A 72,089-nucleotide genomic window follows, 5' to 3' on the forward strand; every position below is an offset into this window, starting at 1 on the left:
AATAAATTCATGGCAACAAGAGTATTGATCCGTAGAGTTTTTAGATTGAAAGATTCAATATTTAATTTTCTAGAATTAAATTACAATTGATTTAATGGGCCTCTAATAATCATAACAAATTTTCCAAAGTAAATCTACAAAAATCCAACCGTTAGATTTGTAATTTTACCTTATACCCACATTATACTAATCTTTCCCAATCTAATCATCACTAGATCCATACAATTTGAGCATTTTAAATGGTAGATGTGGTGGAAGGATAAAATAGTATGTTTTTTTAATAATTCTAATACCTTTTAAATAATACAGAAAATAGTAGAACACATCAAAAATTACTCGATAAATCAAGTTAAGCTCTATGTTATTTGTATTTGTGATATGCAAAGTGGGAACATCTTATGAGTAATAATGTAAAAGTTATAGGCAATTTACTCACATTCACTGTACTTGTCTAAACCTACGAGCGACAGGGCCTGTATACAAACTTGGTTCCCAAATAAAAGGGGATTTGTAATTATTGGATATTCGATCAAATTATAGTTTTAGGTGCCCAACTTTGCATATGATGTTTCATTAGAAGATATTGAAGTGAAACTCCTTGGCTAACTAGGAGAGATTGGCTATTCTTCTTGAAAAAATGCCTGTTTTCCAGCTAAAGCCAAGGGCACCCACTACATGAAACTAGATAACCTCATCTTGCAACCACCCCTATATGAAGGTTGAGTGTGAACAATCTAATACTTGAAGGAGATCTCCTAGGTTGGAACTTTTACAAATATTACAAGGCAATTCGTGGCTGAAAACCAAGGCTCTTCATTTTGTACTACTTAAAGAATTAGTATCAAACCTCTCACAAAGTGCATCACTCCAATGGATGTGGCTCATCTTCAAATCCCATGCTTGAAAATGGAGATAAAGCCATTGGGTTTTGGTATGGCCACAAGGAAATATCCCAACAATGATAGGATTTAGATAGAGTTCTATCAACATTTTTGTTCTTTATGTGTTACACATCTCACCAAATTTGTAAAATCTTTATCTAGGAAGAAATACTTGCCAAAGTTTTTCAATGCAAGTGTCATAAGTTAATTGCAAAACATAGACTTGTTATGCAAGTAGCACCTTCCATTTTGGCAATTGATTGTATTCTATTCATTATAGGCCGTGGGCCAAGAGTGTCAAATAGGGCTAGAAGGCTAAGGCTAGAAATTATAGTTAAACCTCCGTTCAAAAGGTCTATGTATAAAAGCCAAGGTTGTTGACTTGGTCTTCATTCTTTCCTTGCTGGAGTATGGAATAGAGAGCAACCTTCCTTCATCCTTGTGTTGATGTCCTTTGCTTCCTTTTCTTTTACTCTTGTCTTGTTGCTATGACTACAATCGATTCCCCATTCACCACGCTCACGCTTCTCTCTTCTCTTCTTCTCATTCCCCTCCCCCTTATGATCGTCTAGCTACTCGGATTGAATCCAAGGACGGTGTCCGTGACAACATCATGCAACCGCATGTGAATCAGCTCCCACAAGGAAGTTGCTTGGAGGACGAACTCTCCAAAGCGGCTTGGCTAAAGATCCCCACGACACATTAGTCTCCATTGAAGGCTTAACAAATTTGGTGCCGTTGTCGGGGAGGTAAGCAGCCTTGCTTGATTCTTTGCTGTTGTTTTCCTTGCTATTACCCCTGCGAAAACCGTTAGTTGGTTGCAAAGGTGAGTAGGAGTGAAAGAGTGGCCAGAGGGCTAGAAATCTTTGAAAACATGTTATTTTGTTGTTGTTTTTGTTATGAAATGCTTAGATTGTTGTTAAGTAGTTTCTTCTCTCAAAAACGACCTATCACAGTCAACTTTTGGGCTAGATCTAATGCGGGAAGTGACTTGTGTGGTCAAAAGCCAAAAACCTTCATTTTGACTTTTAAAAAGTTGTTGTTTTGTTGTTTTTATGCTTCACATAGTTAGTAGAGCACTCACATAACACTGTACATAAATCACAGATTTGAAAAACTCCAAAAAATTGGGTGAAAAGGTCAAAACTAGAGTTGGGGTTCTTGCACGCTCCATTAGTGTTCTAGGCCGCTGCATTAGCTCCCAACAGTCATTGACAGCAGCTGTCACCTAACCCAGATAGAAAATTTAATGCACCAGCTGGCAGGATTATTATTGCAGTGCGCTGCAACAATAACAAGTAGTTGACTTTGAACAGAAAATATCATCATCAGAGTGAGCACATCAAAACTCATTAATGCATGTCAGTTAATGCAGCGCGCTGCATTAATTAATGCAACGTGATGCAATAAAGCCAGTCTAAAAAGCTTGGTCAATTGACTGTTGAACGCATGTGTTGCCCAGATCTAGTGACCCACCAGTGAGACAAGAGATTGCAAGGAGGCCGCTGCATTAGCATTATTGCAGCGCGTTGCAATAATTATTGCATCAAAACCCCTTGAAGTGTGCACATCTTTCCTGAATGGTCTTGTTTTTGCCTTATGTGAGTTGTCTTGATCAAACAGTTGTTTATTGAAAGCAGATTAGTTAGGTCGCTGCATTACCGTTATTGCAGCGCGCTGCAATAATTTATTGCATCAGCACTTGAAATAATGACACTACCAGGCTAAACAGGTTGGCAACGGGTCAAATTCACCCTGAATCTTGAAATCATACATGCACCTTAGGTGTTCGGGCGTAGAAATTTAAGCAATATGCAACTTTCATGAGTCTCAACTAGCATAGTTGAGTATAAAAGGACAAGAAAGTCTTCACTTACAATCATTAAATTGTCAACCACCTCCTTTTCACCAACATTAAGCTTGCCTTTGTCAAAAATACATCCTAGCTTAATTGATGTCACAGCTGATGTTGCTTGTGGCAATGTATTCCCTTGACCTTTGATCATCAAGTCCTTGGATAACTCTTTTTTTTTCTAATTACTAGTTTCAAATAAGAAGAGGAAATGATTCACCCACTCAATCCATGTGGATGGATCAAAAGCAAGACTAGAATTATGCAAATCTTCTTAGGTTTTACAAATGACTATTCCCTAAGAGGAAGAGGAGATTCAATGATGGTTAAGTATGAACTTTGGGTAGTTTATATGTATAACAAAGTTGAAAATAAGGCACACCAAAAGCAACATTGTTGTACCAAGTTGTGTGTGCAAGCATTTGGAGTTTGACCCTTATCATAGGGATTGATATGGTGGATTGACAATGTCAATTTTGTCCATCTTTAGAGAAGACACATAGCACAATGTTGATTTTAACATGTCTTAGGTTTAATGTGATGATATGGGTAAGTATCATTACTAAGTTACTTTTATGATATGGAAATCAAAGTGGTTTACTTTTTCATTTTATCTATTGGTGATATGATCCCCATCACAACGTTGAACATATGGGTATCATTCCTAAGATACTTTTATGATATGAGAATCAAAGTGGTCTTTGGATAAAGGCCATACTTTCTCTTGGAGAAGAGACATGGCATGATGGTCTAATTATGGCTTGTATGAGAGTCTCCTAGGTTAGTTTTCTAGATTTGATTGTTGTTTGTTGTGCTTATTGGGTTTCCATTTAACTTTTGCTTACTTTGTGGCAAGAAAGCTTGTTCAATGCTAATTGTATTTCCTAGGTTACTTTTCTAGGTCTGATTGTCTTTGTACATTTTTTCCTTAAGCTTTTTGTGTGGTATGTGGCAAGAAGTGTATTCAATGCTAGTTTTTCAAAGTTTACATTGCTTTTTGTGATCAATTCTTTTAGCCTTTGTAATGTTCTTTGTTGGTGTTGGGTGAGTCACTCTTGAGTACCAATTTCTATTGTAGAGTTTTTATGTATCACATTTGGGAGTATTTTGGTGAAAGTTAGGCAAGTGTAAGATGAGAAAAGGCTATTTGCTCTACTTTCCATGAGATGCATTCCATCCCTTTATAGATCACCAATTATATTTCATATATGCTTGTTGTTGATGTAGAGTTTTCAACAAAGAGGTTCTTGGCAACTATTGGACCAAAGAAGACAAGAAAAGAGGGGTTTGAAGGAAGGGCTTATGGGAGAAATTTCCATTGATATTCTTGTGGTGTTTCTCCTATATGCAAGTTGAAGGTTATATATGAATGTAGAAATACACCAAATTGACTTTACTATAGGAAGAGAGAAGACAAGATGACATAGTAAATTGGATAACTCTAAAACATAAATCTCATATTACACTCATAGATAAGACTATGTATGTGGTATACTTCTAAAGTATTGTTTCCACACACAAGTTGTTACATTCTTCAATTCTTTTGTCAAAGAAAGCATGAAAATAAAATGTCACTTTACTATACACTTTAAATATTTGTTGATCTCATGCAATCCCAAAGTGAGTAAGGTTCTCTATGCACATAGTTTTGGTGAAGTTATGTATTGCATTGATTGCACTAGAATGATAAAAGAAATTGATGGCATGTGCGTACAACCACTTACAAGCATAGTAATAATAATGCATATGTATGTGCTTTGTTCTACCGTGTTATTTGCAATGGTAATCATAATTTGATTATCTGTGTAGATATGAGTTTTAATCTTCTTTGTTTCTCAAAGTCATGTAGTAATCTACGGGACCATGTACTAGTTGTATGCGTTGCTCTATATTCAACCTCAAATTGAGCTTATTTCTTGCTAAACAAGAATACATGCATATCCCAACGAAATAATCTTGCATTATAGATCTATCAATAGGATCATTATCGAGCATATTTCAAAATTTTACTAAATATGGAATGTAATCTCATCCTTTTGAGTGTAATGGAAAGCACAATGTTTCATATCTTGGAGATACCAAAAAACATGCTTGGCAGACAATGTGTCATAGTTAGGTTGGTCATAAAGTGACTTAACAAAGCAACTAGGGAGATGATATGTCTGGATTTGTAGTGTAAAGTAAAATCAAGCTATTTATTTCTTGTCAAGTAGCCATGGTATGTTAGCTCATCCTTTTGAGTATAATGCAAAGCACAATGTTTCCTATCTTGGAGATACTCAAAAACACACTTGGTGGCATTCCAATGTGTCATAGGTAGCAAGGGCAGGGTGACTCCTTGGATCCACATACCCAAATGAGGGGTGATTCATGGGGGCTCTCGGTCCACTAGATGGTCCTTGCGCAATTGAGGGATCTAGTGTTGCCACAGGCATGACAGTGCTTGATGGCGCATACTACTGTGGGACAAAGCTGGGCCTTAGGGGTGGTCTAGATGAGGTCATTGAGTCTGAGATGACGCTTGGCATGGGAGTAGGCACAGGTGCCGCATGCAGCGTTGAGGCCTACGCCCCTACGTGGGCCATGGTATGAGATGCTGGGCCTTGAGGGATTGCAGTTGACTGCGATACATGGGAGGATGGTGCCAAACTCTCTCATGCATCTGCTAGGTTTGGATTCTCATTAAGGTTCATGTGCCCTTGGGGTTGTGTTTGTGATTCTTGATGTGTACTAAAGGGCTATTTAGGGGGAAACCTGGGCAATGGGGGCCCTTCGTGATCAAGGTCACAAGATTGCATTCTTTGCCAGATATCAAGTGCTATCTCAGTTGGTGGGTGAACCGCTTCTTGAGATGGCAACCATGGATTGGCTGGTGGCACTAATGGGTTGATTGAGTTCGGATATACTAGGACATACCTTGTGGGATAGTCCAATGTGGCATATTGCTCTAATGGAGGCAGTTTAGTCAACTCAACAAAGGGTGGTTGCGACATAGGATCTGCTATCAACCTTATGGGTTCTGAGGAAGAAAGTCTAGGGCTATCTGCATGTTGCAGGTGGCTTTCAACCCTAACTTGGGTTTCAAGGAGGCAATCATGAATCTGTCTTTGCTCCATGTCCTCATGGTGATGTCTCAAAGCCTCTTGATAGGCTAGATGTTCAGGTGATGCAACTCGATCACTAGATTTCAGAGGATGCAGCTCTCTGAGTTGATGGGGTAGCTAGAACTCTAGTTCTTCTGAAGTTTGACCAAAATAGGTTGGTCATTCGATTGAGTATCCGAGTTGAGGAAGCTGTGGGCGAGAGGGGCACTTTGGGTGCTCCTTCTGCCTCTTGGGTCTCGACTCTCTATGTCCAGGTTGATGGTGCTCATGGCCTCATCTATTTGTGAGCTATCATTGGACTATGGCCAATTCCACGGAAGGGAACTGAAGCTTGTATGGATATGATAGCTTTCGGCTTCCAAAGATATATGGCTTGGTACTTCGCCAGTCTCGCAGGTGTGTTGGATGCACACTTCAGTGGGTGTGCCTAGTGTTCTTCTTGACCTTAGGTGCATGTGTTGAGCAGCGCAATTGAGGTCTCAACCTTGGAGACAATCTCGTTCGATGCGGGGTCAAGGGCAACACCCCTGTAGGGTGCGAGGATAGCACCCCAGTGATTTTTTTGCAAAATGGTAGAGCATCTTTTCAATGCAATTTTGCCATGTTTTTGGGACAGAAATAACTGTCAAAAACATGTGGAGTTTTTATATTTTTTAAGTATTTCACAACTTTATGCGTGATTTCAAGACAGCGTAATCGTGAACTCCAAATTATGCGTAATCCACCACCACCTCCTCCTCTCCAATCTCCTCATCCTCCTCCTCCATCGCCTTCTCCTCATCCTCTGCCTCCACCACCTAAGCCTCCTCTCTCTCCTCTCTCTCTCTCTCTCGCTCTGCTCTTCCTCGTCCTCCTTTTCCACTTCTCCTCCACCTCCACCTCCTCCTTTCCCACTTCTCCTCCTCCTCCTTACCCTTCTCCTCCTCCTCCTATTCCTCATTTCCCACTCCTCCTCTCTCCCCCTTTCACACTTCCTCATGGCCCTAGTCTTCATGCTCATTGTCTCCATAGTTCGGCTATTTTGTCTTTTTAAGGTGTAACTATTGCTCATGATGCAGGCAATCGAGATCACAGTAACTCACACTATTTCCAAGATAGCTTCACCAACACTACGTAGAAACGATTGTGTGCTTTTGGTCGATGTACAGAGGGCAAACCGCTAGCTAAGGCTCTAATTCGACAAACCTCTGAATCAAAAGGCTTATCAGTGATGACTGATAGTTATGATGTGATTATTGACAAAATGTTCAAGTTTTGCATGACCAAGTTAAATTCACGTGGGGATGGTGTTAATGTGGAGGTGAACACTTTGCTCGTGTGGCCTAAAAGTCATATTTTAAGATATGAACACCTAATTACTATTTTGGGACACTGGGAAACCCAAGAGGCGCAAGTAGCAAGGGGCCATGGTGGGCATGGAAGTATGGGAGGATCTTCATGTTGAGATATCAAGCTCCATCCTTGATGTATATCATGCGTGACTATCATTTATCTCACTTGTGGCGTAGTTAGATAGCCATGCATGCTTGGATTGGGTTCACATATGAACTGTGTATTCTAGGGTTACACATATAGTGTATACCCATCTCTCATTGTATTGTTGTTGTGTGCTATAGTGAAGATAGGCTTCAACCTCCAACCTTGTGTCCTCTCTCTTTTGTGAGTTGTGAAGAAAGGCACATATAGTGTATACCCATCTCTCATTGTATTGTTGTTGTGTGCTATAGTGAAGATAGGCTTCAACCTCCAACCTTGTGTCCTCTCTCTTTTGTGAGTTGTGAAGAAAGCTGCAGTCGAGTCTCCTCCCTCTCTCCCTACTGTACATGGTATCAGAGCATGGTTCATGGTGGTGAGGAGCTCAGGCAGCAAGCAGAGGCAAGCGGAGATTGCGAAACCCTGGTAAGAGGATCAACGTCTCCTTTCTTTCAAGCTTTTGGGAGCATACTGGTACAGGTACACAATCGTGAGTGCAAAGTGCAAAACCTCAGATTGAGGCGCCCTTTGTTGTGGAGCACAAGAGCATTACCTAGAAAAATTTCCACTTCGGCCTTTGTTTTGGCATTGCAAAGTTTTAGCAGGCACTCAGAAAAAGTAGTCGTTTTTCACTATGTATGTCCATTTTTTGCCGTTGAGCAAAGTTGCAACAAAAAGGTTGCTGTGTGTCCCATTGCAAAGATTCTAAGAAACGCAGGCCAGTTTTGGATTACTGTGTTTATGCATTTTTGTCACTTGGTGTGACTCGTGATTGCTTGCCACCGCCCTTGTGAGAGGCAGAATTTTTGGTGTTACAGAATTGTTGTTGTTTGTCATTGTGAGGCAGAACTATATTTTTTTCTCTTGCAGTCACAGTTTTTGACTTTGCAAAATGTCTAAGAATCTGTCAACTATTGTTAGTGAGAAGCTTGAGAAGGACAACTTCCAAGCATGGAAGTTCAGGATGACAAACTTCCTTATGGGAACGGGAGTATGGCCATTTATCAATGGTGATGAGCAGGAACCAATTTTGGGTGCTGCTCCTACTGCTGCAAATTTGAAGACCTTTAAAGAGTGGCATGAAAAGGCCAGGAAGGTCATGTACTAGTTGTCAGTCAATGTTTCAGACTCAATGATTGTGCATATATAAGATGTAGAGACGCCGAAGGAGGCATGGGATACATTGGTAAAAATGTATAGCACCAATACCACTATGCGAAAGATGCAGCTCAAATAGGAGTTGCATAATGTGCAGAGGAAAAAGCTGAACATAAATGAGTATTCTATGAAGGTTAAAGGCCTTGCAGATTCTCTTGGCTCAATTGGAGCACTTGTTGATGATGAGGACTTAGTGTTTGTGACCTTGAATGGTCTTGGGAGAAAAAGCTGAACATAAATGAGTATTCTATGAAGGTTAAAGGCCTTGCAGATTCTCTTGGCTCAATTGGAGCACCTGTTGATGATGAGGACTTAGTGTTTGTAACCTTGAATGGTCTTGGGAGAGAATATGCACAATTTTAGACATCCATTGGAGTTCGAGAGACCTTTTCTGTTTTTCAGGAACTTTTTGCTCTCTTGTTGAGTGAGGAGCAAAGAAATGGTTGTTCAGAGCCATAGGAAGTTCTCAAGAGTCTGCATTCTACTCAAATCAAAATAAAGGCAGAGGTAGAGGAAGAGGTCATTTTGGTGGCCGTTCACGAAATCGGAACCAATAGCAACAACAGGAAAACCAGCCCTATTGAGGAGGACATGGTAACTCTAGAGGCAGGGGGAGCCAAAGAGGACGTGGTTCATGTAAATGGAATTAGCAGTAGCATAGAGTGCTATTATTGTGGGAAACCTGGACATAAAGAGAAGACTTGCTATAAAAAGCAGAATGACATCAGAAATGGAAAATTACAGCAAAGCAACTATGCATCATCCAGTGGACATGATGATGACAGAAATGAGCACCTTTTTGTGATACAGCACATGGTTAACTCCATGACAGAAAATGCTACATATTGTTAAAATGTATGGTTTGTTGACTCAGGTGCTTCTAACCACATGACCAGTCATGGTGAGTGGTTCAGTGATGTCAAAAACCTAGAAAAGCCAGGTTATGTTTAAACATGTGATGATATTGCTCATCCAATTATACAGGTTGGTACGATGCCACTGGCTATGCAGAATGGAAAAACAAAGTATTGTCAGATGTACTTCATGTTCCAAACATCACCAAGAACTTGGTTTTGGTTGGCCAAATGGTAGAGCAGGGTTTGCAGGTCAGATTTAATCCTAAGGGGTGCTTTGTTGAGGATTTGAAAAATCAGTGCGGCTTAGTTGCAAAAGGCAAAAGAAATAGTAGAATGTTTACCTTGGATGCTGATATCCCAGAGATGCAGGCTACTATGTTTGCACATGGAAGAGATGTCATTGCAGATATTGAAATATGGCATAAGCGCATTGGGCACGTGAATATACAAAGGCTGAAATCTATGCAAACACAGAGTATTGTTGCAAGTTTGCCAAAATTCAGAGTGGATGGAATGCAAAAGATATGTGAAGCATGCCAAATGGGCAAGCAGGCCAGACATGCATTTCCACACAATGCTGCAACAAGGCTTTGGAAGTGATCTACTCAAATATGTGGACAACCAAAGCTACTTCTCTTGGTGGATGTCATTATTATGTGAGCTTCATTGATGATCACATAAGGAAGGTATGGGTGTATTTTATGAAGCATAAAAGTGAAATGTTCAGCCACTTCAAAGCCTTTAAGTCTATGGTTGAGAAAGAAAAGGGCATGCAGATAAAAGTGCTAACAGTCACATCAAGTGAATTCAAAAGTTACTACAAAAGTCATGGGATCAAGAGGTAGAAACCCTCAGCAAATACACCATAACAAAAAGGAGTAGTGGAGTGCTAGAATCACATCATTTGTGAAATGGAAAGGAAAGATCTACCAAAGACTTTTTGGGCTAAAGCATGTAAGACAAAAGTACACATTTTGAATCACAACTTTACAAAGGCTATGACAAGGATGACTCCACTACAAGACTTTTCTGGTAAGAAACCTTCAATAACACATTTCAAAATTTTTGGAAGTGACTATTTTGTGCATGTTATTGATGCTAATAGGAACAAGTGGGATCTAAAGAGCTAGAAATGTATCTTCTTTGGGTACAGTGAGGACGCAAAGGGTTAACGCATGTATAACCTTGTGACAAAGAAGATGCTCATCAGGAACCATGATGTGGTTTTCTTAGAATAGCTGCATCAATTGGTGAAGGAGGCCTCCCCAGACACCTAAGATCATGATATACATCCAGAACAACCACCAATAGTAGACTAAACTCCTCCAATAGTGCTTGGGAGGATTGAATAGGATAAAGACAAAGAGGAGGACAAACATGCAAAACCACAATGGTAAAGGCCATTCCCAAATTGGGTGAGGTTTCCCATAGTAATGAAGGCTTTACAAAAAAAGAGTATGTGTGTCTGTGTGCATTTGTGTGTGTGTGTGTGTGTGTGTGTGTGTGTGTGTGTGTTTAGATTTAGAACTCCCATCATATCATGAATCATACAATACAATAGAAAACCAAGATAGAATTATCAAGGTAGAATTGCACTATACAATTAGAATTAAACTATAAAATGAGAATAGGCAATTAGAGTTAAATAGACATGGTCATACATATATGTTCCAATGGTACAATATGTAATCTTGAGTTGGTATAGTAGTCGTCGGGGTAGCCAAGCCTCCAATTACTTGAAGTGTAGGGAACTAAACCTACCAGCCAACCATACAAAAATCATAGTTAGAAATTTGTGATAATTTCTAACTATGTCACACTCTTGTTATCAATGTCACAAATAATTGCAGAAAAATAACCTAACTACCCAAGGCAAAGAATGGTGCAAATAACTGAGTACAAGTCAGACCTAATCCATCATGAGTGTGGGCACACTAGCATTTAGAACTTCCAAGGGAATTTATCCTTGTAGGACTAACCAAAAGAACTCCTGCAGTTAACTAATGATGCATTAAACAAGCAAGGGTTAAGTCATATAGGAGTGCAAAATCTTAGCTTGTCGACTTTGCAACACTGGTATTTAGAGAAAGAATCAAAATCTCCTCAAGATCTATGATTGTTCTTTTTACATCATCTCAATCCAAGTTGTCTATCAAAAGTTATTGATGAAGAAAGAAGTATCAACTCATAAGAGTGCAAAATTTTAGACCTGCCGACATTTAGAACACTATATCTTGAGAGGGGCTAATCGACATGGTTGTAAATTAGGAAGAGCCCTGACCTAAGGCTGTGCACAACTGATCTTTAGGTGACCAAAAATACTGCGGTATGCAAGCATGCATAAAAATCCAAAGATTCATACTTGTGATATGCAAGCAACCGTAAGACTAGACCCATGATTCTAATCCAAAGATTCATACTTGTGATATGCAAGCAACCGTAAGACTAGACCCATGATTCTGATCCAAAAATGATCAGACCCACAAATTTAAAAATTGATGATTTTGAAAAGATCTCAATACAAAAAAGGCTTCCATAATGAGATAGAAGGAAACATACATGATAGAGATGAAGTAGGGAACGGCCTTAGGGAGAGCCACTCCATCGGTTAGGCGACTAACTGGTAGCCAGGAGCTTGTCATGGAATGGCCCTCCGCAAGGCCATTCAATGTCATGGGGGAGGTACTTGGACATTGCTATACCATGGGTTGCAAGTCCATGAACCAAGAATTTGGCCAATCCTTGACCTTGACTGAGCAAGAGAGCTATCACGTCGTCAAAGGAATAACAAAAGCTCAGATCGTCATTGAAAGAGACCAAGGTGAGAAGGCCAAGTATGATCACTATGACTCTGACCCAATAAGCCCAACATGAACAATTGTAAAGGGGAAGAACAGAGCAAGAGTGTCTTAAGGGGAAGGGTGCACCTGAGGTGTAAACTGTTGAGGGAAGAGGAAGCATGGTAGGAGGGCTGAAAAACTAGGGGTTTCAATGCAAGGATAGTGAAGGAGAAGTGAAGCTTTAGCAAGAGTAGTGTTAGGGAGACAAGTCAGGAAGGTGATATGGAAGCAGTATGTAAAATTTGCAATATAAAGCACTGCAATGAGTGAAAGCAAGATGGGTGTTGCTAGAATTGCAACTATTATTTGTAAATCAAGGGGATATTAAAAGGTTAGAATAGGATGGTTTTGTTAGGATAAATGAACTTAAATTGAAACATCATAATAAGCCACAAGTGTAGTGGCACATTTGAGCCATCATAAACTAGAAGTATAGTGGCATCACCAAAAAACAAGTCCAATCTAAAACCAATAAAGTAATGATGTCATAAAAATGATTAAAACAACCAATGCTAACTACCAAGGCATATTTAGTGTTTTGAATATGCCAAGCATCCAATAAACCATCGTCATAGAGTCTACATGAAAAGTTAGTAGGACATAAGCAAATCAATGCAAATAACAATGTTTGAGGTATGTAAGTGAACAAGGCATGTATTCCGAAGGTGGAACTCCTTTTGATCCATACTTCTGAACTAGGTGGCACGTTCAAAATATTAATTAATGTTTACATATGTGTGTGCATCCGTGAGTGCGATAGTATGTGTGGGTGTGTGTGTGTACGTGTGTAAAATTGTAGTAAGAGAAGTGTATGTGTGCGCGCATGTGTGTACATTTGCATAGGGTTCCAAACATGAACACAGCACTAATTGATTTTGGTTTCCACCTAAGTTTCTTGACATTCTTCTACAAGAGCTTTGGGCTTCACTAAATCTCCTTAGGTGTCCATTCAGTGGCTTCTTGTTGAGCACATAGATGTTAGTTTGGTAGGCAACATGTCTACGTGGGTAGGCAATTCATCATACTACAATATTTGCAAGCACAATGTGGAAACACATGGCAAGATCACCTTGGGCTGAATTTGACCAATTTTCAAGTGGTATGTGGGGAGTTGGTAGCTTGGTATACACAATACTTGATATATGGAACATATGCATATAATTATGAGAGTGGTTCCTATGGAAATGATGTTCATGTCACTTCCATGAGTTGGGGTTGCAAGGGCTAGAAGTGATTGCTCCACATATATTGTGGTATTCGTATACCCACATGTTTGTGTTGATGGGTTGTACACAACTTCTATTGTTGATTGGTGGTCAATGGAGGGTGTTGGGCGTGGTGATATCTCCCTCATCTTAGACTTTGTGTCCCCTTGGGGGTCCTAATAAGATGTTAGATAAATGGAACATTTGGAGAAAGGAACCAAGAGAAGGTGCATACGCTACTACCTTATGGATTCTAGATATCCCACATGGGATGTGGTGAATATAACTATCTTCAAATGTATGTCTTACATGAGTAGGAGAACCCTTCGCCTTCCTTCCAAGGGAGAGTAGGATCATGGTGTGGTTAGACTTGTGGGCCATCACACATGGCTCCAATGCCTTGAGGACTTCTAAGTGGGTTCCTCCATGGGCCAACAAAAGGTTCATCATACAAAATATGCAAAACCCTAGTAAAGAATTAATCTTAAGATAAATTCATTTATAAGGTACTTTAAGACAAGCCAACACCATTTTCACATCAATCGTATATTCTTGATCAGTTCATTCATTCATGCTACCTTGTCAATTTACATTATTCAATCCCATGATTGTTTGGTTTAAAGTGGATCTCACATACTTTTGATCGCAATGAAGTAAGAATCAATAGAGGTCTCATTATGTGAGTCCCTCTATGTATTGGAGCATAATATGATATTAGTGTGTATATTGATCTTGTGTTCTATGTATCACGACTTCAAAACTTGATCAAAATATCTATGATGAATTTAGGTTCATAGCAACACGTTGTCCGACCAATAGGAAAAAAAGCACCAATTTCAATAACAAGCACGGTATAGTAGATCATTGTGAACTAAGGCATTTTGAACCAAATTTATACAATATCCACTTCAATATATATGAAGCCTTTGTTTGTGAATCATTGATAGTGGAGCAAATTTTTACAAGAACACACAAAATATGTAGAAGGGCACTTAGTCAAAATGTAGAGTGAAGGGAAACTAATGCACTACAAGATTCCCATGTCAAGAATGGCAAACATATGAATCTAAGGATGCAAAACAATGCTTAAAAACATAGTTGTATCATTAGTGGATAATGTAGGTTGTGATTTGAAGTTAAAATTTGGGACGTGTGGCTTGCAATTTTGGGATAAATTATTGAAATGCATGCATAATTCATATTTTTTGATTGGGTGAACTCTAAGACTCATACTAATTGCAATTAGCCAAATGATTTACAACACAACTAATTAGATCAGGTCTTCAAGTTTTAAAGGGGTGAAGGGAGGTTTAAATACTTTATTCGCATGATTGTATTGAAACTTTTACGTCTAGAAATTTGATTGAGCAAGCATTAACAACTAAAACTTCACATATTAAAATTTGCAACAAAGGAAAACTCGGCACGAACATTTGAAACAGGCTAGGTTTATTTCACTTTTGATTCAACATTGAATGTTCATAAAATGAAGGCTAACACCAAATGTGCTATAGTATGTTAAATAATTATTCATCCATGATTGAAAACAAATAGATGCACCATTTAAGATTGCCTATATTGATGCACTTCATGACCAAGTTGTAGGCATCATGATTGTCCATGCAATATAAGTTCCCATTATATAGATGTACTGAGCCATGGTCACACAACCAAGGTTTAATTCATTGCATTCATGAGTATATTGTTTTTAGTATTGTCTAGCTTTCACTCTTTATTGCTTTGAAAATGATCGCATGTGTTTATTCCATGAAAAATGTCCCTTGTCACTCTATTCAAGTGAGACTTAAGACTAAATGAAAAAAGTTACTACAACTCGATTGAGCTTTATATATGCATATGAGCAACGTGTGAAGCTTACAAGTGCTTTCATATTTGGATTCTTTAGTTATTGTTGGTAACTAGCAAGATGGAATTGTCTTACGTTCTCTATAGCCTAGTGCATTTTTAATGTGCTTTTGACAAATCCTTGACGGGACGATGAGAGGCTCCTATTCGTCCACCATTTCTTTGCATTGACTTTCATTTTTCTTATCCCCAACCAATGACAAAGCACTTTAACGTGTGAATACAAAAATATTTTTTTTGTAAAACAAACTAATTCAACTGACCATTTTCAAGTTCCTACTCTCGTATGAAGTATCAAACAGTTTCAGTATCAACTCTTTGGAGGAAGAGAAATTGACGTTGGATGGATCTATTGTTCACGAAGTCTATAGTAGTCAATAAGCTATACACACAACTGCTAACAATTATAGTGCAGTAGGTGTGGAGCCGGGGAATTTTTTTCTCCACTTATTGGAGGTTTTTTCCCGTGCCATTTTGTGCTTAGCATGCACAATAGTGTGACCTGCAGGGTGTGCTTAGTAGGCACAACCCAATCCTTCGTGTCAGGAGTGACTATATGTCACTCATTCCATTCCATGAGATCCTCTCACGTGTGTTTTTGCTCTCTATGTGCTTTCCAACTTTCTTGCATCATGTTGCTTGTCTCTCAGCTCCAACAAATGGTATCATAGCTCAAGTGCCTGAAGCTTTCATCTCTTGCAAGGTTCTAGAAGTGCCGGTAGCTAGTTCGAGGGATTTCTGATCCTTCGCTTGTGAAGGCCAAAGGAAATCGTGACCACATCAACAAGTGCATATTCAACAGATTTCTTAGTCATATATGCTTCACAATGATTGACGAGTTGATTGACAGGCAAATAGACAAGGTGATTCACAAGCTCTGTGGCTTTGTCTAACATTCTTCATAGACATCGCATAGTATTCTGCCTCAAGAATAGATGAGTCTTGGATCAACTCAACCACACACAATAGCAAGAATATGGAGAAAGGGGGTGACACATGCATTGCACCTAAAGAAAGGACGTCGTTGAGATATTTCTCCTTAAGGATAGACTTTGCACATGAATTATGTCTTCAAAATTGGCATAGCATGACTCTCTTCTCCGCATGTCAATCAAAACTGTTTTCCATGGTGGGTATCACATCCTTATGTGGGTCATCTGCTTCGAGATTGAGATTCCACTACCATATCTCCAACAAACTACTATTTCTATGCCATCTGATGTTTCCATAGCCATGTTTGATATTTTGGGGGGCAGAGTTTGGCCACATTTGTGCAAGTACAATTTACAAGTGTGTTTTGAGGCCCGAGCACTTGGATGGTGCATTTTGGTGTCTACGCACATGGATGAGAAAGACTTGGTTGGCATGCTTTTCTATGAGGATAGATTGGATGGAACTAATTATCCCCTTTGGTCATACATGATGCGACATGTCCTCATGGCCAAGGGCCTGTGGGGAGCTACGAAGGGCACTGAGGTGCGTCCCTGTACACCTTCTACCTCATCTACTAGTATTGCTAATTGAGAGGGTGATTCCCCTTGTTGTACTGGCACTACTTGTGCTCCCACTGCTGAGCAAGCGAGATGGGATGGCAAGGATGCCAATGCCCATGCCTTCCTTGCCCTTTTTATGAAGAGGAGTATCATACTGCATATTCGGTCATGCAAGACAACTAAGGATGGACAGCTTGGCTAGCATGCATCATGTTAAGAATGAAGCTCATGTGGCATACTTGAAGAGGTAGTTGGAGAATTTGCTTATGTATGAGGGTGATTTTAACCTCACAAAGCTTAAAGATTTGCGAGAATAGTTGGTGGATATAGATGAGATTATTCCAGATGCTACTCTACTTTCCATTATCTTGCAGGCTATCCATGATGCATATCAAAATGCCAATACCACTATCATGTTGTTGACGAAGGGTAATGCCAATTCCCTTACATTCGTTGAGATTGTGTTAGTTCTTCTACAAGAGGAGCAGTCGAGACACGATAGGTCAACTATGCTTGTGGGAGACCAAGCATTTATTGCCAATCAAAAAGGGAAAGAGGAGGTTGCATTTCATGAGGGGAGCAATCCTCGAAAAGATGCAGACCAGCCCTCTATAAAGGATATAGAAGAGGGTACCCAGCCAAAGAAAAAGGGGAAATGTCATTATTGGAGGAAGCCTGGGCATCATATTGATGAATGTCCAAAGTGCATCTGCAGGAGGTGATAAGAAAGACATTGCACATTATACTCAAGTCGTTCCTCTTTATGAGAATTATGCCTTTACAATGTTATGCAACTATAATCCGTCTATTCATGATGCATGCCTTTATGTGGCAAATGCCAGTGTTTGGTACTTCAACAATGGTGCTAGAAAGCACATCACTGCACATAAAGATCTCTTTACTTCTTTTCTTGGTGATTCTCATGGTGAAGGTACGTTGTACCTTGGTTTGTGGGGGGCTGATCCACAGCTGCACGACTTCTATGACTCAGATTAGGCAAGATGTTGTGACACACGAGTGTCCACTTCATGTTTTTGCTTCTACTTTGGTTAGTCATGCATATCCTGGTTCAATAAGAAGCAACCGTCAATGGCCACTTCCAATTGTGAAGCTGAGTACACGGCATCTTTCACAACTTCTGTTGAGTGTGCTTGGCTCAGAAGATTATTTGTTTATTTGGGTATGGGACAGCCGTTTGCTACCTCTATTTTCATAGACAATTTCAAAAATTCCCATCTCTCATGCTCGCACAAAGCATATTAAGGTTCATTATCTTTATGTCACGAGAAAGATTGTCCGCAGAAGAGATCAGTATGATCTATGTACCTACACATGACAATGTGGCAGATATATTCACCAAGGCATTGTCTTGCGAGAAGTTCAAAGGTTTTTAGAAGCTTTTGAACTTACTTCCTTTCGCTGATTGATGTCACACAGCACCTTGTACATTGTCACCACTCCACTCGAGTGGGGTTTGTTAGCATTATATGCTGGGAGTGTAGGGTGACACATTAGGTGTAGGCCACTAATGTGTAGGCCAGGGCAGTTTTTACTCCAGCAAGTGGAGGCTTTTTCCCCTGTGTCATTTTGTGCTTAGTAGGCGCAATAGTAGGTGACCTGCACGGTGTGCTTAGTAAGCACAACCCAATCCTTTGCATCAAGAGTGACTATTTGTCACCCATTCCATTCCATGAGATCCACTCATGTACGTTTCTGCTCTCCATGTGCTTTCCAGTTTTCTTGCATCCTCTTGATTGTCTTTCAGCTCCAACCACCACCAACGAAATTGCCAAGCCTTGCATAAGCAAACATTTAAGGGTACAACCTGACACTAGTATATTACATGAAGAAATCAATGCAAACTGAGAAATGTGCACAAAATAAGATGATTGCAATATAAAGCCATTAAGGAAATGATTGGAGCCTCTTCCGGTCTGCTTTGTAATGTCAATTACAAGGAATTCATTATAGCAAAATAACATAAATCAACACCAATACTCTGTAGATGACATGAACCATATGATTGCAATATAAAGCCATTAAGGAAATGATTGGAGCCTGACACTAGTATATTACATGAAGAAATCAATGCAAACTGAGAAATGTGCACAAAATAAGATGATTGCAATATAAAGCCATTAAGGAAATGATTGGAGCCTCTTCCGGTCTGCTTTGTAATGTCAATTACAAGGAATTCATTATAGCAAAATAACATAAATCAACACCAATACTCTGTAGATGACATGAACCATATGATTGGATCTACAATTTTATGGATTGTTTTTTCCACCCTTCTAGAGAAGGAAAATCTTACACTGCGTGATGATCATGAACCTTGATGCTCAACTTCAAACTCAACTCTTAATATACTGAAACCATACTCGTAGAATTAAAGCATAACTGAATAACAAAACAAACATCCAGACTACGCTCACTCTCAGGAGTATGAACCAAATTCCGTGTTATAACTTTTATGCAGATTTGACTTCTCGTAGTATGAACCGGCAGTAAACAGGTGTGAGAAAGCACAAGTCAAGAGTACACACTTTCATGTCAGTAGACAAACAAATACTGGTCACATCTCAACTCAACCTTTGAAACCGGAAGTGTAGTCTGAGGTAATGCAAGATTCTTGCAAGCGCAAATATGCATCAAGTGAATCTCCATTTCATTTTTAAGTGAGCCATTAAAATGCGACAGACCAACTCATTGTTTTAGTATGCCATTTTCAGTGTCATTATTCAAAATTACTTGAACCTTGCACAGCTGGTAAAAGTATGAACTACAACGGAAATCTTGACCTGTTTCTCAGATGACAAGCAGAAACCTGCTTTGCCACACGAACGTAAAGCAATATACTCCGGCATTGTACATTCATACTTTCCTGGAAAGAATCAACTAATGACTAAAATGTATGGAGACTCGTGTCCTTACTATTTGTGTGTATTTTTACAAGTGATGCAACAGAATGGGAGCACTAGTTCTACCCCATAGATGCTTCCAGTTTTTCTAGTGTTTCAATCAATGTCATAGCCAACAGCTGAACAGTAATGTTTCTAGAGAGAGAAGCATCACAGCTACCATGTTCCCTATGTGATGGGCATACTGGCAAGAAGCTGTCACGCAACAGTTTTAATCCATAAAAGTCGGGACAATACATTCTTAATCACCAGCGCTACTTAAGGCATTTAATGTGTATGGGAAGATGCTAAATGCATCATACCAAACAATGCCCAAGCCTGTTTACAATGAGAAGTTTCTCTCGAGATGTCATGCCATGGGGTTAAGATGGATGAAATACCACCAGCGCTAGGGATGGATGCCTTTGCAAGTTGCCCTCACAAGTTCAAAGCACCTCAGATTGCAGCTAAAAAGTTATTTTAGCTTCAACTACTACCCCATCTATGTTTTCTCGCTGGTCGCTCAGGTTTCACTTCTGTTGGATCAGGGGGATGATGGTTGTTAAGTGTCAGCCTTCTTGCTGACTCTCTCTTCTGTCATTGGCAGTTTGAAACGCTCTTTACGCTTTTCCAACTTGGCTGCCAACTCCAGCTGCAGCATCTTCAGACTCCAGAGGTTGCTGGACATGTGCATTCAGACTACTGTCATCAGGATTTATAACAGCTACATCTTCTTCTTTAACTGCTCCCTTGTCTTTCCAATTCCTACATAGTTCATTTCCACCCACTCCTTCAAGCATATGCCTTCTAAGGTCACACTCTGTTCCTTTTTTAGCTTCAGGTACTGAGTGATCAATTTGGCTGAAAATTTGCCTATCACTGCTGCCCGGCACAATCTCTTGAGACTGTCTGCTAGAAGTTTTGTAATGTTTACCACGCTGTCTGCCTTTCTTTGTAAGCTTCTTATTATATGCCATAACCCGGGAAGCATCATCATCGATTCCCTTTTGGCTGGCCCAGCGTTCTAGTTTTGAGCGGCCTCTTTGGTGGTGCTCATCTTGTGACAACCCACTGTGACTCACACGAGGGCTCTCTTTAGCAGTAAGACATCGAGCCTCAAAAGCATTCCCTTGTGACCTGCAGATTTCCAAGCTTACTTCTCCATTACCACCGACTGGTTCAGCTTGTTCCCATCGGACGTCTATCGTATTTAATGATTGACTGCTAAGAGCCTGCAAAATACAACTCCCTTCTACTCAGAAGAAGTTTCTTTTTGGCAGAAGGGGGAGGAGGGATGTAGATCTATAGTTTTATCATAGGAAGAAAAGCTGGAAAAAAAGCACGTTAATACAAAGAAAGAGAACACAATCCACAAAGTTCAAGTTGCCGAATATCACACTTGCAACAAGTTGAGCAAAAGACCATGATTCACATGCAGCTAGAAAAGCCTAGTTTTCCAACATAGAATACTCTCTAACCTAACAAACACAACCCTAAGAAGATAGAATAAAGCGTACTGTAGCTTTTCGAAAACTTTCATGTAAATCTTTCCACGTGCTCCTCCATGTGGAAACTGCAAAAATCCTTTGTATTTTTCACTAAAATATCGATTTAACACCATTAACTACCAAATTGCATTCAACATCACCAAAGAACCTGTATACCTAAGGTATGTAAAAGGACCGCAGTATATAGACTAGTACATCCAGTTTTCCATTAATGTGACATAGTGAGGAAAATTTGATGCAAATTTTGTATCAGATGAAATTTCTGAGCCGCTGGAATACAGCTCCGCAGGCTTTTAAGAGGAATTGCAAAAAAAGGGTAGTGGATGACTATGACCCCAGCCCTCAAGTCCTTAACCATAACCACCTGTCCTCCCCATCTTTTATCGCATAGTCTAGCTTCAGTTAGCCTAGAATAGCCCTTGGCCAGTCCTACATCTAGCTTGGCGCAGCTCAAACCTAGTTGCCTATCCTATCTCTCACTCTATTCAGTTGTAGCCAAGTTCTTTGGCTTCCCACGCATGGCAACTATCTTACATTTTTCCTTCCTTCACATAGCACTTAGCTCTTGCTTTCAATCATTCACAAGACAGCAGCAACATCTATCAAGCAGCTCTCAGAATAATACCATGTGTAAACATGCTATGCTTGCTGGTCAAACAGTAGCTAAATGCCAAGATCAGCAGGCTAAAGTTGTGGGTAGCATATAATTCAAACAAAGGCAAGCTGCAGCAGACAAGATGGAAAATACTGTTGTATCAATGACTGAAATCGGAGAATGATTACACTGAGACATCATCACTAAGCAGTAGCAAGAAGTGCCTACAAATTATGGAATTTTTCCAAGAGAGAGCAGCTCCAAAGGTGCCAAGCCAAAAAGGTCCCTCCAGCAGCCCCCATTCGGCCAGCCAACTCCAGTGGCCAGATTGGAGGTGAGGCTTGTGTCAGCTGCTCTCCAACCATGAAAGAAAGTGGAAAACCCCTCCTCCAAACACTAACCCCAAAGTCCTAGAACTACCCTAATTTTCAACACCTCCTCTTTGTGCCCACATGCTCCGTAATGCTGAAGGGAGGTGGTGTTGGTGTCCCCTAAACAAATAATATGAGCTCGCACTAAGATGTGGCTAGGTCCAAGCACTGTTCTGCAGATCTCCATTCAAGAATGCTATTTTGACATCCACTTGGAGGACTAAGCCTTTTAAAGGAGTCCTCTAAAATCAGTCACTCTAGAGTCAATTTACACTACACCCTATGTGTGGGTGCTCTTTGGTCAAAAACACCCTAGAGTCAATCTACATATACAAGCCAGGGGCTCATATATAGTGAGAGACTCCCTAGGACACCAAGACCTCAATCAAGCCTAGCCTACTCTTACCCATTTACTTGGATTGGTGGGCGCCCATGGTATGGGATGTGAACCGTAGGAGAGGACATGGGCCTGTTGCAAGCTCGATGGGAGACCTGACATACTAGATCTACAATTGGATGGTGAGCTTGCCAGCTCCTCCATATTGTATTTGCTAACCATTTCAGATTTTACAGTTAGAAGATAATAGAGGAATAATCATTGATACACTCGGGTAAAGCATAGCTTACTTACACATGAGTGCATCAGTTGATATCATAGTGTCCATGGACAATCATTAGCTTTTCCCGAGAATTCCTTGTGCACACTTTTCTTACGACGGCTTCATTATGTTTCCAAGAATTATCAAAAATCGATTCATAATTGCTTGTATGCAATAGTAACCTCATGGTTGATATGGAAACACCCATGAGTAGAGATTTTTCAAATTACTAGGGTTAATGTGATACCACATAATACAAGCACTCTAAATTTCATTGATGTGGCATTGGTCCACTAACTGAACCTACCAATGGTTGGGAGTATATGGTGGTAAACTTTGCCAATGACAGTTTAGTGTTCTAGGATCAACGCATTCCTCACGCTCTTTTATTATCACTGCCCCCAAGGGAGACAATGCTTTAGTGGGGAAATGAAACCCCCTTTGTCCATTTGACATGGATTGTTGCTAATAACATGAAAAAATACATGGAAGGTTACTAGTTTCATTTTGAGCCTACATGCTTTGCAAGCCAATTCACCCCCCGCGTCATTTTGAGCCTACATGCTTTGCAAGCCAATTCACCCCCCGCGTTCCCCTTAGAGAATTGTTGCTTCTCTACCCGCTTGCCTCCATCCTATCTTCGTTTCTTTGCTTCACGCAATGTATCAGGCTCTCATGGAGCAACCCTTGCCTGCTTTAGAAGCTCCTCCTCATGGCTCCGCTAAGGAAAAGAGGAATGAAGAACAAGAGGAAAGGCACGAACTCAAGGGCAAGTGGCAGCAACATCAAGAATTCACCAAGTATCCTCCTTACCTTGAGGCTTGGCTACCATCTTCGACTTCTACTTCAAGAGCAACAGACATCTTCTCCTATCCCCAAATATCAAAAAAGTGTCCTCCTCGCCTAGTGTCAACCATGGCACCCAAGGTTATTCGCATACGAACTTAAAAGGGGTTTCTAGTTCTGCTCCAAATGGCGACTTCAACGTCCAGGAAACGGGTTATTTGTATTTGTATGATAGCCAAAATCTAGATGAAGACTATGGTTACAAGCGCCCAAGCGATGATCATGCCAAGGGTTATGATGAACCTCTATTGCTTTGATCAGCAATTCATCGGCCCTTTGCTATTTGCTTCTGGCATCATCTGCAGGTTGTAGTTTTAACATTTGCATTTGCTTCGAAATAGAAGTGATTGTTGATGACGCTCAAGAACGCGAATGTGCCTCTGTAACAACCCATCGAATCTTTTGCTTCTTTGGGCAGGAAGAAGGACAGAGTATCCTTAATTATAAAGAGTCTAAACAAACAATGCAAGGTTCAATTTCAGAATATAAAAAGTGAGATCGGCTTTGGAGCTCCATCCACAACCAGCCCCTCCTTGCAGCATGGTCCCTTGCCCAACAAGACCATGGTCCACTTGCAAGCCAAGTGAACAAGTGGCACAGAGAGTAATCAGCCAAGGACGTAGCTAAAGAGAAGGCTCTAATGCTATTGAGCGACAAGAAACAGGGAAAGAGAGAAAGAGAGAGAGGCGTGCTAATAAAAGCACATTCTCCTCACTCTATTCAAATTGTTGCCTCCTCATCTTCTTTGCCAGCTTCTAGTCACTCGATCAACCATTTCCTCCTTGCATTCATCGCCCATCTGGAATTTAGCAATATTTTCATCAGTCCATTCCATCATCTTGCTTGAAAACCTTATTGTGGATTAGGGTTCTAGGATTGCAACCAAGAGTGCTTATCTACTCAACGTGTTTCAAGCTGCGCATGGAAGCTAGGTACTACTTTCCAATCCCTTAACTCATGATGTAAAAGAATGGAATTTGATGGTCGGACATGATAGCAGTCCTTGAGTCCTATGATTTAGCCGAATTCATGAATGTCAATTCCTCGACCGGATTCAGAAGAAATAGGTGTCATCTTGCCCTAGTAGTGGGATGCCACCTCCCTTGCCCACATTCAGGGGGGTTGTCTACTGGTGATAGGACCTTGTTTTTGGCTTGTGGAAAATGCCTCTTATAGATTATTTTCGACAAAACACAAGCTCAGATGCATGCACTATCGATTGTGATAGAAATTTGACACTTGTTTTTCTAACAAGGATGCTGAGATGCCTGCTTGAGGAAAATCGCAAGTGGGAAAGTCTCTTACACTATCCACATGTGTGCCGAGCTGCTCAAATGGTCTGGGGAGGATATGCATTGGTGGATATCTCAGATCCTAGATCACACTTACATACATGGTTTCCCATATGAGAGGCGGGAGAATTGGATTCAACCACTTTATGAGAGGCGGGAGAATTGGATTCAACCACTTTATAAAGGCGGTGACCATAACCTCCTCTCAAACTATCGTACCATCATGCTTGCAATGGCCAAACTATTCGGCACTATTATGGAGAAGAAATGGAGTACTTAGGCAAAAGATGTAGGCAAGAGAGCCATTGGGCAGGCATGGTGCCGTGTGGGGTATAGTACTATGGATCACTTGATTACACTATGAGTGTTGATGGATGAGATCCGACTAAGAGGGGAGGCTCTCTTATGCTATTTTGTGGACTTTAGGAAGGCATTTGACATAGTACCTCAGACTGGTTTAGAGGAGCATATGCAAGACTTGGGTGTCCCACCGGAGCTACGCATGGGGAGTATATCGGATTTATGAAAATGTGGTTTGTCGGCTAAGAGGCATAGTTTGTCACAGCCCTTTGAGAGTAACATGGGTGTAAAACAAGGCTGCCCACTATCCCCCACACTTTTTGGACTATGCATTGATAGGCTGGAGGAGATGGTGTTGGAATTTGCACAAGAGGAGGGATATCATGGGCCCTGTATTGGAATGTTCATTGCCTTACTCTTGCTATATGCAGATGATGTCGTATTTTTTGCCAATGCTGTGGCCAATTTGCAGAAGCTCCTAAACGTTCTATATGCTTTTTGTAAGGCGAGTGGCCTTACTGTGAATGAGGGAAAGACTCAACTCAAGATTGTTCGTATGTGGCAGATAGAGGTCTCTCATGATATCTTATACAATGGGCAGCCTATAGAGCTGGTTGACTCGTTCAAATACATTCGCAATGATATAACGGCTGATCATAGATGGGGTCATTGTATCACTCAATGATTAGATGCAGAATGGGGAAATATAATCATTTTGAGAATAATTGTAACCGTAGTGACATTAAGGAATTGGAAGGTAAGACACATGCTCTTTATGCATATGTTCTACAAACAATCCTTTATGGAGTCGAGGTTTGGGGAAGGAGCAATCCGCTTCTTCCTGGAATGACTTTGAAAAACTGCAGAAAGCCTTTCTGGAAAGACATTTGGGCGTGAAAACCACTTCCCCACAGGTTGTCGACCTATTGAGATACATGCCTTGATGAGAGTCTTCCAATATGTTTTTAAGGTGCAGCAAATGCATGAGAGTAGACTGCCCAAGAAATCATGGGATGCTAGCACACGGTTGCAAAAGAACCGCAAGAGTAAGGTGTTATCTTCCGGGTGGGCACTTGACATTCGAGGCTGGTTTGCATGGTGAAAGTGGATGCTTACTGAGACATATTGCCCAATGAGGCTATATCGATGTTGTTCAATAGGCATTTTTGAGTATGCTTAACTGTTGAAAGGAGTAAATTAGAGTACTCTCATGAGCATATTAACCCCGAATCTTGGAAGAAGTACATGCAAGTAGATGCCTATTTTGCAGCTTTGTATCAACACACCGATCTCGCTGACTTTTTGACAGAACATAGCCCGCTTCAGGACCTGGTCACATGCTCGGATGTCAAGCAAGGAGCATGGCAGGGATTTCCGCGACATGCGAAGATATGCAAATTTTGTGACTCCCACAATGTTGAGACTGAAGAGCATGTTGCCTTGATATGCCCAAGATACACTCACATTAGGACAAATTTCCATTCACTTTTGAGCAAGCACACACGACTGCCCCAAGTCCTTTCATCCCTAGTTCCAACAGTCGTCAGTACTTCTATCACTCTGACTCCTCCGCCATCATGATGACCTGAGTCTAGATTGGACAAAGTGACCATGTTTGGTATACTTATGCTTCTACCACCCTCTCACTGAGAGGAGATTGTAGTTTGATTCCATGGGTATTTGTGGCCCCCTATGGACATTAATAGATTCTGCTCTCTCTCTCTGTCATATTCATTTTCATATTCATGTCGAAGGAAGCCTAGCAACAAATACTCTCATGAGGATACTCGTCCCCCCTTGGGGGACCAATCTATGTAACCTATTTTTGATTCAACAAATCTTTCATCCACAGCATTCATTTTCATGCATTCTCGTGAAAAACCTACATATCTCGTTGGTTGGTTGCATAACAATCTGTGTCCTTGCTACGTAGACCCATGACTAGCTAAGCAAAACCATATGTGTAACAATGAACAATGTGCAAGCATAAACTGAAAGACAAAGCATTAATCAAAAAGATCACAATGCAAGATAAAGTTCAAACAAGTCCCCCCCTTGGAAGAGGGTAGTATTTACTTTACTCCTGCCTCCAATGTGGAAGGGAAAAGGATGTCAAACATGGCAAGGGTGTGGGTGTTCTCTACTCGGAAAGTGGAGAACTCAATGCTCCCTAGCTTGTATGAACCGACTGCCCAAGCCACTTCCTACTACTGCATAGGATTATCTGCCCCCACGAAGAGTAGACACTGCCCAAAAAAGAGGAGAGAGCTGGCTACAACTGAGGTGACTCAATGCTGTAAATGCGAGCTGAGAACAAGGCTCAATCTGAGGCTGAGAAGAGGCTGGAAATTGAGGGGATCTAATAGAGGCTAGTGTTGTGCATATGGCTTATAGAGAAGGTATACAAGTAGCTGCCAATCAAGGATGAAATCTGATGTAGAATATGGGCTGGAAACAATAAAGAAAGACAGTTCTGAAGGAGGATTGCTGGCTGAAAATAGGCAACTGAAGGTGCAGCAGATCTGGCTAGGAAAAGAGGAGAAATGCAGGAGGGGTGGCTGGCTGCTATGGGGAAATGGGGACCCTCCATATAGGATTGTTTCCCCCTTTAGTAGTATCTTTTCAAAAAGGATGGTTGTACACATGTTCCATGTTTACCTTTAAAATACAAAGTCCTATTGGCACAGTACATAATCCTTCATATGATGGCAAGAGCACGTCTCTTGTACTAAAATGTGAACACTCTCACTATTGTCCCCTAGGCTCTTCAAGGCAATTAATGGGGACTGACTTCCAATTGCAGAAAAAAATTTAAAAATATACAAAATGTGGGGCTGATCTTTCAGTCTTTAAGGAATGCTCATGTTGCATGTAGGCTGCAACATTTGACAGCAGTGATACATTTTGATTTTTTAAAAGCCATGGATTGTTAAGTAAAAATACAACATGTTGTATGTATTGTGAGGCATACCTTTTGATAATGCTTGTTCAGTTGGTAGTTTCCATTGGCATGATCATTATCCACATTTTTCGGATCTTGCCCACTATTATCCAATAGGTCAGAAAAAGTTTTCTTCCTTTTATTTCTCAAGTTTGTACCCTTCGATGGATCAAAGCACAATCTTCCACTTCGGTGTCTCTGCTCATCACTTGACCTAGCCTCTATGTACGACTGACCACGCTTGTCGAAAGACAAGCCATGTGAACTCTTTCCTTGATGTGTACTGTGCTGCTGGAAAAATGTATCTTCTTCACACAAGTGATACTTGGCTGGAGCTTCACTTTCTAAGCAATGTTCCATGTGATTACTATCCCATTCCTGTGCTTCAAAATAATTATGCAATTCTCTTATGCACTCCTGGTCAGCACTAAAAACCTGTACACTATCCCTTAGTTGTGCTCTATCTTTTGAATGTGCACCTACTTCTCGATCATCAGATATACGCCCGACACTTCCTGCATGCACATATCTTGAGTCATCTCTCTCCATCTTCACATTATGAAAGCTCCTCCACTGATGTGTGTCTCCCCTTTCTTTATGATGGTTATAATCCTCAGACTTGTCCCTTCTTGATACTTCCTCCCTTCTCTCACAAATCGTTGCGTCTTTTTCATAATGTTTTGAACCCAATTTCTGTTTTTCAACATGTTGGTGATTTCCATTGTCTGCCTTCCTGTACTTACCTTCTTCAGCTCTTTGAAAAACCAAGTCATCCTCTGTTGAAAGAAAACGATTAGCATGCTGCTCTTTCACGCCTTTCTCCCTGTCAACCTTGTCCCTTTTACTGCCGTTTTTTCGTCGCTTCTTGACATCTGAACGGTCCAAAAGACCTCTGCCCTTGCGTTTTTCTTTCAGAGGATAGTCACTCTTAATCTCATCCTCCTTTTTTTTTCTTCTCAATTGAGCATCAGCAGCTCTGGTATGAGTTCCTGGCATCTTTTTTTTTACTTTATTCAATTTGACCCTGTCCTTGCTTTTCTTATTTTGTTCATCCAGCTTGACCATATCAGAAAATGTCTCTCTGTCCACTTTTCCCCCCTGTGCCCAGCAGATCCACTTCTTTGGTGCTTTTTCAGAATATAAATGTTCGCCTTCCTCGTCCATGGTATGATCCCTTCTGTGTGGCATGTTTTCCGCTCTGTGTTCTAAGATCACTTTCTTGCGTTCCTCATCAGAACCCAAATTCATTGCAGAGGCAGATTCCCCTGATGGATTTGTTCTAGCGTAATTACTGTGTCGCATCACACGACCACCCGATTCCCCTGATGGATTTGTTCTAGCGTAATTACTTTGTCGCATCACACGAGCTGGGGTGGGGATATATTTCATGCGCTCCCCCTAGCGGGGGAGTGCACGAAACACTTTCCAGCTCAGCAAGGGCATTTACTCGTTGCCAGCTCAACGACACTGGGGCAGAACTGACCGAACAAGAGGCCAGGGACGTCAAAAGATTTCGTGGAGGAGGAGAAGGCCGAGGGCGGGGCCACCTGAAAGCAGAAGCTGCTGGCGATCATAGAAGGGCCGGCTGGTAGGCCTGCTTCGCGCCCTTGAAACACAATGCGCCACCCCACCTGCTGTTGCACAGTTTACGTTGAGCGTCGGCTGCAGCATCCACTTCGCCATATAATAATTACTAAGAATTTCCAATATTTCCACCTCGTTTATATATATATAGAGAGAGAGAGAGGTAGTAGGTCTAATGTTCCTTAATATGGTTACCTAGGGGGCAGTATCATGTCTTAAGTCCCTATGGTTATATATTATGGCCCTTATTGCCCTTATATACAGGACCTTAGTTGCCACACAATAATGATGGTCCACTACCCTTATCACTTTTAAGCACATGCCTTTTCCCTTACCAACTAAGTATCACTATACATGCCTTTTACACAATGATCGTCCACTAGCCTAATCACTTTTGAGCATATGCCTTGTCCCCTCATAACTATGTATCACTAGGCAAAAACAAAGGCCACTTCACATTGAGCGAAAAGGAAGCAAAAAGTAATCCCACTATTTATTGCTCTGATAACTATGTATCACTAGGCAAAAACAAAGGCCACTTCACATTGAGCGAAAAGGAAGTAAAAAGTAATCCCACTATTTATTGCTTGATTATTAAGTGATGAGGCTTGCTCTGTGTCCTCATTTGGGTGTCAATAGATTTGATATTTTTGTGAGAGAATACATGATCCCTATTACATTCAAGGTGGGAATTGTAAGGACAATGATTGAGAGAGAAAGAGAGTGGATCCTAGATCTTATCTCAAGATTGATGCTTTATGCACATTAATAGATTTGACCATATCCTTATAAACCTTTAATGTCACAATTATCATGTAAGACTCAAATTTCATACACTATGCATCATTAGAAGAAGATGGGTGGCAAGACTAACCTTGGTCACTTTATTCCTTCCTGGTTCTCAAGAATAGATCCTTACCTTTGCAATATTGTTTTGGTCTCTATCATCATTTCCCTCGGGTTGGGGAGGGGGGGGCAAGAGCACCTTATGTATATGTAACATAGCATGGTAGTTAATGGAGGGGGTTTTCTTGATTGAGGGACTTACATGATGTACATATGTAGGAGGTAATTAAACAAATAATTATTAAATATAATTCATGTATGTGAATTTACATAGGGGGTTTGAAATGCAAAATCTAAACATGGATACGTACAAGAGGGGGATAAGCAAATGCAACTAAGTAAGATTGCTATCAAAGTAACATTCCTTTAAGACTCTTTGCTTTATGTGATGAAAGAAGGTTATATAGAAATAAAGTTGCTCAAAATTGTGAGTGTCTTTCTAAGCATAAGAAAACAACTTTGAGATATATTTTTAACCAGATAATTTCCTTCTCAATGATCCTAATGTCATCTAAAAATACAATAACGAAATCATCTAAGTAATCATGATATACATTGTTCATGAGACACTTTCAATGCTATACATGGTTCAAAAAAATTCATATCCATTAAAAGGAAGCTACTTGGAAAAAAAGCACTACCATAAGCATAATGAAGAACAAAATTAAGCCCAAGTGTTTCATGTCACTAGCTACAATGATCACTCTGCATCCCCATCCAAAGCTTTGGCATCTAAAGTTGCTTGCATGGAGCGTTTTTTGGTAGCCGCGGGCCGTGGAAAAGGAAGAGCACTATTTTCTGTATATGCTTTTCTCCCAAGAGGACGCTCAATGAATGGTCTTGCTCGTTGTATAGAATTTCCAAAACCATCTTGTACAATCTGAAAATTCTCAGCAGGATGCAATGCTCCATGCTCGTCCCTTGCTTGCACCTCTTGCGTTTGAAGCAATAACCTTTGCATTAAGGCATCAAAATGTGCTTGTAAGCTTGGTTTTCCTTCCACCATGTGTACAATGCGCTCATAGCAATCTGTCGCATTAGGCTTCTTCGCATTTGGCTCTTGAGTACGTTGTTGAGAATGGTCTACATTCTCAATGCTATGAGTCTCCTCCATGACAGAAATACAATTTGAGCCAATACATGTGTCATGGCCATTGTCATACAACTCTAAACACTTACCAATGATAGTGTTTAAATTAAAACCCTTTAGTAGCATGACCTTTACTTGGTGCTTACACATATTGCCCTTCATTGCCCATCCACAATTACAACAACCCCAATCACAATCGGCATTGTACACAATGTAATGGATCTTGGCGCCCGAGGACTGACTTTTTACCTTTGCCATAACCCTTGTGCCTTCATTAAAAAATAGTACATCTCCATCTGGGATGCTCTGAGCTCTTTCTAGTGAATGCTCAATCAATCTTTTTATGGCTTTATTTATGACAAAGCCACCCTTCTTTGCCTCATCTATATACCAAAAATACGACAAACATGCCGTCATAAGTTTGTGCAAAAGCCAATCAATTCTACGTCCCCATATGTACTTCCTACCACATAAGAAACGAGACTTTAAAGTAGCATGATATGACTCGATAGCTCCATTTGTATCTTGATTTGCATGCGGAAGCATCCTCAAGCTTCTTGCCCACATCTCTACAAGAAGATAAGGCCCAGGTGAGTACTAATGCATAAAAAGTACATTAGGTTCCAATGATGTATTAAAGCTTCAATTAAACTTTTAACTTCTTAAGCTTAGAAGGTTGAACTTACCAACTTTTGAAACCCAATAAGTACGGAAATATTCAATAAAGGCCTCCTCATGTGAAAAGTCGGCCAAGAACTCCAATACACTATCTTTTATATTGTCTATGGCAATTGCCTCCGAAGCTCCCCCTTGGACACGCATGTTCATGATTGCACCTAGGCGTCTAAACATGATAGCTCTAACTTTCCAATCTTGTACCTTCTTCACTAAGTGCTTCAACCAACTTCGACGAACGTGCCATAAACATAAATAAATTGGTATGTTGAATACCACCCTATTTTCAAGATTGCAATAAATTAGAAATAAAAGTTTAGCTAGTTTGACAAAGAGAAAGAGATAATACTTTGTGAGTAATAATGTGGGCATGCACATGATTTACCTGATGGCATTTATCTCAGCAGTTGCATCATCAACAAGAAAGGCATTTATATATAGAGAGAGAGCGAGAGAGAGGTAGTAGGTCTAATGTTCCTTAATATGGTTACCTAGGGGGGCAGTATCATGTCTTAAGTCCCTATGGTTATATATTATGGCCCTTATTGCCCTTATATACAGGACCTTAGTTGCCACACAATAATGATGGTCCACTACCCTTATCACTTTTAAGCACATGCCTTTTCCCTTAACAACTAAGTATCACTATACATGCCTTTTACACAACAATGATCGTCCACTAGCCTAATCACTTTTGAGCATATGCCTTGTCCCCTCATAACTATGTATCACTAGGCAAAAACAAAGGCCACTTCACATTGAGCGAAAAGGAAGCAAAAAGTAATCCCACTATTTATTGCTCTGATAACTATGTATCACTAGGCAAAAACAAAGGCCACTTCACATTGAGCGAAAAGGAAGTAAAAAGTAATCCCACTATTTATTGCTTGATTATTAAGTGATGAGGCTTGCTTTGTGTCCTCATTTGGGTGTCAATAGATTTGATATTTTTGTGAGAGAATACATGATCCCTATTACATTCAAGGTGGGAATTGTAAGGACAATGATTGAGAGAGAAAGAGAGTGGATCCCTATTTTTGTGAGAGAATACATGATCCCTATTACATTCAAGGTGGGAATTGTAAGGACAATGATTGAGAGAGAAAGAGAGTGGATCCTAGATCTTATCTCAAGATTGATGCTTTATGCACATTAATAGATTTGACCATATCCTTATAAACCTTTAATGTCACAATTATCATGTAAGACTCAAATTTCATACACTATGCATCATTAGAAGAAGATGGGTGGCAAGACTAACCTTGGTCACTTTATTCCTTCCTGGTTCTCAAGAATAGATCCTTACCTTTGCAATATTGTTTTGGTCTCTATCATCATTTCCCTCGGGTTGGGGAGGGGGGGGCAAGAGCACCTTATGTATATGTAACATAGCACGGTAGTTAATGGAGGGGGTTTTCTTGATTGAGGGACTTACATGATGTACATATGTAGGAGGTAATTAAACAAATAATTATTAAATATAATTCATGTATGTGAATTTACATAGGGGGTTTGAAATGCAAAATCTAAACATGGATACGTACAAGAGGGGGATAAGCAAATGCAACTAAGTAAGATTGCTATCAAAGTAACATTCCTTTAAGACTCTTTGCTTTATGTGATGAAAGAAGGTTATATAGAAATAAAGTTGCTCAAAATTGTGAGTGTCTTTCTAAGCATAAGAAAACAACTTTGAGATATATTTTTAACCAGATAATTTCCTTCTCAATGATCCTAATGTCATCTAAAAATACAATAACGAAATCATCTAAGTAATCATGATATACATTGTTCATGAGACACTTTCAATGCTATACATGGTTCAAAAAAATTCATATCCATTAAAAGGAAGCTACTTGGAAAAAAAGCACTACCATAAGCATAATGAAGAACAAAATTAAGCCCAAGTGTTTCATGTCACTAGCTACAATGATCACTCTGCATCCCCATCCAAAGCTTTGGCATCTAAAGTTGCTTGCATGGAGCGTTTTTTGGTAGCCGCGGGCCGTGGAAAAGGAAGAGCACTATTTTCTGTATATGCTTTTCTCCCAAGAGGACGCTCAATGAATGGTCTTGCTCGTTGTATAGAATTTCCAAAACCATCTTGTACAATCTGAAAATTCTCAGCAGGATGCAATGCTCCATGCTCGTCCCTTGCTTGCACCTCTTGCGTTTGAAGCAATAACCTTTGCATTAAGGCATCAAAATGTGCTTGTAAGCTTGGTTTTCCTTCCACCATGTGTACAATGCGCTCATAGCAATCTGTCGCATTAGGCTTCTTCGCATTTGGCTCTTGAGTACGTTGTTGAGAATGGTCTACATTCTCAATGCTATGAGTCTCCTCCATGACAGAAATACAATTTGAGCCAATACATGTGTCATGGCCATTGTCATACAACTCTAAACACTTACCAATGATAGTGTTTAAATTAAAACCCTTTAGTAGCATGACCTTTACTTGGTGCTTACACATATTGCCCTTCATTGCCCATCCACAATTACAACAACCCCAATCACAATCGGCATTGTACACAATGTAATGGATCTTGGCGCCCGAGGACTGACTTTTTACCTTTGCCATAACCCTTGTGCCTTCATTAAAAAATAGTACATCTCCATCTGGGATGCTCTGAGCTCTTTCTAGTGAATGCTCAATCAATCTTTTTATGGCTTTATTTATGACAAAGCCACCCTTCTTTGCCTCATCTATATACCAAAAATACGACAAACATGCCGTCATAAGTTTGTGCAAAAGCCAATCAATTCTACGTCCCCATATGTACTTCCTACCACATAAGAAACGAGACTTTAAAGTAGCATGATATGACTCGATAGCTCCATTTGTATCTTGATTTGCATGCGGAAGCATCCTCAAGCTTCTTGCCCACATCTCTACAAGAAGATAAGGCCCAGGTGAGTACTAATGCATAAAAAGTACATTAGGTTCCAATGATGTATTAAAGCTTCAATTAAACTTTTAACTTCTTAAGCTTAGAAGGTTGAACTTACCAACTTTTGAAACCCAATAAGTACGGAAATATTCAATAAAGGCCTCCTCATGTGAAAAGTCGGCCAAGAACTCCAATACACTATCTTTTATATTGTCTATGGCAATTGCCTCCGAAGCTCCCCCTTGGACACGCATGTTCATGATTGCACCTAGGCGTCTAAACATGATAGCTCTAACTTTCCAATCTTGTACCTTCTTCACTAAGTGCTTCAACCAACTTCGACGAACGTGCCATAAACATAAATAAATTGGTATGTTGAATACCACCCTATTTTCAAGATTGCAATAAATTAGAAATAAAAGTTTAGCTAGTTTGACAAAGAGAAAGAGATAATACTTTGTGAGTAATAATGTGGGCATGCACATGATTTACCTGATGGCATTTATCTCAGCAGTTGCATCATCAACAAGAAAGGCATTTATATATAGAGAGAGAGCGAGAGAGAGGTAGTAGGTCTAATGTTCCTTAATATGGTTACCTAGGGGGGCAGTATCATGTCTTAAGTCCCTATGGTTATATATTATGGCCCTTATTGCCCTTATATACAGGACCTTAGTTGCCACACAATAATGATGGTCCACTACCCTTATCACTTTTAAGCACATGCCTTTTCCCTTAACAACTAAGTATCACTATACATGCCTTTTACACAACAATGATCGTCCACTAGCCTAATCACTTTTGAGCATATGCCTTGTCCCCTCATAACTATGTATCACTAGGCAAAAACAAAGGCCACTTCACATTGAGCGAAAAGGAAGCAAAAAGTAATCCCACTATTTATTGCTCTGATAACTATGTATCACTAGGCAAAAACAAAGGCCACTTCACATTGAGCGAAAAGGAAGTAAAAAGTAATCCCACTATTTATTGCTTGATTATTAAGTGATGAGGCTTGCTTTGTGTCCTCATTTGGGTGTCAATAGATTTGATATTTTTGTGAGAGAATACATGATCCCTATTACATTCAAGGTGGGAATTGTAAGGACAATGATTGAGAGAGAAAGAGAGTGGATCCCTATTTTTGTGAGAGAATACATGATCCCTATTACATTCAAGGTGGGAATTGTAAGGACAATGATTGAGAGAGAAAGAGAGTGGATCCTAGATCTTATCTCAAGATTGATGCTTTATGCACATTAATAGATTTGACCATATCCTTATAAACCTTTAATGTCACAATTATCATGTAAGACTCAAATTTCATACACTATGCATCATTAGAAGAAGATGGGTGGCAAGACTAACCTTGGTCACTTTATTCCTTCCTGGTTCTCAAGAATAGATCCTTACCTTTGCAATATTGTTTTGGTCTCTATCATCATTTCCCTCGGGTTGGGGAGGGGGGGGCAAGAGCACCTTATGTATATGTAACATAGCACGGTAGTTAATGGAGGGGGTTTTCTTGATTGAGGGACTTACATGATGTACATATGTAGGAGGTAATTAAACAAATAATTATTAAATATAATTCATGTATGTGAATTTACATAGGGGGTTTGAAATGCAAAATCTAAACATGGATACGTACAAGAGGGGGATAAGCAAATGCAACTAAGTAAGATTGCTATCAAAGTAACATTCCTTTAAGACTCTTTGCTTTATGTGATGAAAGAAGGTTATATAGAAATAAAGTTGCTCAAAATTGTGAGTGTCTTTCTAAGCATAAGAAAACAACTTTGAGATATATTTTTAACCAGATAATTTCCTTCTCAATGATCCTAATGTCATCTAAAAATACAATAACGAAATCATCTAAGTAATCATGATATACATTGTTCATGAGACACTTTCAATGCTATACATGGTTCAAAAAAATTCATATCCATTAAAAGGAAGCTACTTGGAAAAAAAGCACTACCATAAGCATAATGAAGAACAAAATTAAGCCCAAGTGTTTCATGTCACTAGCTACAATGATCACTCTGCATCCCCATCCAAAGCTTTGGCATCTAAAGTTGCTTGCATGGAGCGTTTTTTGGTAGCCGCGGGCCGTGGAAAAGGAAGAGCACTATTTTCTGTATATGCTTTTCTCCCAAGAGGACGCTCAATGAATGGTCTTGCTCGTTGTATAGAATTTCCAAAACCATCTTGTACAATCTGAAAATTCTCAGCAGGATGCAATGCTCCATGCTCGTCCCTTGCTTGCACCTCTTGCGTTTGAAGCAATAACCTTTGCATTAAGGCATCAAAATGTGCTTGTAAGCTTGGTTTTCCTTCCACCATGTGTACAATGCGCTCATAGCAATCTGTCGCATTAGGCTTCTTCGCATTTGGCTCTTGAGTACGTTGTTGAGAATGGTCTACATTCTCAATGCTATGAGTCTCCTCCATGACAGAAATACAATTTGAGCCAATACATGTGTCATGGCCATTGTCATACAACTCTAAACACTTACCAATGATAGTGTTTAAATTAAAACCCTTTAGTAGCATGACCTTTACTTGGTGCTTACACATATTGCCCTTCATTGCCCATCCACAATTACAACAACCCCAATCACAATCGGCATTGTACACAATGTAATGGATCTTGGCGCCCGAGGACTGACTTTTTACCTTTGCCATAACCCTTGTGCCTTCATTAAAAAATAGTACATCTCCATCTGGGATGCTCTGAGCTCTTTCTAGTGAATGCTCAATCAATCTTTTTATGGCTTTATTTATGACAAAGCCACCCTTCTTTGCCTCATCTATATACCAAAAATACGACAAACATGCCGTCATAAGTTTGTGCAAAAGCCAATCAATTCTACGTCCCCATATGTACTTCCTACCACATAAGAAACGAGACTTTAAAGTAGCATGATATGACTCGATAGCTCCATTTGTATCTTGATTTGCATGCGGAAGCATCCTCAAGCTTCTTGCCCACATCTCTACAAGAAGATAAGGCCCAGGTGAGTACTAATGCATAAAAAGTACATTAGGTTCCAATGATGTATTAAAGCTTCAATTAAACTTTTAACTTCTTAAGCTTAGAAGGTTGAACTTACCAACTTTTGAAACCCAATAAGTACGGAAATATTCAATAAAGGCCTCCTCATGTGAAAAGTCGGCCAAGAACTCCAATACACTATCTTTTATATTGTCTATGGCAATTGCCTCCGAAGCTCCCCCTTGGACACGCATGTTCATGATTGCACCTAGGCGTCTAAACATGATAGCTCTAACTTTCCAATCTTGTACCTTCTTCACTAAGTGCTTCAACCAACTTCGACGAACGTGCCATAAACATAAATAAATTGGTATGTTGAATACCACCCTATTTTCAAGATTGCAATAAATTAGAAATAAAAGTTTAGCTAGTTTGACAAAGAGAAAGAGATAATACTTTGTGAGTAATAATGTGGGCATGCACATGATTTACCTGATGGCATTTATCTCAGCAGTTGCATCATCAACAAGAAAGGCATTTATATATAGAGAGAGAGCGAGAGAGAGGTAGTAGGTCTAATGTTCCTTAATATGGTTACCTAGGGGGGCAGTATCATGTCTTAAGTCCCTATGGTTATATATTATGGCCCTTATTGCCCTTATATACAGGACCTTAGTTGCCACACAATAATGATGGTCCACTACCCTTATCACTTTTAAGCACATGCCTTTTCCCTTAACAACTAAGTATCACTATACATGCCTTTTACACAACAATGATCGTCCACTAGCCTAATCACTTTTGAGCATATGCCTTGTCCCCTCATAACTATGTATCACTAGGCAAAAACAAAGGCCACTTCACATTGAGCGAAAAGGAAGCAAAAAGTAATCCCACTATTTATTGCTCTGATAACTATGTATCACTAGGCAAAAACAAAGGCCACTTCACATTGAGCGAAAAGGAAGTAAAAAGTAATCCCACTATTTATTGCTTGATTATTAAGTGATGAGGCTTGCTTTGTGTCCTCATTTGGGTGTCAATAGATTTGATATTTTTGTGAGAGAATACATGATCCCTATTACATTCAAGGTGGGAATTGTAAGGACAATGATTGAGAGAGAAAGAGAGTGGATCCCTATTTTTGTGAGAGAATACATGATCCCTATTACATTCAAGGTGGGAATTGTAAGGACAATGATTGAGAGAGAAAGAGAGTGGATCCTAGATCTTATCTCAAGATTGATGCTTTATGCACATTAATAGATTTGACCATATCCTTATAAACCTTTAATGTCACAATTATCATGTAAGACTCAAATTTCATACACTATGCATCATTAGAAGAAGATGGGTGGCAAGACTAACCTTGGTCACTTTATTCCTTCCTGGTTCTCAAGAATAGATCCTTACCTTTGCAATATTGTTTTGGTCTCTATCATCATTTCCCTCGGGTTGGGGAGGGGGGGGCAAGAGCACCTTATGTATATGTAACATAGCACGGTAGTTAATGGAGGGGGTTTTCTTGATTGAGGGACTTACATGATGTACATATGTAGGAGGTAATTAAACAAATAATTATTAAATATAATTCATGTATGTGAATTTACATAGGGGGTTTGAAATGCAAAATCTAAACATGGATACGTACAAGAGGGGGATAAGCAAATGCAACTAAGTAAGATTGCTATCAAAGTAACATTCCTTTAAGACTCTTTGCTTTATGTGATGAAAGAAGGTTATATAGAAATAAAGTTGCTCAAAATTGTGAGTGTCTTTCTAAGCATAAGAAAACAACTTTGAGATATATTTTTAACCAGATAATTTCCTTCTCAATGATCCTAATGTCATCTAAAAATACAATAACGAAATCATCTAAGTAATCATGATATACATTGTTCATGAGACACTTTCAATGCTATACATGGTTCAAAAAAATTCATATCCATTAAAAGGAAGCTACTTGGAAAAAAAGCACTACCATAAGCATAATGAAGAACAAAATTAAGCCCAAGTGTTTCATGTCACTAGCTACAATGATCACTCTGCATCCCCATCCAAAGCTTTGGCATCTAAAGTTGCTTGCATGGAGCGTTTTTTGGTAGCTGCGGGCCGTGGAAAAGGAAGAGCACTATTTTCTGTATATGCTTTTCTCCCAAGAGGACGCTCAATGAATGGTCTTGCTCGTTGTATAGAATTTCCAAAACCATCTTGTACAATCTGAAAATTCTCAGCAGGATGCAATGCTCCATGCTCGTCCCTTGCTTGCACCTCTTGCGTTTGAAGCAATAACCTTTGCATTAAGGCATCAAAATGTGCTTGTAAGCTTCGTTTTCCTTCCACCATGTGTACAATGCGCTCATAGCAATCTGTCGCATTAGGCTTCTTCGCATTTGGCTCTTGAGTACGTTGTTGAGAATGGTCTACATTCTCAATGCTATGAGTCTCCTCCATGACAGAAATACAATTTGAGCCAATACATGTGTCATGGCCATTGTCATACAACTCTAAACACTTACCAATGATAGTGTTTAAATTAAAACCCTTTAGTAGCATGACCTTTACTTGGTGCTTACACATATTGCCCTTCATTGCCCATCCACAATTACAACAACCCCAATCACAATCGGCATTATACACAATGTAATGGATCTTGGCGCCCGAGGACTGACTTTTTACCTTTGCCATAACCCTTGTGCCTTCATTAAAAAATAGTACATCTCCATCTGGGATGCTCTGAGCTCTTTCTAGTGAATGCTCAATCAATCTTTTTATGGCTTTATTTATGACAAAGCCACCCTTCTTTGCCTCATCTATATACCAAAAATACGACAAACATGCCGTCATAAGTTTGTGCAAAAGCCAATCAATTCTACGTCCCCATATGTACTTCTTGCCACATAAGAAACGAGACTTTAAAGTAGCATGATATGACTCGATAGCTCCATTTGTATCTTGATTTGCATGCGGAAGCATCCTCAAACTTCTTGCCCACATCTCTACAAGAAGATAAGGCCCAGGTGAGTACTAATGCATAAAAAGTACATTAGGTTCCAATGATGTATTAAAGCTTCAATTAAACTTTTAACTTCTTAAGCTTAGAAGGTTGAACTTACCAACTTTTGAAACCCAATAAGTACGGAAATATTCAATAAAGGCCTCCTCATGTGAAAAGTCGGCCAAGAACTCCAATACACTATCTTTTATATTGTCTATGGCAATTGCCTCCGAAGCTCCCCCTTGGACACGCATGTTCATGATTGCACCTAGGCGTCTAAACATGATAGCTCTAACTTTCCAATCTTGTACCTTCTTCACTAAGTGCTTCAACCAACTTCGACGAACGTGCCATAAACATAAATAAATTGGTATGTTGAATACCACCCTATTTTCAAGATTGCAATAAATTAGAAATAAAAGTTTAGCTAGTTTGACAAAGAGAAAGAGATAATACTTTGTGAGTAATAATGTGGGCATGCACATGATTTACCTGATGGCATTTATCTCGGCAGTTGCATCATCAACAAGAAAGGCATTTATATATAGAGAGAGAGCGAGAGAGAGGTAGTAGGTCTAATGTTCCTTAATATGGTTACCTAGGGGGGCAGTATCATGTCTTAAGTCCCTATGGTTATATATTATGGCCCTTATTGCCCTTATATACAGGACCTTAGTTGCCACACAATAATGATGGTCCACTACCCTTATCACTTTTAAGCACATGCCTTTTCCCTTAACCCCTAAGTATCACTATACATGCCTTTTACACAACAATGATCGTCCACTAGCCTAATCACTTTTGAGCATATGCCTTGTCCCCTCATAACTATGTATCACTAGGCAAAAACAAAGGCCACTTCACATTGAGCGAAAAGGAAGCAAAAAGTAATCCCACTATTTATTGCTCTGATAACTATGTATCACTAGGCAAAAACAAAGGCCACTTCACATTGAGCGAAAAGGAAGTAAAAAGTAATCCCACTATTTATTGCTTGATTATTAAGTGATGAGGCTTGCTTTGTGTCCTCATTTGGGTGTCAATAGATTTGATATTTTTGTGAGAGAATACATGATCCCTATTACATTCAAGGTGGGAATTGTAAGGACAATGATTGAGAGAGAAAGAGAGTGGATCCCTATTTTTGTGAGAGAATACATGATCCCTAATACATTCAAGGTGGGAATTGTAAGGACAATGATTGAGAGAGAAAGAGAGTGGATCCTAGATCTTATCTCAAGATTGATGCTTTATGCACATTAATAGATTTGACCATATCCTTATAAACCTTTAATGTCACAATTATCATGTAAGACTCAAATTTCATACACTATGCATCATTAGAAGAAGATGGGTGGCAAGACTAACCTTGGTCACTTTATTCCTTCCTGGTTCTCAAGAATAGATCCTTACCTTTGCAATATTGTTTTGGTCTCTATCATCATTTCCCTCGGGTTGGGGAGGGGGGGCAAGAGCACCTTATGTATATGTAACATAGCACGGTAGTTAATGGAGGGGGTTTTCTTGATTGAGGGACTTACATGATGTACATATGTAGGAGGTAATTAAACAAATAATTATTAAATATAATTCATGTATGTGAATTTACATAGGGGGTTTGAAATGCAAAATCTAAACATGGATACGTACAAGAGGGGGATAAGCAAATGCAACTAAGTAAGATTGCTATCAAAGTAACATTCCTTTAAGACTCTTTGCTTTATGTGATGAAAGAAGGTTATATAGAAATAAAGTTGCTCAAAATTGTGTGTGTCTTTCTAAGCATAAGAAAACAACTTTGAGATATATTTTTAACCAGATAATTTCCTTCTCAATGATCCTAATGTCATCTAAAAATACAATAACGAAATCAGCTAAGTAATCATGATATACATTGTTCATGAGACACTTTCAATGCTATACATGGTTCAAAAAAATTCATATCCATTAAAAGGAAGCTACTTGGAAAAAAAGCACTACCATAAGCATAATGAAGAACAAAATTAAGCCCAAGTGTTTCATGTCACTAGCTACAATGATCACTCTGCATCCCCATCCAAAGCTTTGGCATCTAAAGTTGCTTGCATGGAGCGTTTTTTGGTAGCTGCGGGCCGTGGAAAAGGAAGAGCACTATTTTCTGTATATGCTTTTCTCCCAAGAGGACGCTCAATGAATGGTCTTGCTCGTTGTATAGAATTTCCAAAACCATCTTGTACAATCTGAAAATTCTCAGTAGGATGCAATGCTCCATGCTCGTCCCTTGCTTGCACCTCTTGCGTTTGAAGCAATAACCTTTGCATTAAGGCATCAAAATGTGCTTGTAAGCTTGGTTTTCCTTCCACCATGTGTACAATGCGCTCATAGCAATCTGTCGCATTAGGCTTCTTCGCATTTGGCTCTTGAGTACGTTGTTGAGAATGGTCTACATTCTCAATGCTATGAGTCTCCTCCATGACAGAAATACAATTTGAGCCAATACATGTGTCATGGCCATTGTCATACAACTCCAAACACTTACCAATGATAGTATTTAAATTAAAACCCTTTAGTAGCATGACCTTTACTTGGTGCTTGTTTTGATAGTTATCAAATACTAGCACAGTGTAGAGTTGGAACTAAACAAAAAAAATTCAATGAGATAGAATCTTAACATTTCTACATATAAAGTAGCATAAAAAAAGTGCATATATACTACATGCGTACCTTGTAAAAGTTTGTTCCAAACGTTGAATCCATTGATATGACCCCATTGTTGCCATGTGTGTTGAGCTTCTCAAGTTGCCAATGTGTTTGAATACCTAGCACAAATGGCTTATTGTTTGTAGCATCCATCTCCGCATAGTGGAAGACATCTTGAGAGTGTTGTTGTGTCCACATGCGAACACTTTGGGCATCACTAGAATGTAGCTCATGAGTACTACTTGCATGCTTCCTAGCAATATTTAAGATGTCTCTAAGTGATAGGAAATCATCTCGTGACAATGTATAGCTAGGATTGGTTACTTTTTTTTTGTGAACAACTTGAATATGTGCCTCATGCACTTGCATTGGAGTGTAACGTTTGCAAAGCATTTCAAAGACCCATGATTTTATTTCCAAAGAGAGCCATGGTGCAAAGGATAGGTTGTGGCCCAAAGTTGCCTTGATGCCTTCTTTGTGACAAAGCTCATCATTCTCATCAACATGATGCATTTGAATATAGCGAATGCAAGCTACATCTTTTAATAGATACAATCTTTTGACAAAGAAATGACATTGACAACCACACATGCGAGTGCCTTTTACACAACCTGGACGGCTTCCTTTCCCTTTCTTTGGTGTCTTTTCATTGCGAGGAACCATGATCTCCTTTCCACGCATATCTTTAGGACCATAAGCACACCAAAACAAAGTCTCCTCTAAGTAGCTATCAAGAGTTGGTTGCTTTAAGCAACCCTTTTCATGCCTTCGCACGGATTGCCACCTAAAATTTGTTTCTGCATCTGTAAGGGACTCTTCTCCTTTTAAAAAATCTGTTAAGCGATCCCAGTGAAAATAGGGTACCCGAACATATCCATATATAGACTTTTCACACTTTTTATCGGTCCATTGTAGATGATTAGCATTGAAAGGACCCAGCGATGGATATTGAAGGTGGATCCTAGTGTCCATTCTACACACACACAGACCAGAAATCCTAGTAAAAACCTTAGAATTTTTTAACACATAAATGAAAAGCATGATCAGTTTGACCCTCAAGGTTCATTGTGCAAAATAAACATTTCTCATTCCTTTAAACAACGCCACTGCTTAAGGCGAAACGATCAGCTACTACAGGCCTTTGGGAGTGGACGAAAATAAACAATAAAATGCATTATTTTGACGTAGTAAACCATAGATTGTGAACAATAAGTAAAATAATAATCGGGCTCGCAAAAAATAAATTTGTGACTCACGTTTTCTCTTTGTTGTTCAGATGGGTCGTAGATCTGCTGCTGCTGATGATGAAGATGAAGGAAGGTGCTACGCTGGTCACACTTGGGCTGCTGCTGTGTGCAGGGTAGAGCGTCGGCTAGATGTAGTGGGCCTATCTGCAAATCAAACGACATTCTTTATTAATATAAATGTAGATTGTATGCCTGACTCGTGTCTTTAATTAAGACGTCAATCATGCAGTTGAACGTTAATAAATCCCTTGCCTTGCCGTCATCTTGATCTTCCACCGAGCTTTCCTCCAAGAAGAACTTCTTATACTGAGCTGCGTTCGAACCATAAAACTGATAACAGAACGAGGTGATTAGATGAGGGCGATGTAATTAATTACCCTAATTAGCAAGAGATAAAAACCGATAACAGAACGAGGTGATAAGATGAGGACAATGTAATTACTTACCGTAATTAGTGCAAGAGATTAGAGATTAGAAACTAGAGCTAACCTATCAAGTGAGAGATGCCGACTTGGGCCGAGAGGCTCTCTTTTCTCTCTCAGTCGTTTCAGCGATTATCCTCCCTCTCAAGCATTTCAGCCTCCCTCTCTGTTGCTTGTGATAGAGATTCTCTTCTCTCTAAAGCGTTCACAGCACTCATAGCTGCAGTAGGGTGGGGATATATTTCATGCGCTCCCCCTTGTCGTGTAGCGGGGGAGTGCACGAAACACTTTCCAACTCAGCAAGGGCATTTACTCGTTGCCAGCTCAACGACACTGGGGCAGAACTGACCAAACAAGAGGCCAGGGACGTCAAAAGATTTCGTGAGGAGGAGAAGGCCGAGGGCGGGGCCAGCTGAAAGCAGAAGCTGCTGGCGATGATAGAAGGGCGGGCTGGCGCTAGGGAGCCCATCGGAGGTGAAGGCGTAGGCCTGCTTCGCGCCCTTGAAACACAATGCGCCACCCCACCTGCTGTTGCACAGTTTACGTTGAGCGTCGGCTGCAGCATCCACTTCGCCATATAATAATTACTAAGAATTTCCAATATTTCCACCTCGTTTATATATATATATAGAGAGAGAGAGAGAGAGAGGTAGTAGGTCTAATGTTCCTTAATATGGTTACCTAGGGGGCAGTATCATGTCTTAAGTCCCTATGGTTATATATTATGGCCCTTATTGCCCTTATATACAGGACCTTAGTTGCCACACAATAATGATGGTCCACTACCCTTATCACTTTTAAGCACATGCCTTTTCCCTTAACAACTAAGTATCACTATACATGCCTTTTACACAACAATGATCGTCCACTAGCCTAATAACTTTTGAGCATATGCCTTGTCCCCTCATAACTATGTATCACTAGGCAAAAACAAAGGCCACTTCACATTGAGCGAAAAGGAAGCAAAAAGTAATCCCACTATTTATTGCTCTGATAACTATGTATCACTAGGCAAAAACAAAGGCCACTTCACATTGAGCGAAAAGGAAGTAAAAAGTAATCCCACTATTTATTGCTTGATTATTAGTGATGAGGCTTGCTCTGTGTCCTCATTTGGGTGTCAATAGATTTGATATTTTTGTGAGAGAATACATGATCCCTATTACATTCAAGGTGGGAATTGTAAGGACAATGATTGAGAGAGAAAGAGAGTGGATCCTAGATCTTATCTCAAGATTGATGCTTTATGCACATTAATAGATTTGACCATATCCTTATAAACCTTTAATGTCACAATTATCATGTAAGACTCAAATTTCATACACTATGCATCATTAGAAGAAGATGGGTGGCAAGACTAACCTTGGTCACTTTATTCCTTCCTGGTTCTCAAGAATAGATCCTTACCTTTGCAATATTGTTTTGGTCTCTATCATCATTTCCCTCAGGTTGGGGAGGGGGGGGGCAAGAGCACCTTATGTATATGTAACATAGCACGGTAGTTAATGGAGGGGGTTTTCTTGATTGAGGGACTTACATGATGTACATATGTAGGAGGTAATTAAACAAATAATTATTAAATATAATTCATGTATGTGAATTTACATAGGGGGTTTGAAATGCAAAATCTAAACATGGATACGTACAAGAGGGGGATAAGCAAATGCAACTAAGTAAGATTGCTATCAAAGTAACATTCCTTTAAGACTCTTTGCTTTATGTGATGAAAGAAGGTTATATAGAAATAAAGTTGCTCAAAATTGTGAGTGTCTTTCTAAGCATAAGAAAACAACTTTGAGATATATTTTTAACCAGATAATTTCCTTCTCAATGATCCTAATGTCATCTAAAAATACAATAACGAAATCATCTAAGTAATCATGATATACATTGTTCATGAGACACTTTCATCAATGCTATACATGGTTCAAAAAAATTCATATCCATTAAAAGGAAGCTACTTGGAAAAAAAGCACTACCATAAGCATAATGAAGAACAAAATTAAGCCCAAGTGTTTCATGTCACTAGCTACAATGATCACTCTGCATCCCCATCCAAAGCTTTGGCATCTAAAGTTGCTTGCATGGAGCGTTTTTTGGTAGCTGCGGGCCGTGGAAAAGGAAGAGCACTATTTTCTGTATATGCTTTTCTCCCAAGAGGACGCTCAATGAATGGTCTTGCTCGTTGTATAGAATTTCCAAAACCATCTTGTACAATCTGAAAATTCTCAGCAGGATGCAATGCTCCATGCTCGTCCCTTGCTTGCACCTCTTGCGTTTGAAGCAATAACCTTTGCATTAAGGCATCAAAATGTGCTTGTAAGCTTCGTTTTCCTTCCACCATGTGTACAATGCGCTCATAGCAATCTGTCGCATTAGGCTTCTTCGCATTTGGCTCTTGAGTACGTTGTTGAGAATGGTCTACATTCTCAATGCTATGAGTCTCCTCCATGACAGAAATACAATTTGAGCCAATACATGTGTCATGGCCATTGTCATACTGTAGTCTGTGATGAACGGCGAAAACCAGTTTGTAACTTTGTTATATGTTTTCTGCGGCCTGCCTTGCACACAGCCACCGGCCATCGTAGCTCCAGCGGCGTCCAGCCTCCAGCCCGCCTCTGCTTGCTTAACTCTGCTGTTGCCTCGGCTATCATAGCTCCAGCCCCCGCCTGTCGAGTCTGCTGTTGCTTGTTGTCGAAAACGGCCTGCACCACGATCTCCTTCTAAGTTCTTGGTGAGGAATTCATTAAGGTAATAAGCCTATAAGGTCTCTCTGTGGATATGTTCCAACTTCCGATGCATGCTTGTAAGAGAGAGAGAGAGAGAGAGAGGTACTATGATGTTCTTTGTGAAATTGTGTGTTTGAGCAGTGAACTGTGAAAGTTGAAACTCTCTCAGAAAATTAAGGCAGACGTACTGGGTGCTGGCAATTGAAGATTTTGGGTTTTTCGCCGTACCAACTCGAACTAGTGAGCATGTAGAAGAAAGTGAAGACTAGTAAGAGGCAAGGAAGCCTTCTTAAATGGGCTCAAGGTAATCCTAAAGCTCCACGTAATAAAGAAAAAATTACTTTCGCAAGTATGATCTCATATTGCAGGAAAAGTAGACCTCTCTACTCTATCTCCTGAGGAAAGGGTAGAGGAGGCAAGAAGACAAGGTCGACGAGATCTTTTCCAAGCAGAGTGGTTGGAAGACTTCAAGTGGCTTGAGTACAATAAGGAGGAGGCAAGGTTGTATTGTAAGTTTTGTAAAAAGTATCCACATCACCATAGTGCATATTCATTGAGTGGATCAATCAACTTCAAGGTAAGTAATCTCAAAGCTCATTGCAGTACTGATTGCCATAGGCTTGCTATGCAAGCATGTTTTATGGAGGGAAAGGAAAGCATACAAAGTAGCATTAAAAAAGTGAAAGAGTTGAAAGATGAAGCTTTGTTGACATTATTTAAATCTGCATATTTCATAGCTAAGAGAAATGAATCCTTTGCACTTTTTCCACACTTGATATCTCACATGCAAGATTGTGGTGTCCCATACACTACAAGCTTGTATAATGATGATAAAGCTTGTGCGGAAATGGTCTATTGTATTGCTAATTATTTGATGCATGATACGTTAAAGAAAGTTGCTAAGAGTCCATGGTTTGGGGTGCTTGTTGATGAATCCACCGATATTGCCACTCATGGTCATATGGTTATCTACTTTTCTTACGTAGAATCTGAGTGCATACCAAAAGTCTCTTTCTATGGGATTGTGCGCGTGAGTGATGGAACTTCAAAAAGTTTGTTTGACACTTTGATTGCTGAACTCAAGAAGTGCAAGTTGGACCTATCCAAACTAATTGCGTTTGGATCTGATGGATGCTCCAGCATGACAGGTAAGGAAAATGGACTTTCAACTCTTCTAAAGAAAAATGTCAATCCTTTTCTTACATCAATACATTGTGTAGCACATAGAACTGCACTTGCTGTCTCTAATGTAGCTAAGAGTAATGACACTTGTAAAAGGATAGATAAACTTGTCAATAGTTTAGCTACTTTTTACAATGCGAGCTCTAAGCGCAAAGAAGCACTACGTGATTTACAAGAGGATTTGGCTTGTCCCATTTTGAAGTTACAACATACTTATGATATTCGATGGTTAAGTCGATATAATGCTTTGAAATCTGTTTGTAGATCATTTGATGCTATCTTGGCTGAGGTAAGAGAGAAAAACTCTCATCTCCACAATGACATTGCAGAGTTTGAGTTTATTTATTGCTTATTTTTCTCGGCGGATATACTCAAAGGTTTGGCTTCCTTAAGTAAAATGTTTCAAAAAGATCATGTTGATGTAACCACAATCAATCATGGTCTAGTTAACAACGAGATTGATCGTATCAAACAATATTACATGGAAGAACCACAACCCGACTGCAATGCTTTTACACATGGAGTAGGAGGCTTTGAAATTTTGCCAGAATGTTGATCCAAAAAAGGTCACCTCTTTTCTCTTCGTGAATCACTTCATGGTAATGTTTTCTTTGATGAGTCAATAAAACGCGATATTTATGGTGAAGATTTAAAGAGAGCTTTAGAATTTCAAACCTCTTTTTCTTCTTCTATCATTGCCAACTTGCAAACAAGGTTTGAAGATAATTCCATACTTAGCAACATGAAGATCCTTGTTCCTGCACAACATCCACTCTTGGAGCGACCGTTGAAAGCATATGGCATCGAAGAAGTTAGGAAGTTAGTGTCATTTTATGGTAAGGATCATGTACTAGGTATGTTTGAATTTAAAGCATTGGTTGATGGTGATGAGTTAAAAAAAGAGTTTAGAACTTTCAAAAATCAAACTCCAAAAGACTTTGTCCGATATAGCCTAGTAGAAGTCGCTTCTTCAATAGCCAGCAATGCTTCATGGAGAGCGATATATCCCAATTTACTAACGCTTTGTCAAGTTGCATTAGTTCAATGTTGTAGCATTGCAGTGTGCGAAAGAGGCTTTAGTGCGAGAACCATGATCAAGTCTCGCCTTCGAAATAGGCTTGAGACTAAAAGTCTTGATGCTCTTATGAAGATTGCTATTGAAGGGCCAGAAAAATTGTGTGAGGAAGAGCTTCTAGAATGCATTGAGATTTGGAGTGCAAAGGCTCATCGACATCTTTTTAGTTCAGAAGGTATTTGTTCACTTATTGTTCAATAGTGATTTCTTTTATTGTTTTTTGAAACAATTATTATCCGTGCCCACCCTGCAAGTCCCACTGTCTGGACCAATTGTTTGCTAGGTGTCAACAAGGCATCAGTGCTTGTAGTTGAGGAGGGATGGACCAAGTGACCATGACACACATGTCCAGTCGCAATAGTAAAATGTATTTTATACCTCACAAGAACAACCGTCGACTATTGCCTTCCTAAGAATACTAGAGGCATGCATGAGTGTGTAACAAACAGAGACACGTGTGCATGCAAAATATACAATTCTCCCCGATAGAAACAATAGAACTTGCTGGAATTTCAGAATTGAAACATAAACTTGATTAAAAGAACATTCTTAGCGACAAAACTTGAAAGAGATGATGGAGAAGACACATCACACCACACTAGGACCCAGAAACAAGGGTTGGACCCCCCGCAGGCTTTTATTACTTCTCCAACAATAGCAACTGGATACAAGAGCTTGAGTTGAAAGTAAGAAGCGCACAACTGAAGTGTTTGAGCAAGACATGCAACCTTGCTATTAAATAGTTAAAAATCTTCCAAAGATAAGCGTCCAAAAGCTGCCTTGTGCCCAAAAAGCTAGGCAAGTTTCTAAAGCGGGCCCCTTATAAAAAGTTCCAGCCAAAAACAGCCTTCTTCCCCCTTTTAAGGGCTCGCCCCTCTTTATGTGGCTTTTGGCCCAACTTTAATGTTCAATGCACTTTTCCCTAGGCTCATGGCCCTTTAGGAAAAGTCAACTCATTTAATGCCCCTAGAATAAGGAGCATTAAACCACTCTCTTACACCTGCACACAATTAATTCATCTTCCAACAATTAAAACATTAATTGTTAGTGTTTGGTGTGCTTTTCGCGCCTTTGGCTTTGCTAGCCCTTTGCAGATGCTTTTTCCAACATGCCATTACTTGGTTGACTGGTCAACCTTGTTTGATTGAATACTCAGAAAACTCTTTTACCCTTGTTTTTTTTACTTCGTTGCTAGATTGCAACATATCTTGTTCTTGTTGGCCGACACCAACCTGTTCTTGACTTTCCTTGGATTGACCAAATTCATACCCCTTTGACCGAATGCGAAAGTCAGTCTTTCTTGACCAAAATCAAGACTAGAGCTTGGTTGACCAAAGCCAACCCTTGTTTGACCAAAGTCAAACCTTTTACACTTTGTCAACCAAAGTCAACCCTCTTTCACCAAAAGTCAAACTGATGCAATAAATGTAAAAAATACTTTTTATTTCTTTGAAATATCATCACATTTCTGATAGAGTGTTTCTGATTGACTGAGTGCCTCTCCCTTTCTACACCAACATACTTACAAAATATGAGCAATTAATGTCAAAATTCGTCCAATGAGTGTGCAAAGTATTATCAAGGCTCTTGTTTTGAGCTTTTATCTCGCCTGGAAATGCCAATTGGTTGATTCTCTCATCCTTTCATAAGGAGACGGCACTAGGCTCCCTTTTCACATCAAAAAGAGAAAGGCGGTTCCAAAGACTCGTCCATCAAAGACAGAAAGGCGGTTCCAAAGACTCGTCCATCAAAGAAAAGAGCCTTTGTGGCACAAAATGAGGACACAATCCAATTGTGCATCCAAGGAATTCTTTAAGAGATGCCTTGACAAGAATTAAACCTCCCCCCCCCCCCCCCCCCCAATTACATAACTAGATATTTAATATTGACATGCACACTCTCTCTATGATGTCCTCAACTAGTATCTTCCTGCTTTGTCACATTTACCTAGACCTATCTCAGCATAAGACACTATACTCCATGGGAAGGTGTGAATTTTCAAGTCTCAGTTCTTGGAAGTTGGCACTTGCTAGTACTGAGACTCAAGTTCTCATTGAGGTACTATTGAAGTAAGGTCGAAAGAGATCGCCATGTAGATCATAAAGGCAATCAACCAATATCATTTGATGAGGACTCCATAGGTCGAAAGAGATCTCCGTGCGGATCAAAAAGGTTGTGAATCAATATCCAGTTTTTACTCAAACACCAATCTGTTTAGCATGTGATTCGATTGAGCAAGTCGTTATGTACATTTCAAGTTGTTAGTGTCGACCAAGTCGTAGAACATTTTTTGAAAAAGGGTCTAAAGACTCAAAAGCTCAGATTGGACTCCAAAGACTTGGTCAACTCAAACAAGAAAAAGGGATCGAGCCAAGACTCGATGATCCCTAGTATGACTAGTACCATTGGAGTGAAGCAACCTCTCATCAGTTTTTTTAAGCTTGTACATAGATGACATCTCTTACTTTATTGACACTTTAGAGAGGGGTGGGGGAAGGTGGAAATAGAGATTGGAAGATAGAGAAACATTGCAAGGCAAGCTAGGATCTGTAAAACATGCAGCGATAAAATACCAGAAGATGAGCACCATCTCATTTGGTAAAGCAAGGCATACAAGGGGGGTCATGACAGCACACGGGTTAAACCAAGTAAATGCACAAGATGTCATGCCGTGCTTCTCCCTACCAGTAGCAGAAAAAGTGGGCAGAGTTCCAAGAGAAATCATACAGCAAAGAAAAGTGACCTTGGAAGGAGCAGCATCATTTCCATTATGAAAAGAGAGGAGGTGTATTGTATCACGTTATGTGCCAACAAATCTTCTTTTCCTGTTCAGAGCATAGGAAGAAATATTGCTTACATCCCTTGATCGCTATGGTTTTCTCCCTTGAGATGTCTGTGTTTTGTATCCTCTTTTGCCAAAAGAGATTTGGTGGTCACCTTTGAAGATTCAAAGTGCACAGCACATGACAGAGAGTGATTGTGTCTCAATCACTGAAGGGACTCTGTGTCATAGGTTATACTGGCTGTATGCATAGAGAAGAATTCTCATGATGCACATGAATCCGAGAAAATGTCCAAACCGATCACATAGAAAGTACTTCATGATAGTCATCCAACTGACATCCCACTAACATCATCAACACCCAGAAGTGTAGAACTTTTTATTATTGTATGCTCACAAATTTATATAAAGGTTTGCATATTTACTTGCTAACAAAGCTCTAGAGATGTATGGCAAACTCAGCCATAATGAAAGCTAGCCCTTAGGGATAAGACCAATAAAGTGATATACTTGATGCTGAAATGGAATTTGAAAGCAACCTGTTGGGGCAAATGGTGCCATGCAAACCAGCTCTCCTAGACTGGTGGCAGCATTCAAGGGGGGTTCCCTAAATAGTGTACACTTCCCCAGGAAATAACTGGCACCATTTGATGTAGGATTAACTAAATGGTGTCCCCTTAATTACAAGTGGTCCATGATGCTACACTCCACATAGGGCTAATACCAATGCTAGAGCCTAGACTAAATATTTAAAAATGCTAGGCACCAAGTGCCCCTAGGACTTATCCATGACAAATCCATATGGTGTTATTTTTCCTACCTTAAAATTCAAAGCACTAGATTACAAAGGATACATGTTAATAACCACTATCTACCAATGTGCACTTTATGAGAGACATCATGTGCATATCATCCAATCTCCACACATACAAGGCAGGTAATTCTTATTGACCGCTAATTGAGTGTATTAAACATACTTGGAGTAGATGTAATCCTGACTTTCACCAACATATCACATGTAAGACCCATGACATTCTAGGACACTTGATCTACAATCCAACGCATAGTATAGCCTCATTCACCCCAAACTATCTATCGGTGAGCAAGACCACCCAAAAAGTAATAATATTCCTATGGCACCAAGGCACACTTCACCCTTCGACAGCGGCAACTGATTTTCTAGAGAGCCCAATGCTACCAATAACCCGGATGACCTTGCAATAGCAAAACCACATCTTCGTCCTCACTATTCAAACGCAGCTTTTGTGCTCGTTCAGAGACCTCATGATACAATGACCAATACTTTACAGTGACCATAGCTTAATTTCCAAATTAAGTTGTAGCATGGTCAACTTATAGACTTTTTTGTTTTAATTGGTTCATTTAGAGTTGTTGTAGACACTCGTTTCATTGTTGATACATATTGTGTCATAGGTCTCATAGATCCTCTAGCTCTCTTGCAGGCATTATTATACCTCCCTACACTAGTTCCACTAGAAAACTGTTGTGATGTCCATTTCCCCCAAATTAAGGTACAATTGTCCTATGGCATCTCTCTCTCAGCTTGGGTGGTCCAGACGCCCACGACTACGGGGAGGGCATCCCAGCATAGACGGAGGTTGCAACGGCGGATTCGGATTATTCTTGCGAGACATGCTGGACACCCAATCGGGGTGCTGACCACAGAGGATATTGAGGAGATCCGCCAGCGTCCAATGTGGCACATATTATGAGATGGAGGCACCTCCATTGTGTACCCCCCGTCCACATGATATTGTATCCCCTCACTGTACTCCACTCACCTCCATAGCGTACCCGTCTCCCCCCCCCCCCTCCCCTTCACTATATTCACACCCTATAAGGGTTTCTGTTTACCTTCTACTTCCAGTTTCATTTTCTAGGTGCCAGTAGATAATCTTTATTTTTTCATTTTCTGGTTTTTTATCCAGACATTGTATCAGATCTACCATGATGTAACTTTTTGGTCTCATATGTCATTATGGCCTTTTGAAGACGTTAATATAACATTTCATTTCATTTCTCTACTCGACCTTAACATCCCCCGGTTATCAGCTTTGAGGGGCAGCCTATTGAATATGTTGATACCTTTGAATATCTGGGCATTGACAAACCAGCCTATTGAATATGTTGATACCTTTAAATATCTGGGCATTGACAAACCAGCCAATCACAGATGGTGCCAATGCGCACAAAGAAGGTTGGATACAGGTTGGGGGAAGTACTATCAATTTGAAAACAACTTTAGGCACACTGACACCCGGAACTGGAAGATTCGGAATATGTTGTTTGATGCATATGTAGTTCGAACAATGTTATATGGAGTAGAAGTATGGGGGGGCAGCATCTCTCTCTCCACATGGAATGAGATTGAAAAAATGCAGAAAGCTTTCCTACGAAGACATCTAGGAGTCAAGGCAACTACCCCTTATTCAGTCCTCTTATTGGAAACGGGCAGGCAGCCAATTGAATTCCATGCACTGATCAGAGTGATGCAGTACCTAGTGGAAGTACAACAAATGCCAAAAGAAAGATTGCCACACAGAGCATGGACTGCTAGTATGAAACTTCAGAAGAATCATAAAAGCAAGATCATCTGCACAGGATGGGGGACAGATATAAGGAAATGGTTCAGCAGATGGAAAGTGGAATCATACCTGACTATGCCCCCTGAAAAGGTCAAGATGCAAGAATTCCAGTTGTCCCTACTACACACTCTACAAACCCAATGGTTGACAGCAGAAAAGAGGACCAAGCTAGAATACTATCAAGATCAAATAAATCCTTTATGCTGGTCATCTTTCATGACAGCAAATGCCCCTGCTCAGCCATACATCAGTACTCCCATGCCTCTTCTCTATCGCAAGAATATTGCTACATTCCGCACACGATCACATACCTTGGCAATAGAGACAGGAGCTTGGCTAAATCTGCCGCGACATGTCAGAGTTTGCAGATTCTGTGATTCGCAAACAGTAGAGACAGAGGCACATATAGCCCTACATTGCCCCCGCTATGCACACATCAGAGACGACTAACAGCAAATATTGGCAGACACCACTCAGATCTCGTCAGTTCTCTCCATTGGCTCTCTGGCAGCGTTGGGATCTTTTGTCACTCGTCTTTTTTTGTACTGTCAAGAACTTGAAAATTCTTGACCCCTCCACAGTGGAGGAGATTTTTGTACTGAGGATTAGGTCCCATGGGTCATTTTTGGCCCCCCTAGGACGATAATGAAATTCTCTCTCTCTCTCTCTCTCTCAGAATTATGACGGTGTCAGAACAAGGGGATAAATGCATGTAACAAATTAAGAATTGCTGTGTGGAATTGTAATGGCACTTTATGGTCTGATCCAGGTGGTTTCAATGAGACTTCTACTAACAGGGATATGATCTTTTACACCAATGTCAGATGCTGAAGCCCTTTTGAAGCCCTTTTCCTAAAAACAGTAGAATATATTAAGAAAAGGTTGGAATACAACGCCCCATGAGGAAGGTCCATGGGGGGACCCTGAGAACTGCTAAAACGCTAGATAGTGGAATTAGCTACAGCACTTACCGAAGGCCTTTTCACTAAAATGGGCGTCAGCCTCCCATGTGAATCCGCATGGAGAGTGGGCAAAGTAGAGCTTCCCAACCGTCCACTAGTAATGAAATTACGGACAGCCACTTATAGATCTACTCTCCTCAGCATGCGGGCTGTACTGAAGGGCACAAAGATCTATCTTGATGATGACCTCACCCTATTACAACAGGAACATAAGTGGGAAGGCTTAAAGAAAGTGATGGCAGCTAGAGAAGCTGGAAAATGGGCCATTTACCGAGATGGTAGAGTTATCATTCGGGAAAAAATTGACAAGAGTGAACAGGTCATTGAGGAGAAAGAGAATGCTAAATTATGATAGTGTCAGAACAAGGGGATATATGCATGTAACAAATTAAGAATTGCTGTGTGGAATTGTAATGGCACTTTATGGTCTGATCCAGGTGGTTTCAATGAGACTTTTACTAACAGGGATATGATCTTTTACACGGAGACACATGAGAGCCCAAAGAGAGGACTGCCCATCATAAATGGGTACACATGGGAGTCAGCCCACAGAAAAGAAACCAGAAGAGATACTAGTATTCGAGGCTCAGGGGGAGTGGCTGTCCTTTTCCGGACACACCTCATACCTAACATTTCCATTGTTAGAACTGAGGAATATGCCCGTCATATGTGGATCAAAATCAGCCTTCAGGACACCTGCCAGCTTTACATTGCGGTATGCTATTTCCCACCAGATACATCGTTATATGCACGTCAGGTTACTATAGAGGGCCATAGCCCATACGAGACACTATATGCTGATATCGTGGAGTTTTCCAGACAGGGTGATATCCTACTCTTGGGGGATTTCAATGCCCGCACCATTGACTGTTAGACTTTGACAATGACAGTGTCATTGTACCTGAACTTGACATGGCTGAACTCGGTACCTTGAAACTATCAGATGATGCACATGCACCTGTCACAGGATATGGTCACCACCTGTTGGAAATGGGGGCTATACATGATCTCATCATTTATAATGGGATCACCCGTTGGCCACAATCTGGTGGACTTACATGCTCTCCTAGAGATGAGGAGACGGAGACACGCTCACACGACAAACGAGACAGCAGCAACGAGAGACCACAACAGATCAGACAGACAAGAGACAGCGACATTGTGCTGACTTCTTCACACTTGAGACTGTACTGGGTCACTCTGACTCAGCTGATGAGGTGATCTCTGAGCTCCATGCCGACTGGAGACGACATCACAGGCCTACTGCCCGCACTATCCGAGCTCGCCTGATCCCCTCCCTTTTTGGAGAACATCGCTCTAGCCGTGGTGTCACTGCCGATACGTCTCTCAGAATCCGCCGTACACATAGACCTCGTCCACCCCCACGTCATAGCTCTACTCGACCGCTATTGATACAGGAGAGCCTCTCTACTCATCAGGCTACTCTGGCACCCGATCGACACGATACATCTTGATGATATCTTGTATATTGCTCTCTGCACCCACGCAGACAGTAGATGCTTATAGTACTGCTATCTTACTGTTACCCCCTTTTTTATTTTCAGTTTCAGCCCCCATGTGGCTTGTAAGAGATCTCTTGTTGCGCTCTTTGTCGCATAACCCCGCGAGGGCTTCTGACGACGTTAATACATCTCTCTCTCTCTCTCTCTCTCTCTCTCTCTCTCTCTCTGTGTGTGTGTGTGTGTGTGTCTGTGTCCCCCGCCCAGCCACGCAATCATCCTCCTTTGCCACGCAAACAGGAAACCCACGCAATCATCCTCCTTTGCTGCACAAACAGGAACCCTTATTACTGTTGCTGCCCAGCATATCTGCCCACCTTGTGCGAAGCAGGAGCTCACTTTTGCTCCACATATCCTTGTGCTTGCCCGCACACAAGTTGCCCCTTCCTCTTTCAGGATAGTCCATCTTCAGCAGATTTTAAACCCCATTTTGAGGGCCCACTTCGGCATCTTGCCCATTGGGTGCAACTCTACTTGTTTTTCCAGTGTTTGGCAAGGTGCCAAACAGTGCTTGCTGCAGCCATGCCGACTCGAGATAATTGGGGAAAGAAGAGCTTCTTAAAACAGTGAAAGCCTATCAAGCTGAGAGCCCCACTTGCAAGGAATCAGAGGTAAACGTGAATCTTAATTGCATAGTTCTAAGCCTGATTGAAAAAGTGGATACTTTGGAAGCTAGCAATGTGTCTCTTGCAGCAGAGAAAGCTATTGCAGATAAGACATTTCTGAGATGAAGAAACAATCTAAAAGAATGCAAGAGGAATGGAAGATAGTGACAGCCATACATGATGCCAAGGACAAAGAATATGAGGGTAAGATGCAGGACATGCTGACTAAATTACAGCAAATTAGAGAGTTACCTACCTCTGATGAAGGCAGTAAAGTATTGATAACACTCAGGGATGAAAATGCAGCCCTCAAGGCAGAAATTGCAGCTATGCAGGCAGTCATGAATGGGAAACATGCTGAGTACTCCAAACAAATCAGGAAAAGTGAACAAGAAATGATAAAATGGACTGAGGTGGTAAAGAAGGGTGTCACCCCCCCCCCCCCCCCCCCCCCCCCCCCCAAAAAAAAAAAAAGTCATATCTGAAACCCTAGAAGAGGAAAGAAGAAGATCCAATAAATCTCTAAATATACTTGTACGTGGCATGGAATCTGGTGACACCCCAATGGCAGATGCTCAATCCCTTTTTTCACTGATGAATATTAATCTCAATTGTGAATCTGCTTGAAGAGTTGGTAAAGGAGATGCTATCAAGAGACCTCTGGTGATTAAATTCAGGACAGCAGTTGACAGATCCACTCTCATGAGCTTGCGGGGCACCCTCAAAGGGACAAAAATATATCTTGATGATGATCTTACTACCATGCAACAGGAGCATTAAAACGCTAGTATGTCCAAGGTCATAGAGGCAAGAAATGCAGGTAAATGGGCTCTTTTCAGAGATGGCAAAGTAGTCATCTGTGCCAAAATAAAAGAAAAAAGAGACCCAGGTACAAAGGAGGATTTCTGACGGCGTCAAGACTCCTGGATGTGATGTAGGTAACACCTTGATATGGCTCTATGGAAGTGTAACGGCACCCTTTGGTCAAATCCAGGAGGCTTTCATGAGACCTATGTTAATAGAGATCTCATCTTTTATACCAAGACATGTGAGTCCTGAAAGAAGGCTGCCCACTGTCACAGGATACTCATGGGAGTCTGCCCATAGAAAGGAAATGAGGGGAAATACTAATTTTCAAGGCTCTAGAGGTGCAGCAGTACTTTTCAAAACGCAGCTAAGACCCCACATAACTGTAGTCCGGAAGGAAGAACATGCCCAACATATGTGGATACGTGTCAATGTTGTAGATGCACAATCAATTTTTATTGCAGTTTGCTATTTCCCCCCAGACACCTCCTCATATGCACATGATGTCATCATAGAGGGACACAGCCCATATGAGATGTTGCATGATGGTATTATGAAGTTCTCCAAACCCAGGAGACATCCTCCTACTGGTTGACTTCAATGCCCGTACTGGCAGTACATAGGTTGGTCTATTGAATTTTGAGGAGGATCCTAATATGGTGCCAAAGATTGACCCTACCGAGATTGGGATTGTGAGACACTCAGTAGATACATCACACATGACAAAATATGGACTTCAATGCTCGTACTGGTAATACACAAGTTGGTCTACTGAATTTTGCGGAGGATCCTATCGTGGTGCCAGAGATTGACCCTACCGAGATTGGGACTGCGAGACACTCAGCAGATGCATCACACTTGACAAAATATGGACTTCAATGCTCGTACTGGCAATACACAAGTTGGTCTGCTGACTTTTGCGGAGGATCCTATCGTGGTGCCGGAGATTGACCCTACAGAGATTGGGTTTGTGAGACACTTAGCAGATGCATCACACTTGACAGAATATGGACATCATTTACTAGAACTTGGGGCTGCCCATGATCTTATTATTTATAATGGTCTCTAGAGGTGGCCAATGTCAGGAGGGCTTACCTGTTTCCCACATGGTGGAGGGCATAGTAACAGGAAATGGCGTTTCCTGGCCCTTGGAACAAGGAAACGCCTTTCCTACACCCCAGGGAACAGGGAAACGGCACCCATTACAGTGTCACAAGCGAAACGGCCAAAACGGCGTTCCGGAAAAACGGCTCCAGAGTTGCGAAATGGAAGGAAACGGCTGGACATTGAGAGCTCTAACAAAGCCGGTTTGGATGATGCCTTCCTCTAGTGATGATTAACAGGAATCATGCTTCCGCATTTTGTCTTGTTGTCCGGGATAATTTTGCAGCATTATGTTTAATTTCCAGCATTGTAACAATGGTTCAAACCTTTCTTGGAGGCATTATTGGAATGAAACATCAGAGTATTCCTTCCAGTGTGTATCTGTCTTTCAATTTGAATGGATTTTTTCAACATCTAAGCTTTGCAAATTTTGTTTAATATTGCTTTAGCATGCATATTAAATTTGCTTCTATCTTTGCTGATGTGGCATTCTCGTTCCTGTTTCCTTACTTCTGCAAATGCTGTTTCCGTTTCTTTGGGACCTCGCCGTTCCAGTTCACGTTCCCATTGCCTGGTGACTATGGTGGAGGGACCAGCATTGTGGATTATTTACTTGGCCCGCTTGCTTTTGTATCACAGGTACATAATTTTGTTGTGCCTCCCCGTCCTTTGGGTGCCGATGAAACCGGCCAGTAACACTTACTAGGTGGTAAGAACTTTACTTTTATCCGGAAAATACAGCAACATATAAAACTCAGCAAGTACTCAGAACTTCCACCAAAGATTGTCTCCTTCATCTCACGGCACTTGGTTGGCCCCTTTAACTGGCACCCCTTTTGGCATTTCTTTAACTTTATTGCGTAAAAGAGATTACACAACCTACTCTAGAATCTGCCCTGTACTCAGGACTACAGATATCCAGATAACAATATGAAAACAATCCTTAGTTCATCTTGCCAATCATGGCACAAAGGCATCCAAATCCAACAGAATATCTCTCATAGGCATGACCCAGCATCATCAGTGCAATTCCTTGCAACACAAGCAATTGTCCACTACCACAATTCCCAGTTCTACAGCTTACAAGATGACCCAAAGGTCCCTTGACCATTACCTGTGCCTTCTTGCCTAACAGCCTGCAAAACAAAGTGTGTAGCTGGCACAGCTCCACTTCTAACTTGCAAGAAATCCATAGATGACATACAGTTGTATTTTGTTAGACTTTTGCACAGCAGGCATAATAAACTGTGCAACTCCAAGGAAGTTTGGGGAAGAACATGGTGAACTTGGATATCTTGTCACTGTAAGAAAATACCGTTCTGACTTGTACAAAGATGGCTGACGAAGGTCAGAGCAGTCAGACACGAGGCCAAGGTGCTCCTGCTGCACGAGAGATGAACCCGCAGATGCCTATGGGTTTGGAACAAACAGTAAAGGACATGATGCAACAGATGGAATCATTTAAAAGAGATCCTAGACTGCAGCACTTGTTTGTTCAGGGAGAAACTTCAGAAACGGCCTATGATGTGCCAAGGCCGCCCGTGCAAGCGGACATACAGCCAGAGGCTAGAAGCCAGAGGAAGGGAAGGTCCCGTTCCAGGACTAGTAAGAGGAAGCATCGTCAAGAAGCCTCTAGTTCCTCTTCATCCTCTACATCCAGTTCCGCGTCTTCGTCTTCTGATACCTCCCAGGAGAAATCAAGAAAGGGACAGACAGCAAAGAAGAAAAAGTCTGACAAGCCCAGGGAATTTAAAGAAGGCGGTAAATCTGTGAGATTTATCACCTTTAATGGCAGATATGGGCAAGCCGAGAAGGCGGTACAAGTTGTCAGACAGTTTGATGCAGCATTTGGAAGTGAGAACTTCCTGGAATCTTATAAGTTAAGAATGGTTAGTCTGCATCTAACAGGAATAGCCAGTGCTTGGTGGGAAGCCCAAACTCAAGATGGCACAGCACCAAAGCATTGGAAGAGAAGGCCTTTTTCAAGCAGTTTTTAAAAGCCATGTCATGAATGCTTGGGACAGCTTGCACATGGAAGCAGGAGAGTCAGTTGATGATTACAATCAACGGTTTTGGGACTACTACCTGCAAGTCTTGCCTTTCAGGAAGATTTCCCGAAAGACACAGATGGAACTCAGGCAGTTGAGTTTTCTCATCATGTGAGCGATCTGGAGGTGACAGATGTGATAGGCCGACTCTGGGAGTTGGCTCATTTTTTCTTGGATCCCGGGAGTGTGGATGCCTCAGGGATTCGTCATTTGGTCGTTCGCATAGTGGCAGACCTTGCACGCGACCCTGGATATGTATGTATACACGAGGTTGCTCTGTCAAAGCGGGAGGCAGTCGCCATGGGCCACAGCCACCACTGGCGCCTGATCCGTGATTCTTGCAGTACACCGGGTGGGCAGATTCGCAGCCGCTCGGATGGGGACTACTCTCCATTCAAGCCGCTTGCGAAGGCCCGCCGTACGGCTGAGACAGCCTCCACCTCAGCAGGTCATCCATGAAAATCATCTCATGGAATGTACAGTGTGCCTGGTAGAGCACAGTATGTCATTCTGAGGATGCATGATGAGCTATTGGGCGTGCTCAACGTCTATGCGCCCAATCATGCTAGTGCCAGAGCAGAGTTCTGGACCCAGGTTACGGATGCATTGCCAGAGGCCGCACATTGGTGTGTCGGGGGAGACTTCAACATGCTTGAGGACCCGGCCGATAGGGTGGGAGGCAGTCATGTTATAGTGCACGGCACGGAGCTTGCAGCTTGGGACCGGTTTTGCATGTCACTGAGGATCACTGATGCATGGCAGCATGGGGCCTTCTCCCGCTCTCAGGACAGTCTTAGTTTCTCTCGGTCGGATCGCCGACAGGGAGGGACTAATCTATCACGGATTGATCGCTTTTATGTGGGCGACTGGTTAGGGGAGCGAGGGGGCTCCGTCGGCATTCTCGCTGGCACCTCATTTTCAGATCATGCGCCAGTTATTTTGACATTGGAGGAGAGGACACGGGAGCCCAGCTTGCAGTTGAGGATCCCAGAGAGGGTACTTGCAGATCCCAGTCTCGCTGAAGACATTGAGAGGATCTGGCAGGATAGTCAGTGCTCTGACTAGGATGCAGCTAGTGTGCCCAGGGACTCATCGAGCTTAGCTCTTTTCTGCACGCTGCAGCTTTGACACGGCTGGGAGAGATTCGCGAGCGGAGCATCGGCTGAGACGCAGCCTTGCTTCGCTACAGCGCCTTCAGGAGCAGCAGCCTACATGTGAGTGGGTGGCGTCACAGCTGAGCCAGGCACGCCAGGAGGTTAGAGAGGCAGAGGAGCAGAGACATGAGTTTTACTATCGTCGCCAGGCCTCTCAGTGGACGCAGCTTGGTGATAGAGTGACTGGGGAGTTTTTTGAGATCACTGGACCCCGCCATGCTCGAGCAGGAGTCCGTCAGCTTGGTAGACCGGATGGATCGATAGCTACTGAGCCCGAGGAGATCAGAGCCATTGCCACTGCATTCTATAGAGACCTGCTTTCAGCGGAGCCAGCCACTAAGGATCGAGATGCTTGCAGACAGACTGTGTGGGCCCATGTGCAGAGGAGGGTCACAGATCGTATGCGTATAGTTCTTGGTGCACCTCTTTCCAAGATTGAGCTTGCCGAGGCCTTGAGGGTCCTGCCGCGACATAGTTGCCCAGGGGAGGACGGACTGACGCCGGCCTTTTTTATGCGCTATTGGGACCTTTTGGGGCCAGGCCTCCGCAAGGGCTTTCAGTATGTTCTGGACACTGGGGTGATGCCACAGAGCTTTTCAGAGGGCTTGATCTTTCTTATCCCCAAGGGGGAGGGAGTATCAGATGATATTCGCCATTGGAGGCCTATTACGATCCTCAGGGTGATGCCACAGAGCTTTTCAGAGGGCTTGATCTTTCTTATCCCCAAGGGGGAGGGAGTATCAGATGATATTCGGCATTGGAGGCCTATTACGATCCTCAATACTGTCTACAAGGTCTTAGCAAAGGCCTTGAGTTTGAGGATCCAGCCCTTCCTGGGGGAGTTGATTCATGCTACCCAGACAGGATTCGTCAAGGAGCGCAGTATCCTTGACAACATCTTTACTTTCTGGGAGGCGACGGCCCGAGCTAGATTTCTTGGCGAGGACTTGGTCGTGATGCTTCTCGATTTTGAGAAGGCATACGATAGAGTTGATTGGGGTTTCTTAGAGGGCACTATGCTTCGCCTGGGCTTTGAGCCAGGATGGATCAGAGGGGTGGCGGCTCTATATTCCACAGCTCGTAGCCAGGTTTTGATTGCAGGAGGACAGGGGCCGAGTTTTGAGCTGACCAGATCAGTCCGTCAGGGGTGTCCCCTCGCCCATTTTCTTTTTCTCTTCTTTGCGGAGGCTATGAGCATGTATTTGACGGCAGAGGAGGTTGGTTTGAGAGGACTCCAGCTCCCAGTCCGGGGGGAGGACCTGCTCGATGCTGAGTTTGCAGACGACACGGGCTTATTTTTGCATGGCCAAGAGGCCAATCTTCTTCGGGCAGAGCAGTGCTCCAAGTTTTTAGTGCAGCTTCGGGAGCATTGATCAATTGGCGCAAGACAGTGGCCTTTTGGATCAGTAGTGCTCCCACTCCGGCATGGAGCCCGAACCCCGGTTTTAGATGGATTCCTCCTGGCACAGCAGTGCGGTATTTGGGATGCCAGATTGGACTAGATTTGTCACCTGAGCAGCAGGTTGCCCCGCTTCTTCTGAGCATTCGGAAGAAGCTTTTGTATTGGAGTACAGCTCGACTATCCTTGGCTGGGAGGGTGGTGGTGGCAAATCAGGTGCTGTTAGCAACCATGTGGTACATTACGTCTTGTTGGATCTTCTCGAGCTCTTGCATCAGCCAGGTACAGAGGCTGATCAGGAACTTTCTTTGGTCTGGGCGGGACGGTCAGTCAGCCCGGGCAAAGGCTGCATGGGCAGTTATTACACTTCCGCTGGCTCAGGGAGGCTTGGGCATTATAGATCCAGTCGATCAGAGTAGAGCCTTATTGGGGAAGCTTATTGTTCGGGGGCTGCTTCCAGGCGCTGAGCCTTGGAAAGAGCTTCTCTTGCAGCGGGTGCAGGCTCGGGCTCCCCCAGCAGGGGGTACTTGGGCACCAGAGATTTGCTGGATCTTCATAGAGATAAGGAGGACAGGCCTCAATAGAGGATGGGAGGACAGATTTGCTTTGAGCATCCTGAGAGCTTGGGAGCTGCTGAGACCGGGGCTCTCTCAGCGACCTCCTTCTAGTGTTGAGGAGCGGGCCAGACAGCCGCTCATCTGGAGCCCAGCGGTTCGCACAGAGCAGGGTCATATGCTGGGTTCTCGGCCTCATCTAGCCTGGGGACCTTTAGCGGCAGGCCCAGCACGTAGTTTTGGAGACTGGCAGGCCTTCTGCAGTCTCCCAGAGGAGATCCAGGTGGAGAGGCTGAGTCACTTCAGAGGGGGGTTGATTATGAGGGATGATATTCAGGAGGCACTCACAGAGGAGTGGTTCACGCCTTTCGAGCTAGTGACCCCACGGTGGATGGGAGCCTTTACACAGTTGGAGATCCTGATTGCTGTCAGAGCTTGCACTGAGGATGGCAGATGCCTCTACTATGAGATCCAGGATGAGGGCAGACTTCAGAGAGTGGAGATGGAGTCGCCTTTGGTTGCAGAGTGCACCTTTCAGAGGATACGGGTTGTGGCCGCCGCTTCTCGGAAGTGGCATATTGACCCTGACCCTGCTGATGTGCTCCCGGATTAGCGCATATGGGCATATGCAGCGCGCCCCTTGGCCCGGCTACAGTGGGACCCTGGGGAGTACGAGTGGCATGATCCTTATGCATCCCTTGAGGCCACAGAGATCACCTTTTTCCAGTATACTGTTCGGCTGGGGCGGCATATTTTGACGGCGAGGAGGATGGTCTCTCCAGCTGCAGCGGGGCATTGGCGGCTACAGGGACTCTCACAGGAGTTCCTGGAGGATTTTTGGGCTCGGCTCTGGGCTAGTCGACAGGCCCGCAGGATCTCGACTTTCCAGTAGTTGGTCGCCCACAGGGGCTCAGCAGTTGGCACCTGGCTTGTTTACAGCGGTCTTCCGGCGGCCTGCGTCCGATGCGGCCACCCTATGGAGACACAGAGACATTGCCTTTGGGATTGCCCTCAGGCACAGCAGATTTGGCTGTGGATGCTGAGTATTCTAGTCCCCCTCTCTCCAGAGGGTATGTTTACGTGGGGTGCTGCTGCTTGGTCGACTTCGTCAGGGCCTGCTATGGGCTATGAGATGGAGCAGGACAGTCAGGCCATCAGATTCATTAGGGGCCAGCCTCGCCTGGTTCCGGCACCGGATTTCTCGTCCGCCAGCTGGACACAGGAGAGGGATTTACGATGGGAGCTCCTCAGCAGCCTCACCATCTGGTTCACCTGGAGGGCTCGGTGTTTCACGGCCTTTGAGGGGAGACTGGAGCCACCAGCAGAGACTGTACGGGGGATTTGGCGGGAGTTGATCCACACCCTGCGAGGACAGTATGACCGCATCCGGGGCGACTCGGATGAGGTGATCTTGCGGCGCCAGGCTTTTCACACCACCTGGCGCAGAGGCCCCTTCTACACCTTACACACGGGATCCCCCCGTTGGCATTACAGGCCACCTGTTTGGCCTTTCCCCCCCCTATTGTATGATTTAGCCCTCAGTCCTCTGTACTGATGCTTGTATTTTGCAGCACCTAGGAAGAGTCTCCCGGGCTGCCTTGCTGTATTCACTGCTCTGTTTCTCTTATGAGCAGGAGAGATCTTTTGTAGCCCTACGGGCGTTTTTATTTAACTAATGAAAGGATCTTTTCTCGGAAAAAAAAAAAGAAAAGAAATCGGAGTGGGAAAGGTATCTCCCACTAGTGGAGTTTGCATACAATAATACGGTGCATAGCTCCACAGGAAAAGCTCCTTTTGAGGTCATTTTGCCACCAATCCTTCGGACAAAGGATGAGATTTTTGCAGCTGATGAGTAGATCTCAGCTCAAACAAAAGCAGGCTGCAGATAAGCATAGCAGGCACCTAGACCTCAAAGTTGGAGATTGGGTACTTTTGAAATTTGAGAAGACAAGACTCCGCAAGTTGAAGGGTAAAGAAAAGGTGTATGTCAAGTTATCTCCGAGGTACTATGGACCATTTAAAGTCATACAGGAGATCAACCCAGTATCCTTCAGATTGGAACTGCCAGGCCATTGGAATATTCATAATGCATTCCATGTGAGTCTTCTAAAGAAGTACCAAGGACTAGAACCAACGGAACCGGTTCTAGAGGACCCACCAGAGGTGGAGGAGTTGGAGGATATCCTCCATCCAGAGCAGATTGTGTATCATACTGTACATAAGGGCCCGCAGGGCAAGAAATTTTACAGATATCTTGTAAAATTTAAGAATTATTCGGCATTGCATGCCAAGTGGATGGATGAAGACATGTTGTCTAATCATCCAAAGATCGTGGACATCTATAAGCAAGCTTTTCAGTTGAGGTCAACTGATTAGAAGCCGAGGGGATGTCACCAGCTTGTAATTAATCATTGGATTAATAAAGTTTGACCGAGGTTTGACTTTCAGTCAATACATGATTAAATGGTCAAAGCAGGGCTGATTCCAGTCGAGGATTTGACTTGGGGTTCGAGAGCCCAGTTGGTTGTTTAATTAAGGATTTAATTAATCAACCAAAAAGAAAATGTGTGGACATGGTCAAAGCATTGACCCAGTCTAGCAGGACTTGGAGGATTCCGAGTCAAGGGGAACCGGAACCCTGTGGATTAAGTCCAAAGAACCGGAAGATACTTGGAGGATTTCGAGTAAGGGGAACCGGAACCCCTATGGATTAATTCCAAAGAACCGGAAGAATTAAATGGGACTACCGGCCCAAGGGATTGGCATTAGCCACTCTAGAAACGCGGAAGAACATGGGAACCGGCCCAAGGGTTGTAATTCGGTCAACCGAGAATCCGGTGTTGACTTCAGTCAAAAGACATTGATCCTGAGGATTCAGATCAATGAGGGTTGGATTGACCCAGCAGTATATGTTATATGTTGTGTGCACACATGTGGTTAGTGGGGACGCCCACACGTGACTAGGATTAGTCAAAGAAATGATTATTTTATTTGCATGCAAAAGAAAAGCTCACATTTAATGGGTGCCATGTTTTGGTGCAAGATTAAATGTGCAGGTATAAAGAGGGGTTGAAATTCCCCCTAGCTTATGGGAGTCTGCCGAAGCTACCTAGGTGCCAGGCGACGGTACCTACCTAGGGGCCGCATCTCCATAGGGCCGAGACTAGTTAGGGTCGGCAAATTAAAAGCCTAGCTAGCCTTAGTAGATAAGCTTCATGTAAGCAATTGAATAGAAGTGTGACAGGTGAATTACTTCTAATTGTAACATGTATTGTGAGTTATCCTCACGTAAGAAATTCAGCCTGTGCTCAGGATTGTATGAACTGAAGACTCTTCTTGAGCAATAAAGTCCTTCGGGGGGGTCCAGCCAGCAAGTTGCTCTGGGCCTCAGTATGGTGTCAGAGAGAGGGAGAGAATGAAATCGAAATTGGTACTTTGAAATTCAGCAAATGCACAGTCAATTTACAGCAAAGAATGAATGTGCTCACAGCTTTGATGCAGAGATTAAGAAGGTGCAGGTGAAGGCAATGATTTTGGTAGATTAGAGCAGGTAATCGGGAGCCAGCCTTGGTTGCAGGAAGTGTCAGGAGGCAGTATATCATCATCCTCATGGAATGAGATAGAGAAGATGCAAAAGGCCTTCATCCGTAGACATCTTGGTGTTAAGGCCACCACACCATACTCAGTCATGCTATTAGAGACAGGTAGACGACCCATGGAAATCAATGCTCTCATGAGAACAATGCAATACTTGGTGGAAATCCAACTTATGGGTTCTAATAGACTACCACATAAAGCATGGACAGCCACAATGAGACTCCAAAAAAATCATAAGAGTAGAATCATTTCCACAAGATGGGGTTCTGATATTAGGAAATGGTTCAAAAGATGGCACATGGAACATTATTTGACCATGCCACTCGGGGCGGTTGATATGCATCAGTTCCAAATAGCTTTGCTGTCCAACTTGAAAAATGTGTGGCTGAATACAGAGAAGAAGATCAAGTTAGAGTACTATCAGGAGCACATCAACCCAGCTTGCTGGGCTGATTATAGGAGGCCACAGTTCAGCCATATATTACTACACCGATCCCTCTCCTTTACAGGAGGAACATTGCACGATTCCGTACCCGATACTTTTTGTGATCTACAAGAAGTGGAGACCGAGGCACATGTAGCATTGAGATGCCCCAGATATGCACACATTCGAGCGGAGTACCCGCAAATACTAGGAGATGTCCCGAAGCTAGCTCATATAGTCTCTGCTGGCCAGCTAGTGCTTATGCTCTCCACTGCCCCACCGGCAGTGTTGGGCTCATTTATCACACGTCTTTTTTTGCACCGTCAAGAACTAGAGAATTCTTGACCCCTCCACACCGGAGGAGACTTTTGTCCTACTGATTGTTTTTGGTCCCATGGGTCATCTTTTGGCCCCCTGAGGACGATAATAAACTCTACTCTACTCTCTCTCTCTCTCTCTCTCTCTCTCTCTCTCTCTCTCAACTGTGGTAGATTGGTTAGCCCAATTTGTTCATGGAAGCCAAATTTGGCACGTCCTGTGTTCAAATCCTCCCATTGGATAGATCATTGTTGTCTCTTGGGATTGTTCCTATGATGTTAAAAATTCTCTCTCTCTCTCTCTCTCTCTCTCTCTCTCTCTCTCTCTCTCTCTCTCTCCCCCCCCCCAGAAAGTCCAAATTCTATCATGATCACTTTTTGAGAATATCAGCAGACGGTTTCATCATCCGACCCCGGTACCTAGAGGACAGAGGAGTTTCACATGCACTAAGGATCTGAGTCTCTTCACATCAGCTGGAGATTGAGACAAGCAGAGTAGTTGGTATACCCAGAGAGAGATGGACATGCAGGCTCTGTACCACAGGAGAGATTGAGACAGAGGAGCACTTTTGGTGTCAATGCCCAGTCTATTATGAGACCAGAGGATGCTACCATTGCCTCTTCTTAGAGGGATACGGTCTTGGTCCACTTACACGGCTCCTTCACTATTATGATCAGATCTGCATTGGCTTATACCTACTAGAGATGTGACACCACAGGGACAGTCTTCTTCGACAGATCAGACAATGGCAGACAGAGAGTGCTACACCGACAACTAACTAGAGACAGAGGCACATCACAGATTTCTTCATATCTAAGGAGGCTCCAGGATATAGCAAGATGGTAGATGAGGAGCTAGTGGACCACCATGACGACCGGATAAGAGGCAGGCGGCAACTTCGGACCCCACGCAGACACACTCGAGCACGCACGATCACGGTTCTCCCATCACTGCTCTCCTTAGTGGGACTTGCCCTACCCAAGGAGTCAACCTTGATATGGCTGATCGGGTACGACGAGCACACAGGCCTCGCCCACCACCGAGACGTACCACCTCCCGCCCGCTACAGATTCATGAGATCCTCACATCCCATAGAGCCACTATACTAGAGGCACCAGTTTCTCTATGATGGTTGCTCTGATGTACCAGTTTCTCTATGTTGGATCCCTTGATGTACACTACCATGCAGTAACTAGTACTTTAGATTAACTATTTTTATAGTATTCAGCTTGGGCTTAGCTTGCCCTTGCCTCTTTCTTTCTTTGTTTTAGCCCCTTGTGGCTTGTATGAGACATTCCCTTTTGGATGTGTATTTTGTCGCATAGCCCCATGAGGGCTTTTGCCGACGTTAATCTCTCTCTCTCTCTCTTTTGTGCCATTTTTTGTATCATCTGGAGATGGACACATTTTTGTATCAGGACTAGACACACCGTCCATCATAAATTTTTTGGTAGATACGGTTGGGCCGGCCCATGTTGAGACCGCCACCGTTATGCCCGTTGTACCAGTTATCTTTAGTCTCCCGAAGACTTTAATAAACTCTCTCTCTCTCTCTCTCTCTCTCTCTCTCTCTCTCTCTCTCTCTCTATATATATATATATATATATATATATATATATATATATATGTTCAAATCCCCCCATCGGATAGATCATTGTGGTCTCATGGGATTGTTCCTATGACGTTAAAATCTCTCTCTCTCTCTCTCT

General features: G+C 41.7%; 3 protein-coding genes across 3 annotated transcripts; 2 read left to right on the top strand and 1 right to left on the bottom strand.

Moving 5' to 3' along the window:
- Positions 1 to 19,473: 19,473 nt before the first annotated feature.
- On the bottom strand, positions 19,474 to 29,385 carry LOC147630822 (uncharacterized). Its single transcript, XM_086809205.1, has 2 exons — positions 28,112 to 29,385; positions 19,474 to 20,861 (listed from the first exon to the last, which is right to left on the bottom strand). The coding sequence occupies exons 1-2, from the start codon at positions 29,381 to 29,383 to the stop codon at positions 20,250 to 20,252; spliced, it is 1,884 nt and encodes a 627-aa protein (XP_086665331.1). The 5' UTR covers positions 29,384 to 29,385; the 3' UTR covers positions 19,474 to 20,249.
- Positions 29,386 to 49,090: 19,705 nt separating this feature from the next.
- Positions 49,091 to 49,981, top strand: LOC147630823 (uncharacterized). Its single transcript, XM_086809926.1, has one exon. The coding sequence runs from the start codon at positions 49,091 to 49,093 to the stop codon at positions 49,979 to 49,981; it is 891 nt and encodes a 296-aa protein (XP_086666052.1).
- Positions 49,982 to 67,871: 17,890 nt separating this feature from the next.
- Positions 67,872 to 68,417, top strand: LOC147630824 (uncharacterized). Its single transcript, XM_086809927.1, has one exon. It carries the CDS (start codon positions 67,872 to 67,874, stop codon positions 68,415 to 68,417), a length of 546 nt encoding a protein of 181 aa, XP_086666053.1.
- Positions 68,418 to 72,089: the final 3,672 nt, after the last annotated feature.

This window comes from Cibotium barometz, chromosome 15 (assembly GCF_041138505.1).
Source record: "Cibotium barometz isolate CiBa-2024 chromosome 15, ASM4113850v1, whole genome shotgun sequence".
In the NCBI taxonomy this organism is placed as follows: domain Eukaryota; kingdom Viridiplantae; phylum Streptophyta; class Polypodiopsida; order Cyatheales; family Cibotiaceae; genus Cibotium; species Cibotium barometz.

Coding starts and splice junctions, on each gene's coding strand:
- LOC147630823 (XM_086809926.1), top strand. CDS start 49,091: ATGGTCTATTGTATTGCTAATTATTTGATGCATGATACGTTAAAGAAA.
- LOC147630822 (XM_086809205.1), bottom strand. CDS start 29,383: ATGCGACACAGTAATTACGCTAGAACAAATCCATCAGGGGAATCTGCC. Junction 20,862..28,111: donor TGAACAAGCATTATCAAAAG/GTATGCCTCACA, acceptor TGTATTTTGCAG/GCTCTTAGCAGTCAATCATT.
- LOC147630824 (XM_086809927.1), top strand. CDS start 67,872: ATGAGATTTTTGCAGCTGATGAGTAGATCTCAGCTCAAACAAAAGCAG.